Source organism: Pleurodeles waltl, chromosome 3_2 (assembly GCF_031143425.1).
Source record: "Pleurodeles waltl isolate 20211129_DDA chromosome 3_2, aPleWal1.hap1.20221129, whole genome shotgun sequence".
In the NCBI taxonomy this organism is placed as follows: domain Eukaryota; kingdom Metazoa; phylum Chordata; class Amphibia; order Caudata; family Salamandridae; genus Pleurodeles; species Pleurodeles waltl.
Window position 1 is genome coordinate 106990584 of NC_090441.1, and position 72089 is coordinate 107062672.

Here is a 72089-nt window from a genome sequence, read left to right on the forward strand (position 1 = left end):
TTGTTTAGTTAGTAGTTACCTCCTACTGAAGAAGATGTTGTATGTGTGTACTGGGTTTTTGTGGGCAAAGTAGACTAGGGAAATCATCCCCTAGTGATCAGTAATAGTTGCAGAGGGCAATAGAGCAAGGGCCTAAGTAAATGACATACACTTTTTTTAGCAGATTGAAAATAACAGGCTACACTAAGAGAGAGCATTGCAAACTAAAAGTTTAAAACACCAAGATAAAGATTTGAGACACAAATGAAGTAAAAAAATAATATCCCTTTATTCTTTAAAAATACAAAACCCTCCATCTCCACCCACAACAGCGCCACCTCTCTCCCCAAACAAATATAACCCATCCCTCAAAAAGTCCAACGAAAAGTCAAAACTTGAAATCCACCCCTATTCCCTCCCCACCCTCTCCACCCACAGCAAGTCCCTTCCACCAAAACAAAAATATTTTAAAATATTTTAAAAAGGGCTTTAAAAAGGGCACTGTCTACATGGGTCTGGAGCTAGTTGATGCTCTGCTGTATCCTGGGGATCTGGCTCTCCAAACAGTCCATCTGCTGCACGATGTGTCTTTGAAATGCCCTGGTGGAGTGGGAGGGTGCAGCAGCAGGTGCAGTCAGGAACTCTTTAATATGCCCTGATGGAGTGGGAGGGCGCAGTAGCAGGTGCAGTCAGGGACCCTGACTGCTGGCGGTGGCCCCAGTGATATAGTGGCCGGGAGGCTGGGGGCTGGTGTGCTCACACCTACACAAGCAAGTAGAGTCATGGGGTGATGGATAGTGACTAGGAGCAAAGAAGGGCGAATATAGCAAGAAAGTGATGGAAGAGGCAGTGGGCAAAAGATAAAAACAATGAGAAAGGGTTGTGAGGATGAAAGACAGGTCGGGAAACAGTAGGTAAATGTCTGCGACAGCAAGAATATAGCTGCAGGATGAGAATACTACAGAGAATGGTAGCTGGAGACAATGGGAGGTTTGGGGTAATCGGAGTGGGAGAGAACTGTTGAAAAGGATGAAAGAACTGTTAGCTTAAGTTTATGAGTGTGCGTGAGTGAGGAGGTGAGAAACAACATTTGGGAGCAGACATTGTGAGATAAAAGCGTGTGTATAAGGAGAGGACTCACAAATTGGAGGTTTGCGCTATACAGTACCACATACATTCGTAAATGCATGTAAGCACTTCATTTGTTACGTTAAAGAAGAGAAAATTCATGATTGCATGCATCATTGGGATGGCTCAGGAACAGCGAATAGGCGCTTCTGTTCAGCCAGCTCATACACAGATGGGAGCTTCCGTCCTCCTGTGTCATTTATTGACATCCTGTAACAGAGGCAATGCCCAGGACAGGGCAGATATAATCTTTGAGGTGTCACTGGCCTGGAATGTCATGCAATATTCTCTGGATCACCCTGTCTGCATCAGTGAGTGAAAAGGATTCGTGGATGCAACTTGTGATTTCTTGGTTTTTGACGTTAGAGAAGGCTCTAGTCCTGATTCATGAGCGATGCAGGCAGAATAGAACAGTCCAACTGGGATGTAACAAATACATCATCCCCAAATTAACATGTGCCCCTAAAACCATAATCAACCGCTGGACAAGTGCTCCAGTAGGCCCAGATGGTAGTATGCAAGTAAGAGTGCATCCCAACCTCAACCACGAGTGACCTGCAAGGGAACAGGTAACCACAATCCCACGCCGTATAGTGACCAAACAGTGCCCTGCGCTGGCATGCACGTTCAAATCTCTCACTGTGGGCCTTATTTATACTTTTTGGTGCAAAACTGCACTAAGACAGTTTTGCCCCAAAAAGTTTTGCACCGGCTTGCACCATTTTTTAGCACCAGCTGGGCACCATATTTATGGAATGGTGCAAGCCGGTGCAAAGGGTAGGCTAGCTTAAAAAAAAATGACGTTAGGCAGTTTTGAGTCAAAATAAATGATTCTGACCAGATTAATATCATTTTTTGACGCTAAGGGGCATATTTATACTCTGTTTGCACTGAATTAGCGTCATTTTTTTAAAACTCTAATTCAGTGCAAAACTAACTCCATATTTATACTTTGGTGCTAGTTTTTTGGAAGTGGAAACCTACCTTGCCTTAATGAGATGCAAGGTAGGCGTTCCCGTGCAAACAAATGACTCTATGGCCTTAACACCATATTTATACTCCCATGTAAAAATGGTGCAAGGGAGGGAGGAGGGGTCAAAAAATGGGGCAAAGCTTGCTTTGTCCCATTTGTTAAGACCTGGGTCAGGGCAGGTGTTAGGGGACCTGTGGCCCTATTTCCATGGTGGAACACCATGGAATAAGCCCAGCGGTGCCCTCCCTAGGCCCTAGGGGCATCCCCACCCACACTAGAGGGACTGCGAGGATGGGGGACCCCATCCCAGGTAAGTACAGGTAAGTGCATTTTGTTTTTGAAAGTGCCATAGGGGGCCCCGAAATGGGCCCCCATACATGGCACCGGGTGCAATGGCCATGCCCAGGGGAACCCTGTCCTCTGTGCTGGCCACTGGGGTGGTGGGCATGACTCCTGCCTTTTCTAAGGCAGGAGTCATGTGGCATGGTAGGTTTAGCACCATAAAATGATGCTAATCTGGTTAGAGTCTTTTTTTTTTACTCTAACCTGCCTAAAGCCATTTTTTGGTGCTAAACCCTCTTCTTCCATACTGCCAGTCCCACCCGACTAAAGTCATTTTTTAAAACTCTAGCCTACCCTTTGCACCGGCTTGCACCATTCCATAAATATGGTGCCCGGCTGGTGCACAGAAATGGTGCAAGCCTGTGCTAAACTTTTTGGTGCAAAACTGAGTTAGTGCAGTTTTGCAGCAAAAAGTATAAATAAGGGCCAATATTTTGTAAGTTTGCGCCACTTTTGTGTCATAAAATGACGTTAATGCGGTGCAAAAAAAGTTTAAATCAGGGCCTTGGTGCTAGATGGGTCTAGCACCAAAGTATAAATTTGGAGTTAGTTTTGCACCGAATTAGAGTAAAAAAAAATGACACTAATTCGGTGCAAACAGAGTATAAATATGCCGCAGAGTATAAATATGCCCCTAAATATGGCGTTAAGGCCATAGAGTCATTTTTTGCACGGAAACGCCTACCTTGCATCTCATTAAGGCAAAGTAGGTCTCCACTTTCAAAAAATGACTTTAACTCCATAAATTTGGTGCTAGAGGGGTCTAGCACCAAAGTATAAATATGGAGTTAGTTTTGCACCGAATTAGAGTAAAAAAAAATTACACTAATTCGGTGCAAACAGAGTATAAATATGCCCCTGTGTGTGATCGCTTCGATTCCCTCCTGAATCACAACTACCATTGCCTTGGCGGTCTCAATAGTGCAGTGAACCAGGCAAAACACGCCCCCAGTCCTGCAGTGCCAAGGTAGTTTTGGCTTTGGGGAACGCTAACATTAGTCATAGAAGCGCTGCGTCTTCATGGCAGAGGAAAGTGTGGCATACAGGAGTTTGTACGTAAGAGGGGAATTATATAAATATGATGTGAGAGAGAAGGAGGGTGGCGTGTGGCATCTTAAAAAGAGGTTGTGAGTGAGTGAGGGCGGCCAGGAAATCCGGTAGGCTTGGGAAGAGGATGAGTAAGACTAGGTGGCAGATTTATTAACGTTTTGCGCTGAGGCTGCGCAACTGTTTTGACGCAGCTACGACACAAAACGTTAGTAAAGATTTACAAAACCACGAGCCACGTAAACAGCTGCGTGACTCAATTAAGAAAATACTCTTCGTGCAGGAGTATCAAAAACTCTAACACTGCAACTCCAGACTGTCAAAAGTGTGGTCACACACTTGGCGTTAGTGCACACACTTTTGCACGTATTTCCATTGTTGGGCTCTGTGGCGCGTTCAGAATATAATTCGAGGGACTGGGTTACCGCCCTCGTCGGTTGTGCCCAGCAAAGCTGAGGGCATGTCCCTGGGTCCCAAAGACATGCTTTCGCTGGGATGTGTGTTAACAGATCAAACACGTGTGCCAGTGGAGAAGTGTGGCACAGTGGTTAAGGCAGACACTGATGCAGACATCTGGCCTGGGACCAGGGTTAAATTCCCACCTGGGTGGGTCTTGGGCTCAATTCCCTTGGACCAGATAATTCTCGTCTGGTCTCAGTGCCTAATCTAGTTAATGGACTCTATAACTCTGGGCAACAGCTTGCTTAATCTCAGCAATGGCCCTGACAGTGCTTAGATGCCTACCTTCATCCTGGTGGTTGCCCAGGAGTGGGTGCCTCACAGGGAAAAGCCAGGAGGGGTTCCACAGTGGTATGCATACAGCACCTTGAGACCCTAATGGGTGAGTAGTGCACTATACAAGTGTGAAGTTTACATTTTACGTTACGCCATGAGTCACTGTGAGGCCAAAAGGTTTTGTGAAACAATGATCGCCTGCCCTCAACACAGGCTACCATTTCATTATTGGAAACCGCACAATTTCACTCATTTGCAGCGGTCTGTAATGTATGAATTAAGATTTAAATTGTGATTTTTGAAAAATGTGCTAAGAATCGCTTATGCTTTCCTCGATAGAGACTTTTCATTGGAAAATGAGTCCCATTGCCTTTGAATGCAAGTCTTCGGTGTAGCAGGTCCCAGATGGTATTGATGGAATAAAGCCGTTTCAAAATTCATATTGATCCCTGGGGGTCAGAAATTTGACCATATTATTTGGCTTTTATATAAATATAATCATAGAAACGTCATTGAAATATTACTCACTGATTATCTTATTCAATAAAGAGTCACAGCATTGAAATGCTGTCATGACTTGACGCCGCCCAATCAGTTTCACATGAGTTTCTGTCTCTGATTAACATTGTTTTGCTCTGTTCGTTCACTACAGGTTATTTATCAGAGCTAGTGGAACATTGCTGCCTCTAATTTTAACAAGCGTTTTTCTATCAAACTTGTTGCAATAATATACAATTTACTTCAAGTCCCAACAGGGTTTAGAATATGTCTGGCAATTAAGACTCCAGGCATATTTTCTTCTGCGGCACACAAAATGAATATACTGTATGCTAGTTTATTTGTTATCATGATTATTAACAAAACACATTAAGGCGACTGGGAAATGCAATGCACCACTAAATCTTGTCCTGCAACTATACTTTCTTAGTTTGAAGACTTTCGGTGATTAAGAATGCGACTGTCTCCTGTTTCCAGCATCAGGCTAGTAGCTTTGCCCCAGAAAACTGCCCACCACTATCTGCATATTCTCTCTTTGTATTAGAAGTCATAAGATTTAGAAAAGACTGAGGCCCTCATTATGTCATTGGCAGTAAATCCCACTTACCGCCACACTGACTGCCGCCAACTTACCGCCGCCGCTGCGGATATCCGTCCACCATAGTATGACACACACACACACACCAATCCGTCACTGCTCAGCCACAGACACAATTCTGCCACACCAAAGGTCAGTGATAAAGTTGCGGTATCAAAACCCACACCGTTATGCCAACAGAACAACACCCATCACATTATGATACACAAATCACCACGGCAGACAATCAATGGCGGTAAACCATTGGCAGTACATACCGTCGCACTTAAAATACACACACTCATATAAAACAACACCACATTGGACAATTCAAACAACTTACACCTGACACCCATACACACACCACACCCACACATCCACACCACTATAAAGCGCACGCCCACATTACCCACAGCCCTTTACGAATACAAACCATTGGCACGAGACAGACACAACGACCACAGACAAAACCAGAGCCACACACTACCTACACCTATACACCACCCATACACCCCACATCACACACCCCAACACATCACTCTACACACCCTCACCTACACACCTCACACAACACCCATGGCACCACAAAGACACCCCCGAATCTCAGACGAGGAGCTAAGGGTCATGGTGGAGGAAATCATCAGGGAAGAGCCACAGCTATTTGGAGCACAGGTGCAGCTGATATCGATAGCTAGGAAGATGGAGCTATGATGGAGAATCGTGGACGGGGTCAACGCCGTGGGACAGCACCCAAGAACTAGGGATGACATCAGGAAGAGGTGGAACAACCTACAGGGGAAGGTACGTTCAATTGCAGCAAGACATCAAGTCGTTGTACAGAGGACTGGCGGTGGACCCCCACCTCCTCTCCCACAACTAACAGCATGGGAGGAGCAAGTCTTGGCAATCATGCATCATGAGTGCCTGGCTGGAGAGGAGGACTGGACTCTGGTAAGTCTACTCTCTACAACTATCACCCCCTACCTGCATGTCATCACATACCCTCACCCTCACTCCCATCACATCACCACGTCCCATACCTCCCACAATCACATCTCACTCATCCCAATGCCAAGCCCTGCATGCCATACCAATGCATGTACACCACTCACAGCCCTACATGGACACCTATCACTAAAGCATGCACACTAGAGAGAATCAGCTATCCCACCACATACCAATATACACAAGTGAATGCTGCCAGGACAAATACAACCAAAGAGGGAAAGTCACGGATGCACAATATGTCAGACACAGAAACCATAAGACATCATTTACATCCCCACTGGTACCCCAGCCAATGTCAGCGGAGAGGAGGTGCCAGCAATATCCAGTCCCTCCACAGAAGAGGCCCACAGTGATGACAGCAACTCTGGACTTCAGGAGCTGGATGACCAACCTGGCCCATCAGGGACCTCTGGACAGCTGGTTACCCAGGCCCAGTCACACACCACCACACTGCCTCCCCCATCAGGAAACACCACCACAGCACCCACCCAGCGTACCCATACCTCTGTCCCCAGGACACATCAATCAGCAGTGTGTCCACCTCTACAGGGACCCCAGGGCACACCTCACACCCAAGACAATCAGGGACCTGTGGTCAGTGGCAGTGGGAACACAGTTCAGGGGACAGAGGCACAGGACAACAGGGAAATTGGGAGGACTTCTGTGCGCCAGGGGGAGGACAGGTCCAGGGAACCGACTCTCCAGGAGGCACTTGCAGAGATCCTGGGAGCATATCAACATTCCCAGGACACGATGAGCCAGATCCTGGACAATGTGCAGGAGAACAGGTGGCTGCAGGAGGGACAGTACCAGGGGATCAGGGAGGACTTGCAGGCCATCAACAACACCCTGGTCTTCATAGCAGGTGTGCTGGCAGACATGAACCTATAATATCAAAATAAGTGCACTGTTCCACGACAGAGAGAGAAACAAGAAAAAATACTCGAGTTTAAAAGTGGCGAATCTATACTGAGTATTCTTAGGAGGGCCCTCAAGCACCCATTTGGGTGACAGGTATCATCATCGGGCTTACTCCTCGCCAGACTGGTGCTGCAATGCCTGGCGGGCCACCCAACATTCTGGGTGGCACTCAACCATTGTAAAATTGCTAACAACGAAGGTCTGGAAAAGAAATTAAATCAGGGACGGAGAGTGTAGAACAAGAGACAAAACTATAAAATTAGCTCTGAACCTAAACCACTGTTTTAATGCGATAGAAATTGGGTTCAGGCCAATATTAAAAACAAAAATATAAGAGTGTTACTGGGAATAATGTACCGTTACACTCTATAATCAGGGAAGGTAGTTCACCTAATCCTGCATGGTCAACATGTTTCGCGTCTATGCTTGGTCACAAAGTGATCCAGTGACGCTTCTTCAGGACCCACAAAAAAAGCCTTTGATTAACAAACTACTTCTCCTATGTATCAGTAATATTATCAAGTGCACATACAGTCACTTACAGAGTGAAGACAGATTATGTCTAAGTCAATCGGTCAGTATAGTCGCCCTGCATGTAATCAGAAAGACACAAAACAGTTAGTGGCAATAGTCAACACCGAAAAAACATACAAATAAAAACAATTATAGTGACAACCACCCATAATCAGTGTATAGTACATAAAGGTGAAAAAGTTTTTTGCGATGCTTACCATCCCATATTAGAGATGGGGCTCCCTAGGTCTGCGCTAGCATCAACCAAGGAAAACGAACTGAATAAAAATATTGATAAAAAGTAATAATGTAGCGCCGCATAGTAATACAGGGAGACCTAATTTCGGACAAGTCTGAGTATTTCTGTCTGAGTTATATCAATAGATTCCATATTAGACACACTTGTGCATACAGATGTGTATATAAACATTTATAGTGTTTGTTAAGGAGCAATTGTATGGAAAAGAGTATATTTTAATGCATTTGATGACCATGCCTCTGCCCTTGAAGGTTTTGGTGCTATTGGGCTACACAATCCTCTCAAAAGTAGGTTACCCTAAAAATATTTAGGGGTCATAGTGCCAAAAACATGTGTAGCCAATGCACCTCTATTCGGCCATTTAATGTCATCTTATAAAAATATTATTATATGCTACAGTGTCCCTGGAGAGGCTAGTGCACAATACTACACGTCTGAATGGAAAGACATAGGGGGTTATTCTAACTTTGGAGGAGTGTTAATCCGTCCCAAAAGTGACGGTAAAGTGACGGATATACCACCAGCCGTATTACGAGTTCCATAGGATATAATGGACTCGTAATACGGCTGGTGGTAAATCCGTCACTTTTCCGTCACTTTTGGGACGGATTAACACCTCCTCCAAAGTTAGAATAACCCCCATAATGTATAGCTGAAAAATCCTGGTCTTCCCTGGTCTTACTAAATCGTGGCGTTCGCCCGATAAAAATAGAGCCACCATGCAACTAATAACACAAACCAAGTGAATGTAGTATGGTCTTTTGTGCTTGAAAAGCGCGACAAATCTCGCCTGAGTCACTTGCTTACTGTGTTAGATCCTCAGTTCGTCCGGGAACCTGCCCTCTGCTGCGCGCCTGTAGATGGCGTGTTGATGGGGCGGGAGGTTATTTAAACTAGCGCTGTGTAGCGCGAGTGACCCGGAACACCAGCCGGTGTTCCGGGTACTAAAAATAAAGGAAGGACTAGCGTCTCGGCAGCCATCTTAGGAAGTCCGGAGACATCGGGTGATAGTCGAATGTTGCTATTCGTATGTAGGCACCCCAAAAAAGGAACGGGGAAAAGGGGGGGGAGGGAAGGGGGTTAATACTACGGGGCCATATTTTATTGACACAGAGTTATTAAAAAAGGCCATGTGATGTAACTGTGAAGGCAAAGTAACCGAGGGCACCCTTTCTTTTTATGAAAAAAATAATTCCACAGTTCAAAAATAGTCAATTCAGTACTGAAAAAATATTCTTATCACTATAAAAGAGGAGGAGTTGATCATCCATATTCAAGAAAAAATATGTATATATATATATATTGCCCAATCTGTTTTAGTTGCATTTCAATTGAATTCAGAAAAAAGGGCAAATAACTGGTAAGTAATGATCTGTCGGAGTTGAACGTAATGTGACTGGAATGTAATGACCCTTGTTCTCTCAAAAAATTAAGGAGTCAATAAATTCCAAGGTATGTCGTCATTCAGTCCCTCTTTATGGGTTTTTAATCGGAAGACCCATTTCTGTTCGATCTTGAATAGATAGTTAGGGTTATTGCTGTCATATCTGGGTACTTGTAGTACTATCCACCACATGTCGTCAGGGCCGTGTTTTGCATCCAAAAAGTGTGCACTGAGTTTCGTGGTAATGCGGGAGCATCTGATATTGCTCCGGTGTTCATTGATACGTAATTTTACTGGACGAGTAGTCATACCAATGTATTTTAGGTTGCAAGGACAGGAAATTAGGTAGATACACTGTTGTGTATTACAATTAGTGTGTTTGTTAAGATGCCACATCCCAAAGTAGATAAGGTCAATGCTGTCTAAGCGTTTGGTGAGGGGACAGACATTGCATGTGCCGCATGGATAGTGACCCATCACTGGAGGTAGATTCCATAATGTAGTTTGTTTCTGTGTCTCATTGGGCATACGAGGGCGAGTATGAACAAGTAGGTCTCGTATATTTGTTGATCTTTTGAAGGCAAAAAGAGGTTTTGGAATTACCGTTCCGCCACTCTGTAGTATGTTCCATCGTTTATTGATTAATTTTTTGATGGTGTTGGATAATGGAGTGAAAGTAGAGACACATGTCAGACGTGTTTCCGGATCTTTGGGTGTTAAAGTTAACAGGGCTTCCCTATGGTTGTTACGAGCTCTTTTATAAGCTGAATTAATGATTTTATTCGGATAGTGTCGATCCTGCAATTTATATCTCAAATCACGGGATTGAGTCTCAAAAGTTTGGATAGTGCTACAATTCCGTCGTAACCTCAAAAATTGCCCAAATGGAAGATTATCCCGCAAAGCTTTTGGGTGATGGCTATTGTACACGAGTAAACTATTCCGATCAGTACTCTTATGAAAAGTAGTGGTGGTAAGTATGCCATTGTCAATTTTGATCACCAGATCCAGGAATGATACTTGTGTAAGAGATGAGTGGGCTGTAAATCTCAGGAATGGGTCCAGAGAATTGATCCAAATGGTGAATTCGTCGATTCCATCATAAGGACCATTCCAGATGATAAGAATGTCATCAATATACCTCTTCCATAAAGAGATCTTATTATGGAATTGATTGGATGTTTGTAATATAAAAAGTTTCTCAAAATTATACATATACAAACATGCCAGACTAGGGGCAAAAGTGCTCCCCATTGAGGTCCCTTGAATTTGGTGAAATAGAGAATCTTCAAATTGGAAGAAATTGTTTTTCATTGCTAGAGTAGCGCACTGCATAATAAAATGGACTGGGGTGGTCGATGTCCATGTACTAGCAAGTAGAGCAGATTCCACTACTTGTAAGGTCGAGTCCTGTGGAATGTTCGTGTATAGAGCTTCCACGTCCAGTGTAATGAGAGCTTTCGCTTCATTAGATACGTTGATGTTCTCAATCAAATTAAGAACATGGGTCGTGTCCTTCAAAAAAGTGCTTGATTCTTTTACCAGTGGTTGAAGGAAGAAGTCGCAAAAAATGGAGAGGGGTTCTAGAACAGATCCAATGCCTGATACAATGGGTCGCCCAGGAGGTGGGAGGGTCCCTTTATGTATTTTTGGCAGGCAATAGAAGTATGGAGTCCTAGGGTGTGTAGTATCTAGGAACTCGGCTTCCTTAGGGGAAATCCGTGCTGGCAGACATGGCCAATATTATGAGGGAGGCAGTCTCACAACAGCAGGCCCCTGCCACTAGCCAGACATCTGAACTGCCATCCACCTCCGCTAGTGAACAGGAGGCCCGCCACAGGACCAACAGACCACCAGCACCGCTCCCCCTGCAGAAGGAGAACCACCCCTTCAAACGTTCCCTGTGATCCAGACAGAATCCAGAGACACTTGCCAAGACCCCCGCCAGGAAATGAAACTCTCCTGATTGTCACCCTTGTGTCCCACACGGTCACCCTGTCCACATTGAACTGCCATTGCTCCCCTTCCTATGTCCCCTTGGACAATGCTTCTGTGATACATATAGACTGGAACAATACCCTGGACTTTCCTCCATCATCACCCCATCCCATTGCACTTGCCCCTCTTTTTCTTAGCACTTCAATAAACACCCTTGGAAAAAATAGATGTATGGAGTATGTCAATTTTTTCAAATATGTGTTCATTTAACCAAATTCAAACATTGCAAGTCAACTGTACAGTAAATTAGCATAAGCTAATGACCTGTAGCTGGCTGCAGTGATCACACCAGCAACTATTGTGAGGCACCAACATCTGTAAAATGAATTGCCAAAGGGTACAGTAAGTGGGCATAGAAGTGGGAAATAACAGCATGCCAGTGCCACAGAAATGAAAAATAATTACAATGAAATGTGAAGTAACACTGTCTTACCTGTGTGTCATTGGAAGTATTGTCTGATGACTGCTGTTCTGTTGTCCTCATCCTCATCCTCTGCCTCCTCATCCTCACTGTCCACTGGGTCCACTACATCCACACGGGCATCTCCAGCCTCCTCCTCCTGCAGAAAAGGCACATGGCATCTCAGAAAAAGGTTTTGCAACACGCAGCATGCCATTTTTATCTGGCAGACCTTCTTGGGTGAGTAGCACAGGGATCCACCTGTTAGATGGAGGCACCTGAACCTGCCTTCAGGAGGCCAAAGGTCCATTCTATAATCCTTCGGGTTCACCTGTGTGCTTCATTTTAACTTTCTTCTGCCCTTGTCCTGGCACTCCTCACAGGGGTCAGCAGCCAAGGCAGGTTGGGGTAACCACAGTCACCTGCAAATATTGAGGGACAACATTTAGCCACACACTATCCCATATGGCCCACACCATACCCATACACCAACATATACTGGGTGGAAACCAGGGCTCACCTATTAGCCACAACCTGTGCCTCTGTAGTTGGCCCATCACATTTGAGATACTGCTATTCCTCAGGACAAAGGCATCATGCACCGACCCAGGATACATATCATTGATGTGGGAGATATACTGGTCCACCAAGCACACCATCTGTACATTCATAGAGTGGAAACTCTTACGATTTCTGTACATTGGTTTATTTTGACGGGGGGACAAATGCAATTTGTGTTCCATCAATCAGCCCTATTATGTTGGGGATATGTCTCATTGCATAGAACTCGGCCTTCACTGTTGCCAAATCTTCCACCTGGGGAAATACAATGTAGCACAACATGTGTTTAATCAGGGCAGACAACACTCTTGTCAGCATTATTGAGAACATTGGCTGTGACATTCCTGCTGCCAAGCCCACTGTCACTTGGAAAGAACCAGTTGCCAGGAAATGGAGCACAGATAGAACGTGCACATAAGGGGGGATCCCAGTGGGGTGACGAATAGCAGATATCAGGTTAGGCTCCAATTGGGCACACAGCTCTGTGATTGTGGCCCTGTCAAGTCTATAGGTGAGTATTATGTGCCTGTTATCCATTGTTGCCAAGTCCACCAGGGGTCAGTACATGGGAGAATGTCTCCTTCTTCTATTCATCCGCAGCGTTAGTAATCTATGGGGCAAAAGAGTGAGGAGCTGGTCACAAACTGAGCAATGGGGCTACAACAGAACATTGAATGCTGCTAACTTGTAATGGGTCAGTGTGAATTGTCCAGTATGTCCAACTTTAAAACAGTGATGCTGCAATTATCCAGGGCTTGCCACCCACCCCTGAAATGGCGTCCGCCTGTCCTGTGTGGAGGGACAGGTGGAAGTGAGGTAATTCCGCTGATGTTGTGCGCCGTTGCGGGAGGCGGTTGGGAACCACCATGCAACTCCTCATTGGGCAACATTGGGCCCTATGGGTTACAGTGGCCAATGGTGATCTACGCCAGCAGTGATGGTATGCATCGCCGTGGATGTGACTGCCATTTTATATCAGATTCCTCACTTGCTACCTGATCTTCAACAGGAGAGGACCTACACTGCATGTGCTGCTGTGACCTGTGTCTGGAACCTACCATGGCCTGTGCAACTGGGGAAAGGACCCCTGCCTTCACTTCCGCGGAGTTGGAGAGAATGGTGGATGGGGTCCTACCCCAGTACGGACTGCTGTATGGGCCTCCAGACCAACAGGTAAGTACACTGTGGGAACGATGCATGTGGCATGAATGCATGGAGTGGTGTGTGTGAAGGCCTCGTGTAAGGGAGGGGTGGATGTCTTCTGGGTGGGGTATTGGATGTGTGCTGGGCCATGTGTGTGCAAATGGTGATGTGAAGGGGTATGGTGGGCCATAAGTGTAACAGGCAGGACTGTCTTACTATACTCATCAAAAGAAGGGTATATGGCGTGGCATCGCCAAGGACGTGCGGAACCTGGGGGTCTATGGCAGGGGGAGCATCCACTGTTGGAAACGGTGGGAGGACCTGAGACGCTGGGCATGGAAGACCGCAGAGGCCCAGCTGGGGATGGCCTCCCAACAAGAAAGGGGTGCCTGTCGAACCCTGACGCCCCTGATGGCCCGCATACTGGCGGTGGACTATCCAGAGCTGGATGGGCGCTTGAGGGCATCACAGCAGCCACAAGGGAGTGAGTACAGTGCCCATCATCACTACTAACGCCTGGTGGGGTGGTATCCGGGTGGTGGATGTGTGTCAGTGAGTGTCCCTAGGCCAGGCCTGACATTGCAGCATAGGTCCCTTGGTGGCTAGGGTTCTGAAGGGATAGTCCTGCAACCTAGTTCTTTGGCATCCACTACTGGTCAGGGCGGTGCGGGTCCCAGGTGTGTGCCCCTCCCCATGCCTTGGTGGCTAGCAATATCACTGGTAGTGCAATGCATAGTGCGTAGGTGTTAGAAATGGGGTCTTTGGTTGGCAGTCAGGTTACCCCCTGTCCAAGCAAGGACCCTCAATCTAGTCAGGGTAAGTCACACACAATCCAAATTATCCTGTGCCCACCCTCTGTTAGCTTGACACTGAGCAGTCATGCTTAACTTAGAAGACAATGTGTAAAGTATTTGTGCAATAATGATGCAATAACACAGTATAGCACCACAAAAATACACCACACAGTGCTTAGAAAATTATATAATATTTATCCGATAAGATGCAGGTCAAAACTATTAAAATGCGATAAGTATATGTTGAGATATCACTGTAAAAGTGATAGAAAGGGTCTTTAGTCTTTGAAAAGCAGTAAAGGTCTCTTTCAAGCATAAAGTACCTGGTTCACGTCCAAAATCTCCGCAAACAATCGCAGAGGAGGATATGTGTGGAAAACAAGGGGGTGTGCAGCGATTTCTCAGGCCGCACAAGGCGATGCGTCATTTAGTTTTCACGCAGGGATGGCTGTGCGTCAATTTCCGGCGCTCGGTCGTGGATCCTCTTCGGGTTGCAGGGTTTTCAGACACCCCGGGGATGATGCGTGGATTTCCGGCGCTGACAGGACGAAGTCACAGGGGCTGTGTCGATCCGGTGGGCATTGCGTGGAAATGTCTACTTCACAGCAGGCGCTGCGTTGATTCCTCTCTGGAAGTCAAGCTGGAAGTCAGGCTGCGTCGTTCTGGTTCGGCTGTGCATCGACCCAGTGGGCCGTGCGTTGAATTTCCGGTCACTATGCTGGTGCTGCATCGATCTTCTCGTTGAAAAGTCAGGCTGCTTCATTCCGGTTCAGTGTGCGGTGAATTTTTCACCACGGTGCAGGCTGTGCGTTGTTTCTGGCGGGCTGCGCATTGATTTTCACAGCAAAAGGAGTCCTCCTTTTAGAGATGAAGTCCTTTTGGCCCTGAGACTTCAGGGAGCAGGAGGCAAGCTCAATCCAAGCCCTTGGAGAGCACTTCTTCACCACAGCCAGAGAGCAGCAAGGGAGCAGGGCAACCGCAAGGCAGCAGTCCTTCACAGAAAGCAGACAGGTGAGTCCTTTGGACAGCCAGGCAGTTCTTCTTGACAGGATGCAGGTTCTGGTTCAGGTTCTCTTCTCTAGGAAGTGTCTCAGTTGGTAAGGGCAGAGGCCCTGTTCAAAAACCCAAATGTGCCTTTGAAGTGGGGGAGACTTCAACGAGCGGCTTAGAAGTGCACATGGTCCCCTTTCAGTTCAATCCTGTCTGCCAGGGTCCCAGTAGGGGGTGTGGCAGTCCTTTGTGTGAGGGCAGGCTACTGTCCTTTGACATGCAAGTGTGAGGCCCTCCACCCTCCCAGCCCAGGAAGACCCATTCAAAATGCAGATGTATGCAAGTGAGGCTGAGTATCCTGTGTTTGGGGTGTGTCTGAGTGAATGCACAAGGGAGCTGTCAACTAAACCCAGCCAGACGTGGATTGTAAGGCACAGAAGGATTTAAGTAGAGAGAAATGCTCACTTTCTAAAAGTGGCATTTCTAAAATAGTAATATTAAATCCAACTTCACCAGTCAGCGGGATTTTGTATCACCATTCTGGCCATAATAAATATGACCTTCCTACTCCATTCAGATCAGCAGCTACCACTCAAACAATATATAAGGGTAGCCCCAATGTTAGCCTATGAAGGGAGTAGACCTCACAGCAGTGTAAAAAAGAATTTAGGAGTTTTACACTACCAGGACATGTAAACTACATAGGTACAAGTCCCGCCTTTAGCCTACACAGCACCCTGCCCTATGGGTTACCTAGGGCATACCTTAGGGGTTACTTATATGTAGAAAAAGGGGAGTTTTAGGCTTGGCAAGTACTTTTAAATGGAAAGTCAAATTGGCAGTGAAACTGCACACACAGGCCTTGCAATGGCAGGCCTGAGACAAGGTTAAAGAGCTACTTAAGTGGCTGGCACAATCAGTGTTGCAAGCCCACTAGTAGCATTTAATCTACAGGCCCTGGGCACACATACTGCACTTTACTGGGAACTTATAAGTAAATTAAATAATCCAATTGGGTATGATCCAATGTTACTATGTTTAAAGTGAGAGAGCATCTGCACTTTAGCACTGGTTAGCAGTGGTAAAGTGTGCAGAGTCTTAAAACCAGCAAAAAACAGCATCTAAAAAGTGGAGGGAGACAGGCAAAAAGTTAGGGGTGACCACCCTAAGGCTGCCAGGTCTAACAGTAGAGCTGTTCCCTGTGTGTGAGGGTGCTGTGTACGCCAACGGTGATGTTGGTGCAGCCATTGACCAAGTGTATCCTTTGTCTCTTTCCACCCCTTCTTTTTGTGTCTCCCTGTCCTTTTGTGCATTAGCATCATCTGGTGGAGGAGCAGAGGCACTGGCGACGCAGGTAGCTGCACCCCACAGGACCCAGGAGGCAGAGTCCACTGATGGTGAGGGCACTAGTGGGACAGAGGGCGAGGGGAGCACCACGGTGGAGACTGGAAGGGACAGCTCTGACACAGATACCTCCTCCAATGGGAGCTCCCTGGTGGTAGCGGACACCTCTGTGACCACCCCAGCTAGAGCCGCCACCCACCGTACCAGCACCGCCCTCCCAGCAGCCCCTCAGCGAGTTGCCTGTGCCCGCTCACCCAGGAGGGTGGGCCTCTCCTTCTCCCCAGGCACCTCAGGCCCTGCCCCAGTGAGACCTGCTGCCTTGAGTGAGGAAGCTATTGACCTCCTGAGACCCATCTCTGTAAGGCAGTCAACCATTGTGAATGCCATCCAGGGGCTGGCAGCCCAGATGCAACAGACTAATGCATTCCTGGAGGGCATTCACACTCACTTGGCAGCCCAACAGAGATCGATCCAGGCTCTGGACTCCTCTCTGATGGCAGCCATTGTCCCTGTTTCTACCCTCCAACTTCCTCTTCCCAGTCCCAATCTCCTCAACCCCAACCTATCCCAAGCACACAGGCAGACAAGCATGTACACAAGACAACACACAAGAGTGGCACAGGCAAACACAAGCACCACACTTCATCCCACAGGCAGCCACACAAACACCATCCAGATGCTGACACACCAACATCCACAATTCCCACAGTCTCCACCTCCACCTCCTCCTCCTCCTCCACCTCCCTCTCAGTTCTGTCTACACTCACACCTGCATGCACTACACCAACATCCACTACCAGCATCACCACCACACCTAGCAGAACACACATCTCACTGGCAGACACCTCCACAACAGCCATGCACATATCCCCTTTGTCCTCTTCCACTGTGTCTGCCCCCCCAAGGTACACAAACACAAGCACTCAGACACCCAACAGCCATCCACCTCACAACAGCACCACCACCACCATTGAGCAGCCATCCGAGGCTGCAGGGGATCGGCAGAAGCCTCCCCCCAGCACCATCACCTCCATTGAGCAGCTGTCCGAGGCTGCAGGGGATGGGCAGGAGCCTCTCCCCCCAGCAGCAGCACCACCACCACCACCATTGAGCTGTCGTCTGAGGCAGCAGGTGATGGGCAGGAGCCTCCCCCCAAGCAGAACCACCACCATTGAGCAGCCCTCCAAGGCTGCAGGGGTCGGCAGGAGCCTCCTCCCCCAGCAGCAGCACCACCATAGAGCAGCCGGAACTGCCAGTGGACAGAATGTAATCCTGCCTCCATGGGCTGATGTGCGGCCTGCCCCCTGCAAATCCAGTGGGTGTGACACCACCTGAGAGACTGTGACCTTGTACTCCCCAGGATCAGGAGCACAGGGCACAATGCCCCCTCCAGAACCAGTGGGTAAGACACCCACCTACCCCAGCCGCCCCAGGATCAAGAGCACAGGGCACGATGCCCCCTCCAGAACCAGTGGGTAAGACACCCACCTACCCCAGACTCCCCAGGATAAAGAGCACAGGGCACAATGCCCCCTCCTGAACCAGTGGGTAAGACACCCACCTACCCCAGCCTCCCCAGAATCAAGAGCACAGGGCACGATGCCCCCTCCAGAACCAGTGTGTATGACACCCACCTACCCTAGCCTCCCCAGACCAACCACAGGGAATGTTGCCCCTCCAGAGCATGTGGGGAAGTCACCCACTTGAGAAACTGTGGCCTTGCACTCCCCAGGACCAAGCACAGGGCATGTTGCCCCCTCCAGAACCAGTGGTCTTGTTCCATCTGCCGGCTGAGGTGCCCCCGTTTCCCGTCCCCCTGAGATGCCTGCCTATTTCCATACTGATGCCCCTGCAGTGTTCTCGCCATGTGTGGCCTTGGAATATGGCCTGTGGCCATGTGGACAACGTACATTGTTGACTGGGCTGTGTCTCTTTTTATGTACATATGTATAGATCTATTATCTTGCCTCACTTATTTATCTTGATGTTTTGCTCTCATTACATTCACTTTTTCTAAAATGTTTTGTCCTTGCATTATTCTTCCGAGGTACGTGGTAAAAATGTTTTAGTAAAGCAGCTGATTGTGTATGGTGTTGGGGGTGTGTGTGTTGTGTGTGTGTGTCACTCTTGTTTTCCTCCCCCCTCTTGGTTGCTAGGTGGCTATACTCACCGCTGTCATTTTCGCCATCTTTGGTGTTCGTGGTGGAGCAGCACGTAGAAGACCATGGGGAAGAGATGCAGCTTGGGCTCCATGGCGACGTGGTTTTTTCCTGTGTCTCCAATGGTGAGTCCTTTCACTTCTGTGCTCTGTTTCCGCCAGGCTTTTGATGTCGTTGATACTGCCCCGGAAAAGGTGGGGGTTTCCTAGGTCATAATATGGTGGGCGGAACATTGACTTCCGCCTGGCTGTAGGCGGCTACCGCCTTGGTGTCTGTTGTTTCGCCCTGGCGGTCAGTGTGGTACATTGGCTGGCTATCGGAGATAACACTGCCATGGTCATAATTTGGCAATAATTACCGCCGGCCTGTTGTCGGTATTACCGCCACTTTTACACCAACCGCCAGGGTTGTAATGAGGGCCTGAATCTCAACCAGTAATAATGTTAGATATTTAGCAGCTGACTTATGTTGATGTTATTAAAACTTCAGCCTATAAATATCTGTATATATATATATATATATATATATATATATATATATACATATATCTCCCAAACACGAAGACGGAGGTGGGGGCGTACACGCACATGAACACTCACTTACACCCATGCATTCACATGCAGACAACAGGTGCACGCACACCCGTTCCCCACACTCACTCACAAATACACATACATTCACTCATACATGCACACACAAAACATTCAATAGAAACACAACACTTGCTGCAGCTCTCGGGGAGGGGAGCCCCAGAGATGTCAGGATGATTCAGACATCTGCCTCCCCTGATTGGCAGGTCAGCCACTGAGGAAGGCAGCAGACCTTGTCACATCATCACAGATTAGGCTTGGATCAGAGAAACTACTGTTTCCACCCACTCTGTAACAAAATGTCAGTGATCGACACTGGGCCCTGGGCACTTCAGAGCTTAAAACTGAAGCACCAGGTACAAGACTATCACCAACACTCTATCTCATCATGAAGGGAAGGGCTTTGAGGACCTTTGCAGAGCTGAGGAGGTCACGCACAAAGGAGCTATGACATACTCAGCCCAGCAAAGTTCAGATCAGGCAACCAGGAGCCTTTGCCTGAAAATAAAGAGTGTTGGTCAGGCTGACCTTTGCTCAGCCTGAGAGACACTCTTTATGTCCAAAAGGTGGAGGGGGTGGCCCTTCAGCCCTTAAGTAAGGGCTGCTGCAGCCCTTAAGGATGGGTCAGTATATATGTATTACATACTGGCGGTTGCCAGTAAGTAGTTATATCTAGGACCTGGTTTCCATATGAAAATAATTGATTGTTGTGCCGATAACTTTGGTGACGCTTGACAAATTTTCATGACATATGGAAAACTGGTTTAACACTCACTTCTGGTATTGTATGGAAAGTTTAGGGGTGATTCGTCAAGCAGGGTCCGAGAAAAAAGGGGGGCACCAAAAAACATTTTCCGCATGCAGTTTACCATAGGGATTTTAGACAAGACTACAGCCCAATCCGCTGAATGGAATTACACCAAATTTGTCAGAAAGCTAGCTCTTGGTCCAGAAAGAGCCCTTTAGGTGATTTGGTGTAAATCTGTTCACTAGTTTTAGAGTAATTAAACGAAAAGAACACTGTATATCTCTGGCCATGGACCCTCTGTGGATCCAACAGATCTCACGCTGAGATCTGATTGGCTGTCAACACTTCAACCAGGAAGTGTTGGCCCCCATTTTGGGACTTGGACTCAGCCAAGCCTAACACAAAGGTAAAAATAGAGAAGGGGACAGGGTAGGAATACTCTGACTCCCTAGGCCTTGTGGTGGGGTTCCCCAGGGACCCTGGCAGGGCCAAAAAGTTTATACTGTGAAACCATCAGTGGATCCTGGGAATTAAAAAGAAAAAACACAAGTCCATTCTATCACACTTGTTTGTAGTTCAGTTCCTGGGTGGGCCAGGTCCCTGAGCATATTTGATTATATGTTATGGGGAGGGGGTGCACATGCAGGGCTGTGCGGCCCCTGTCGGTAGGCATTTTATGGCCCAGAGGACCCTCCTCATATGCTCTAAAGAGCCTCGGGGACCACCACCTCTCTGGGGCCGTGGTCATTTTCAAAGGGGTGGAATGGGCTGCGTGGCCCCCCTCCCAGGCCATATTCTGCCCCGGTGACAACCAACTCGCCGGGGCTGGGCCTACAAAAACAAAGGAGGGAGCCATTATCGGGCTGGGGAACACCTACCCCCAGGGCCAGCTTCCTGTGTCATGAGATACCCATCCTTGGGACATAGTAGTTTGCTGTCGCTTGGTGGGGACTATGACCGCTCTCGCCAAGTTATAGCAAACAGTAAGTCCACCCCAAGTGAACAGGAACAGGAAAACTGCTCCCACCAGCTGGGAACAGACTTTTCATCTGTTTTCCTGCCCGCTTTCAAGCTTTGAGGCTCCCCTGCGGTCTCAAAAGTTGCACACAGTGTACCCTGGGTGGGGTAAAGGCACCCACAATAAAGTATTATATACATTATTTGTCACTTTGAATTACAGAGAAAATATAAGAATGATTGAGTACTTAATACTGATTTTACTACTAATTGTGACGTATTTCTATACATCTGATGCTTTTGATTGTATTTGAAATGTTACAATTGACAAGATATTCAGTTGTGTTCCTGTTGAATTTCTGTTTAACAGGCCTGGAAAAGAGACTGTTGTGTAGGTTCTCATTATCCTAAAGGGGTTACTGGATTTGGGTGGCAGAATCGTGTAGATTGTGAAGTATTTAGGGACATATTTCTACTTTTTGACGCAAAACTGCACCAGCGCAGTTTTGCGTCAAAAATAATACCGCTGGCTAACGCCATTTTGGTGTGCCGTGCGGGCATCAAATTTATACTTTGACGCATGGCGGCGCAAACCACAGGTGTGAGTCATTTATTTTGACGCACACCGCAGCAACAAGTCGTAAAGCAAAATGACGTTAACGATTTACGACCCCGCAAACCAGATATGCAGCGTTTTTTCACTTCAGCAGAGGAGAGCCAAAATGGATCCCAGATGCCTCTACAGACCCCAGGAAGATGACAACAGACCAGGAACCAGACAGGAGGACCCACACAAAAACCAGGACACTTTTAAGAAGAAAAGAAAGTGTCGCTTCAGTGCAGAGGAACAGGAAATTCTGGTTAAAGAGGTGACGGAAGACCGGCACCAACTGTTTGTCACCTCAAAATTGCCAATCAGTAGGAGAGAGGCTATATGGCAACAAATTGTCGACAAGATCAAAAGTGTGGCAGAAGTACGCAGAACAGTCATCGAGTGCAAGAAACGCTGGCATGACTGCAAGCGCAGGACCAAGGAAAAGATGGCCAGGAAAAGGAAGGCAGCACTGCAGACTGGAGGTGGGAGTCCAGCACACCAGGAGGCCCTGGACCACATTGAGAAGATGGTCGCAGCCGTCATCCCTGAGGAGATCGTCACAGGGATTCAAGAAAAGGACAGCGCAGACTACCAGGAGACAACACACATGCAGGGTAAGTCGCATGGGGAATAAAAAATGCACTAATGTCAACCACAACAGTAGGGGGGATACAGACCACAAAATGCATGTAAGTCATCATATACATGGAGTGGCATGGGTAAAGGGGGATGGCATGGCCTGCACAGACAGAAGCTGGGGCACACCATTACACTACACCAACAACAGTCCCATGGGGGCATGCTGCCATGCCAACGATGGAGCAAAGGGAAAGCCATGTCAGGAGGGAAGGGCACAACGTCAAACTGACATCTCGGCACACGTCAGCCACCATGCCCCCTACATTAACTAGGCCCCTATTAACAACCTCTAGCCATACCGACAACTGGAATGTAACTGCGACAACAGTTGTCACTACCACCTCCACTCTGTGTGCAGCTCAAGTAGCCAATGGCAGTAACCTCCCCATGGATCATACACAACTAAATTAGAGGGTTGAGGATGACAACTTCAACAATCCCCTGAAAAAAGACAAAGGCCCCAGTACTGTCAAATGTTAATGCCCATAGTTGTTGCAAACATCAGCCAATGTCAACAACAATAGGAGCTACACAGCACTAAGGATACACCCATGCTGCATATGTAAGGGTCCATCCTGTGCCTGGGTCACAATGTAACATCCCAAATGTCATACTGCTCAGACAACAGCATTGAGGGGGAGGACACATGTAACTGGTCACTGAAATACACCTGCACAGTCAGAGGAGGAAATAGGACACTGATACGATTATCAGGGCAATCCAATGTACCACACATCCCCAACATCAGCTGTACACATTACCAATGCCAACATCCATATCGTGCCATAACATTGCTATGCATAGGATATTCTACATGTCAACTACATTTAAGTGGATGTGAAAGATCAGAGACTGGGGCAGGTTCAGATTGTTAAGTGTGCTGCCAGTGCCATCAGAACACCCACAGCCAGTGAAAGGCCTCGCCATTAGAATGGAAGTAGGGGGAGGGTTGAGTAGGAGAAGAAGGTGGCAATTCACTATTTGGCCTAAAACTATACTAGAGGAGATGATGCAGAGAAGTCCAATAACTCAATACTATACATGTGACATGCAGGTGGGCCATAGGCCTGGGAGAATGCCTATCTGAAAGACTGGATCAATAAACACGAAACAAGATCACAATGTGAATTCATCACAAGGCAGGCATGTCACATCACTACTGCCACAACACAAACACACTAATTGTATCCTGTTTTCATTGCAGAGGAAGATGGATCTCCTGTGGATATGCCTGTCCCAGAATACCCTGATGACATGGATGACGAGCTGACAAATATTCCCCAGGAGACCCTCCAAAAGGTCATTGGAACCCTCCAGACCCCACCTTCAGTCACAAGGAGGAGAACAGAACAAGCAGCCATCACAGAAGAGCCACCCACCACCCCAATTGTAAGACCTGCCAGTTCCAATACAGTTGAGGACTCAGACGACACAAGCACCAGCTTTGAGAGAACTGTAGTCGGAGTACAGCGGGAGCTGGCCAAGGAGGTGCGGGTAGGGATGCAAACTATGGCAGCTAGCCTTGAGGGGGTGCGCTCATGCATGATGTCATCTCCAGATCAGGCAGTAACTATGCAAGCGCTAACATCTATCTTGCAGGAACAGCAAAAAAGCCTGAAGGAAATCAGCACAGCTGTAATACATTTGACCCAACACCTACAACAGCAATCCTGTCAACGCGTGCACGAATGCAACATTGAACCCCTCAGGGTCGACCTGGCTACCTACCATTGTGATGTGGCTGCTATTCTTAAGAATCAGCAGATCCTCCTTTCTGCAGTACTGCCCTTAAGACCTTCACAGGTAGCAGCGACTGGGATGTCTGACTCCACGACTTCTAACACTGAGGTGTGTCTTGCCCCTTCACAACCACCACCAACAAGGACAGAGGAGGCAACACACACATCAGAAGAAGAAGACATGGAACAGATCACATTCACATGGAAAAGTACCCGGAAGCACTAGTCCCTGCCACATGGCCAACTATTACCATGGTCCTGCGCTTTGTAACATGTCAGTCTTACAACAACTCTACTTAATGACTGTTCTGCTTACCACTGTATATCTTGTCAGCCTGCCCAGTGATTGTCTCTCTCTTACTCATTGGCAAATCCTGTCCCTCTGCACTGTCTGAAACATCACCCCAGCATGTCAAAAGCATTTCCTTAACCCCTTGTGTAGGATCACAATGTAAGATGTCACTATAATGGACTCACAATCATGGACAATGTACATATAGCACTACAGCACTTTTCAATAAATAGCACTTACACAACAAATCTGTCTCTGGGTAATGTGACATATCAACTGTGCAGTAGATAACTGAAATGTGCCTACTGTCAAATTATGTAGCTTGTCAATACAACTGTCCTGATATTATGCAGTCAGATAAATCTGCACAGTGGCCATGATTACATGTATGTTTGGGATTTGCAGTACAGTGTGCCCTCCCTAGCATTGTGACTTGTGATACAGGTGTCCCTGTGTCTTCACTGGGGGTGAGATGATAGTTCCATACACAGGTTAAGATTGACAGTGTTGTTAACACATTCATATCAATGTACCCTGGACATCACATACCTTTAGACTTATGCAATGGATTAATGTAAACATAATTGAGACACTTACAATATGCAAGGTGACATTTAGGCAACCCACTCCAAACATTGTGATCATTGACGTCTTAACATTAGGCTGTACAGTAATTTCAGTTGTGTGACAGGTTCAATGGTGACCTAAGAAACATGGCTAGCAATGTCACAACCTCAGTGTGTTCCTGTCGACATGTTGCTGTTGTGGTGTATGTGTTGTGTATCCTAGAGGGTTGCTGTGCAGTGTGTATATAAGTGTCAGAGTCACCAGATCCTCGGGGTCTGCGCACGTTCCCAACACGTCCACCACTGAACAGCTCCAAGACTCTGATAGATAAATCACAGAGGCTAAGAAAGTTCAAGAGGGGAAGAGGGGATTAGGAAGGGAACAGCTGGGAAGGATACCTGTAGTAAGAAAAAGGTTAAAACACACAATATGAAAATTACATCTCATGAAATCAAGACTAGACTATGACTCTAAGCCTAGTCATTCTGAAAACATGAACAACCTAAGAATTAGGCTTAAAATGACTAAGTTTCAAGATGGCCGGATACCTGTAAGGGAATCAAGATGGATTAAATGAAATTTTCAAATTCAAGTACTTTCCTTTACACGAGAATCAGGAAAACATTCTGAATAAGTTCTAAACCAGTCATATGAATCCTTTTTTGAGAATGCATACTAGGACCATGTAATATTGCATCCAGAAACTCTGGTCTTCTGTGTTCTCTTGAAATGTTTCAACACGAATTGCGCACAGATTTTCATATATATAGTAAACACCATAAAAGGATTGTGCACCATGAATAACACAATATGGATTCTGGAAACAAATCACACAACTTGTCAACTCGAATATTACCTAATAAATGTCTTTGAATAAATGGCATACAATGAACAACATGAATTAAGCTCGAAGAGAGAATTGTGAGTCTTGCCGATTCGAGTGCCACCATGTAAAATGTCAAGAAATGGTAGCACGCAATGAATATCAAGGTTAAATCACCATTAAACGAAGCGCGCGTCTTGCCGATTCGTAAGCCACGATGTAAATGCCAAGAAAGAACCGGGCGCAATGAATAACAAGATTAAAGCACCATGAAACGAATCGCACGTCTTGCCTATTCGCAAGCCACCATGCAAATGTCAAGAAATGGTAGCGCGCAATGAATAACAAGGTCAAATCATCATGAAACGAATCGCGCGTCTTGCCGATTCGCAAGCCACCATGCAAATGTCAAGAAATGGTAGCGCGCAATGAATAACAAGATTAAATCAGCATGAAACAAATCGCGAGTCTTGCCGATTCGTAAGCCACCCTGTAAATGTCAAGAAATGGTAGCGCGCAAAGTAATCTGTTAATCATGAAAGAATTAGGCCAAGAATATGAAAGTTCTCGATAACGGCGTCGGGAGGTTAGGCCAACCACCGTCTTACCACCCAGACCAAGGATCACCAATGAAGAATAAAGGGCAGAGGCCTGGAAGATCAAATAGGCCAACGGGACAGGAGCTCAGGAAGTAGCTGCTGCTCTGCACCAGGACCTCTGAATAGTGAGCACTTGGAGCTGGGCTGGCTCCCTTTTATAGAGTCTTGGCCCAGCCCACAACCACACCCAGGCATTCTGAAGGGAAAGTCTCTGGAAGGCCCTGGAAAGGGACCACACCCTAAAGCACTCTGAAAGCCTGCAGCAATACATTGCAAATGGACAGTATTTGTAAATACATTAAAAATAAGTCTTCAGGATTAAACTCTGCAATGCAAAAGGTTAAACAACAACATATCAGCACAATGCATAAATTACGTTGTTTTGAGAGTGATGGGTTTTTGCATTCTAGTCGCCAATAGAGCGCGCACTGCCCTGGTGTTGACAATAAGTAGGTTTTTGTACTTACCAACAAGTAGTCCATTGCCATACCGTCCATCCTGGAAGTGTTCATTGATGGTGCTGTGACGGAAGATGAATGAGTCATGGACACTCCCAGGATATTTTGCCACGATGTTGGTGATCAATCCTTGGTGATCAACAATGGCATGCACATTGATGGAATGTGTGTGCTTCCTGTTGCGGTAGAGGTGTTCAGTTGCAGCAGGTGGCACAAGGCGTACATGTGTGCAGTCGATTGCACCAAGGACGTGTGGGAAGCCACAAATGAGGTAGAACCCCTGTTTTGTTTCCTGCTGCTTCTGCAGTGTGTTAGGGAAGCAGATGTGGCGGGGTGTGAGTCCAATGATGGCATCCAGTACTTTGGGCAAAAAGGCAGAGAATGATGGCTGTGATAGTCCGGCAACCAGGGCACCAGTTTGAAAAGAGCCACTTGCCAGCATGTGAAGTACGGCAAGCAGCTTGGTTTCTGTTGGGATGGTGCGGGGTGTCAGCAAAGTGGGTGCCAACTGCGGCTCAATGTTGTGCAGCAGCTGCTGAATGGCCTGCCAGTTCAACCTGTACCTCTGGATGATGTCATGTTCCCTGAGGTCATGAAGGGTTGTTCTGGGGCGGAATATCCTCTCCTGCCTTCTGCGCTGCCTTTGGGGTCCCTGCTGGTGTTATGGTAGCTGCCGTTGTTGCTGCTGGGCTCTGCGTCTGTGTGCACGCTGGATGAGAATCACCTCCATATCTCCCTTTTGCTGCTCTGCTGCTCTGCTGTTGCTTCTGTGTGTTCTGATTAAAACAGGTGTGTTTGCCCCCATTTTAACTCCTGCCCTGACCCAGGCGTTAAATTTTGACGCAAATCGGGATGTGCGTCATTTTCCGGCTCCGCTTCCTGGCCATGCGTCATTTTTGCCCGAAAGCATAAAATACGACGCACGGCCGTTTAAGTCATTTTTTGGACGGGAATGTCTACCTTGCATATGATTAACGCAAGGCAGGTTGCTGCATCCAAAAAATGACGCACACAGCGGAATTTGGCCGTCCGCTGGCTTGGGCGTCAAAGTTTAAATACGGGGCAAGGTTTGCAATGAATGTGCGTCAACATTTTTGACGCACATTCGACGCAGATGGAGTATAAATATGCTCCTTAGTACAATACCACACCATGTGACGCCTTTCGGACTAATTTGGGTTTTTCCGGCTAACTAGCAGCGCCTCATCTCCACCCAAGAGCAGGGATGATTGTGGCTCATGATACGAAGGACTCCTCAGGGAAATCATGGTCAATCAGATCTCGTCCCTTTCTCTCAGTTACACTAGTCTCACACAGGCAAAGACAAACCGAAGCAGAATATAGATAATTAAGGGTTTATTGAATTTACTGCATCTTACATAAAACGGCATGTATTGCAATAACTAGGACGACAAAACACAATAAAAGGAAGAGTGTGACAAGGAGGGTGAAACACAAAAACAGTCCCATCATACTGTCACTAGGAGTGATATATAGTTCTCCTACATTCACTATGTTTGAGCACAGCATAATAAGCCTTATCTGCCCTTCAAGTTTCCCCATGGGAAAGCATCATCCCTCATACCTGAGTAAGGAAGCCTGTAGTCCAGAAAGACACAGTCCCCATGTAGGCCAGGGGTTCGGCAGTCTAAGCAGGCAACTGTAATGAGGTAATCAGCAATCATCATGTAGTCGTGGTCACCTGGCTGGCATCTCCCTCTAACGTGTATGGGACAAAAGAGTGTTTTTATTAAAACAGTTGACATTCTAAGAAATTTTCCCCACGTATGAGTGTATGTTTGAATATTGAATATATATTAATGTTGGAGACACAGCATACCACTTTTGTGGCAACCCTATCTGACTGTAGCCTTGAAGAAAGCACAAAGTGAAGACTGAGAACGTAATGCTTTCCTAGGCGAAAGAACAATTAGATTGCGAGAAAGAAAACAACACCACAAATGTGGCTAGTGCTAGAAAAATAAAGCGATGCTGAATAAAATGTAACTGGAGCAAAGTGCACAATGATAGGCCTAGTTTGCTAAAATAACGTATCTAAAATATGGCCAAAACAGCTATACAACAAGACTGTGTTTTGAAAAACATGCTGGCTGTTTGGCTGTGAAAGTGTTGTTTCAAAATTAAATGAAGCATGTAGAAGACATCTTAGACAATGTGATTTATTCTCAGACAATGTTTATTAGTTTGTATTAACTTTTACTTACCTTGGACGGGTATCAGTGTTGTGAGAAAAGGAAGATTCCTGATGAGTTGTATGCACCTAGAAACCAAACACTTGTATGTTCAGGGATTGCTAACCCGTGAGGGGTGGAGTATCGACCCAGTCGAGCATGCAGGCGGGAATAAGAAGACTGAAACAAGAAAAAAAGACACTTACTTAGGAGTGAGTGCACAACGGCGATGTATACATACACCATACACAGAAAGGCACAGTGGTGGGTATATATATATATATATATATACATATATACAGTATATATATATATATATACACGCACACATATATAAATATATCTATATATCTATCTATCTATCTATCTAGCTAGCTATCTATCTATCTATCTATATACATATATATATATATATACGTGTATATATATATATAAATATATATATATATATACGTATATATATATATATAATTAGGTAAACAGAGAAAACGGCAAAAAAAAAAACTTCAGTATTGCTGGTGCGCACACGGAGGTCTTCTTCCTGTCTCTAGTTCAGAAACCAGACATGCTCAGGTGAGACACCACCATTCGTCTCACCTACATAGAGGTCGACCAGATCTTTGGACTCAATGAGGAGTGAGGTAATCAGATTCATTCAACATAAAGCAATGGCATCAGAAACACAAACAATTTTAAACACCATGACCAATTTTGCCACAGAAACAAGACAGCATACTAAATAAAGTTTCAAAGCTTTCTTGCAAACACAAAGCCAAAATTACATAAGTGATGCACAAGACTAAGGCCCTCATTACAACCCTGGCGGTCGGTGGTAAAGCAGCGGCAAGACCGCAAACAGGCCGGCGGAAAAAAAATTGAATTATGACCATTCACCATTCCGACCGCCATGGCGGTGAAGACCGCTGGGCTGGAGATTGCGGTCTCCAGCCCGGCGGTCACTAGACCGCCAACGGTATCAGGACCCTGCATACCGCCATGGATCTCGGGTGGTTGGGAACCGCCATGAGATCCATGGCGGTAGGCACTATCAGTGTCAGGGAATTCCTTCCCTGGCACTGATAGGGGTCTCCCCCACCCCCGCTACACCCCACAAATCCTCCCCCAACACCCCCCCACCCCCCTGCCACCCCCCAAAGGTGGCTCAACCACCCTCCCCATCCCGACCCCGAACATGCACATATACACACCCCTACACGCACACATACACCCCGACAACACATGTCCGCACACATACACACAGACATGCACACCGTCCGACCTGCACACATTTCCCATACACACAACACCCCCCGCACGCATACACTCACTCACTCACCCCCTCTACACTCCCACACGCACACCCCCATGCACGCACACAACACACAACACCCCCCACCCCCTTCCCTAACGGACGATCAACTTACCTTGTCCGTTGATCCTCCGAGAGGGGACGGGATCCATGGGGGCAGCTTAGCCACCAGAACACTGCCACACCGAATCATGGGATGTGATTCAGTGGGCGGTGTTCTGTTGATGTGGCGGTGGAGGTTGAGCAACCTCCACTTTCCCGCCGTCAGCCAGTATGGCTGCTGGCGGACTTCCGTACGAAAAAGGACGGCAGGCTGCCAGCGGTCAAATATGCGGGGCGGAAGACCGCCACCACTGGCGGTCTTCAGCACAACGGTACCTCGGCGATCTTGCGAAAAGACCGCCGAGGTCGTAATGACCCCCTAAGTTATAAACGTACATGAAAATCATAGGATGACAAAAACGTCTAAAGAGATTAAGGTGGTCATTATGACATTGGCGGTAATTACTGTCAAATTATGACCATGGCTGTGATAACTACCATAGACAGCCAATGTACCATACCATCCGCTAGGGCGTTAATACCACACACTATGGCGGTAGCCATCAACAGCCAGGCGGAAGCCAAGGTACCGCCCACCATGTTATGAAACAGCACATCACCACGATTTCTGGGGCGGTTCAAACGCCATCAAAAGCCTGGCGGAAACACATCAGAGAAGACCAAAGACTCACCAACAGAGTCACAGAGAAGCTCAACGCCGCCATGGAACCGGAACTTCAAGTCTTCCCAATGCTCTTCTACGACATGTTCCACCTGGAACACCAACGCCGGCAAAGACGACGATGGTGAGTACAGCCACCTAGCACACAAGGGAGGGAGGGAAGAATAGGAGAGTGACACACACATGCACAACACACACCAGACACACACACACACCAAATACACAACCAGCTGCAGACTTAAACCAATAGCACAGGACACACGTCATAATAATAGAAGGGCTAGAGGTCGGAAGTAGTGAAAATGTAATTGCAAGGCAAAAGCCACCATATGAACCAATTTTAGAACACATAGACATAAACAATTGTCCAGAAAGGGCCAATGCCCAGTACAAATTCCATAAGGCCTACATGGCCACTGGGCACAGTCCAAGCCCCAACTTGATCCTGACTAACTACGCATAAAACTGTGCAGGGGCAACATCACGGAAGTGGACAGGCACCTCAGGGCAAAGGGGCAAAGGGGCATGGGAGGCACCTCAGATGAAGTCGGGAACTTGCCCACTGGTTCTGAAGGGGGCTCCATGACCATTTCCCAATGCTGGGGAGTGCAAGGTCACAGTCACTGAGGTGGGGAACTTGCCCACTGATCCTGGAGGGGGTTCCATGCCCATTTCCCAATGCTGGGGAGTGCAAGGTCACAGTCACTGAGGTGGGGAACTTGCCGACTGATGTTGGAGGGGTCTCCCTGTACAACAGTCCCTGGAGGGTGGCCTACATGCCCTCTTCTGGAGGTGAGGGCTGCTGTGTCTCAGCTGGAGGTGAGGGCTGCATTGTCTCTGCTGGGGGAGGTGTCTCCTGGGCAGCCTCTGCTGGAGGTGTGGGCTGCTGTGTCTCAGCTGAAGGTGAGGGCTGCATTGTCTCTGCTGGGGGAGGTATCTCCTGGACACCCTCTGCTGGAGGTGAGGGCTGCATTGTCCCTGATGGGGGAGGTGTCACCTGGGCGGCCTCTGCTGGAGGTAAGGGCTGCTGTGTCCCAGCTGAAGGCGAGGGCTTATTGCCTGCCATTGGTGGTTGAGTGGGAACCTTTTTTTGCATTGGTGGTTGAGTGGGAATCTTACCCCTCCTGGCTGGTGGAGTGGGATCCTTCCCTTTCCTGGATGGTGGAGTGGGATCCTTCCCTTTCTTGGATGGTGGAGTGGGATCCTTCCCCTTCTTGGCTGATGGAGTGAGATCCTTCATTGTCTTGCCTCCACAACTAGGAGGTGCCTCAACTGTCCCCGTGGACTGTTTGGCTGAGATGCTGAGCTGGGTCGTTGGAACCCTGCTCTTGTCACATAGGCTCTCATTATTCTAATGAGACTACTGGATTTTTAGTGGCAGAATCGCCCGCCCTGTGGGAGACTTAGTCTAACCCACTGCTGGTGACACCTGTCGCTCCAATCCGGGTTTTGCTCTGGCTAACTAGCAGCACCTCATCTCTACCCAAGGATAGAGATGACTGGGCAGCGGAGCGCATGACATATTTGGCTTCTCAAGGAAGCCGTGGTCACTCAGGTCACAGTGGGTTCTCTCACTTACCATTCAGTCTCATATATAAATGACAAACAGAAGCAGTGTATGTTTCAATAATGAGTTTTAATAAAACAACTGCATCTTAGATATCAAGGCGTGAGCTGCAATAACCAGGACGACACAACATGACAGTATTAAAATTGTGATGAGTTCAGTGAAACATAAGAACAACCTATCATGTTGTCACTATTGTCAATGGACTAATCCTTACCTAGGCTAGATAAGGTTCCCCTGGAAAGACATCAACCCCCAGACCTGAGCAAAGGCCTGCGGTCTGCATTAGCATCTGTAGCGAAGCATTCGGCAATCAGCATACAGTCGTGGTTCACTGAATGGAATCTCCCTCTAATGTGTAAGGGACAAGGAAGTGTTTTTATAATAACCCATCTGATATTCTGAGAAAGTGTCCCTACATAAAGATATGTATATTACAAATGTTGGAGACTAAACTTCTACCACGTTCACCGTCAATGTACTATGCTGTAGCCTTGGAAAAGGCACAGAGTGATCAAGAATGTCTTTGTTTGAGAACAGAGTGCTGGCCTTGGCAAAAACAGTTAGACAAACGGAAATAAAACAAGACCGTAAAACTGGTTATTCTAACAATATTAAGACAAAGCTGAATAAAATATATCTAGGTTAAAGTGCAAAGCGGCCTGTGTGTTAAAATAACGTGCATGGAGCTGTAACTAAAATGGCTAATCAACACTCTTACGGGCAGGACGGGGGAGGGGAAAGGGGAAGGAAGAGGTCAAGACGTGCAAGAAAAAGTTTCTTAGGGGAATTGGGGTGGGATGTGAGTGGAGGGATGGGAGTGGAGGATGAGGGAGTGGTTGTTGGAGAAGTACGTCTGCTGGACTTGGGTGTAGGTGCATGGGCAGTGTGCTTGTGTGAGGTGGATGGCAGTTTGGAGTCTGAGTGCCTGCGTTTGTGTTCTTTAAGAGGGGGGCAGACAGGGTGGGAGAGGACACAGGGGACACATGGGTGGATGTTGTGGAGGTGTCTGCTAGTGAGGTGTGTGTGCTGCTTGGTGAGGTGATGCTGGTGGTGGCTTTTGAAGCAGTGCATTCAGGTGTGAGTGTGGACGTGACTGTGAGGGAGATGGAGGAGGAGGGGGAGACAGTGGAGGCAGTGGATGTCTGTGCAACTGTCTGGTGTTTATGTGAGTGCTTGTGGACGGAAGTGTGGTGCCTGTGTTTGACTGTGCCACTCTTGCGTGATGTCTTGTGTGCATGCTCGTCTGGATGTGTACATTGAATGGGTTGGGTTTGAGGACACTGGGACTAGGAAGTGGTAGTTGGAGGGGGAACGGTAGACACAGGGACAATGGCTGCCATCAGAGAGGAGGTCAGAGCCTGAATCGATCTCTGTTGGTCTGCCAATCCACCATGGATGCCCTCCAAGAATGCATTGCATTGCTGCACCTGGGATGCCAGCCCCTGGATGGCATTCACATGGTTGATTCCCCTACAGAGATGGATCTCAGGAGGTCAATAGCCTCCTCACTCAGGGTAGCAGGGCTGACTGGGGCAGGGCCTGAGGTGCCTAGGGCGATGGAGATGCCTGCCCTCCTGGGTGAGTGCGCACAGGCAAACTCTGTGAGGGGCTACTGGGAGGGCGGTGCTGGTACAGAGGTGGCGGCTGTACCTGCAGCTGGGGTTGTCACAGATGTGTCCGCCACCACCAGGGAGCTTCCATTGGAGGAGGTATCTGAGTCAGTGTTGTCACCTCCTGTCTCCGCCGCGGTGCTCCACACGCCCTTCATCCCACTGGTTCCCTCGGTGTCAGTGGACTCTGCCTCCTGGGTCCTGTAGGATGCTGCTCCCTCTTTGCCGGTGCCCCTGCTCCTCCGCCAGATGATGCTAATGCACCAATGAACAGGATGACAGAAGGAGAAAGAGGGGGAGGAAGAGAAAGGGAGCACTGGGTCAATTACAGCACCAACACCACAGTTGGCATACACAGTACTGTCACACACAGGGATCAGGAATGAGCACTATGAATTGCACTGGCATTTGATTGGCTAATTGCCACAGCAAGATGTCCCTCCTGGGACCCACAAAGCCCCGACTGACATGGAATGCAACCGAGCTAGGTTATCTGCATTTGCTATACACCCATTACCCTTGAGCAGGATCACGCTGCAAACTCTGACCTGGCATTAAGGGGCACCCACTAACTCAAACCCACCAACCGGATCCCATGCCACCTACCAATTACTGTAGTAACGCCCACTGTACTCACCCCCTTGTGGCTGCTGTGATGGCCTTAAGTGCCCATCCAGCTCTGGGTAGGCCACCGCCAATATGCAGGCCATCAGGGGGGTCAGGTTCCAATGGGCACCCCTTCCTCATTGGGAGGCTATCCCCAGCTGGGCCTCCACAGTCTTCCGTGCCCAGCATCTCAGGTCCTCCTGCCGTTTCCTGCAGTGGGTGCTCCACCTGCTGTAGACCCCCAGGGTCTGCACGTCCTTGGGGATGGCATGCCACAATCCCTTCTTTTGATGGGCGCTGACCTGCAAAGGGAATGCAGACAGGAGGACACCATTACACATACAATTGAGCCTGTCACACATATGGCCCACAAATCCTGTTTCCAACTCCATTGGCACACACATCGCCCGGCGCCCACCATGTACACTACCAACAGACATCCTCCCCAAATAACATGATGCCTGCACACACATCGCCATGCAAACTTCCCACATGCATCGTGCCCAAGGTGTACTCACCTGTTGGTCTGGAGGCCCATACAGCTGTCCATACTTGGGTAGGATCCCATCTGCCAAGCACTCCAACTCCTTCGAAGTGAAGACAGGGGCACTTTCCCCGGTCACACGGGCCACAATAGGTTCCAGACACAAGTCACAGCAGCACAGGCAGTGTAGGTGTTCTCCTGTGGAAAGTCAGGAATCAAGTGAGGTTATAGAAAGAAAATGGCAGTCACATCCGCCGCCGCTGATCCCCATTGGCCACTGTACTCCAAAGAGCCCCATATTAGCCAAAGAGGAATTGCATGGCGGTGCAAAACCCGCCTTCCGCCACAACGCCCAACGTCGGTGGAGATACATCACTTCCACCTGTCCATAGATACAGGACAGGTGGTCGCCATTTTATGGTGGTGGACTACATACAGATCTTCCATAACTGCGTCATTGCCGAAAATTGCACATACATCGCCATTCCCACTGTCCCATCACATTAATGCTGTATGCACACTGAGGTGGTGGTTCCATTGTTCAAATTTTGATGGCCTACTCACTCTTGTGTCCCTTAGATACCTACCACTGCAGATGAATAGGAGTGAAACCCCGTGTACAGACCTCTTGTGGACTTGGCTACACTGGAGGACAGGCACATTATACTCACCTATAGAGTGGACAGGGCCACAATCACAGAGCTGTGTGCACAGTTGTAGCCTGACCTGATATCAGCTATCCGTCATCCCACTAGGATACCTCCTCTTGTGCAGGTTCTATCAGTGCCCCATTTCCTGGCAATTGGTTCTTTCCAAGTGACAGTGGGCTTGGCAGCAGGTCACAACCAATATTCTCAGTCGGGCTGGCAACGGTATTGCCTGCCTTGGTGAAACACATATGCACCTACATTTCTTTCCCCCAGGTGGAAGATTTGGCCACTGTAAAGGCCGGATTCTATGCAATGGGACATATAGCCAATATTATTGGGGCGATTGATGGTACATATATTGTGTTTGTCCCCCGCCAGAAAGAACAGGTGTACAGGAATCAGTAGAGTTTCCACTCACTAAATGTGCAAATGGTGTGCCAGACCAGCTGTGACCCCCTGACCTGGTTCTGGCCAGGAGTCCACTTGGCTCCACCAGCCACCTCTGTGCCCCTGATCCCACCATCTGCCGGCACCCGCCTGCGCCTCATCCCTGGTGCCTAGTGGTAGGCATATTGTGTTGTTGTGCTCTGACTTGTTGCATTTCGTTATTTCATTTTTCCATATTGTTTTTTTGTTTTCTGTATTGCTATTATTTGCCTTTGTGCCATTTTTGTAACCCATTTAGTTTTTTCTGCCCTTTTGTGTGCTTGCCCGTTTCAGCCGGCTCTCGCCGGTCTTCTGGTCCCTGCTGCTGCATCCTCTGCGGCCACGCCCCCTCGCGCACCCATTGGTCCCTTCCCTCCCGCCTCCCAGCTGCTCCTCCCTCCCACTTCCCCTCTTAATGGCGGCCGCTGAACAGCCACGCAGGGGATGCGTGAGGCGGGCGTGCCGCTGGCACGCCAGAGGCAAGCCCGTCTGCACCTGTCCGTGCCTGGACTGCGCCCAGCGCCGGTCCCCCCCGGCCCTCGCTGCCCCGACCTCCCGAGGCAGCATTACTCCTCCACCAATCTCCACGCCGTCAACCCAGGACAACACCCCGTCTGCACTCAGGCCAACCCCAAGCACACACGCAGACCTTTCACATGTCACGCGTGCCGCTTCTCCTGCACTCGCACAAACACCAACAACACTAATATGCTCCACAACAACTCTAACACGCTCCACAACAACACTAACACGCTCCACAACAACGTTAACACGCACCACAACAACAACAGCCCCCGCAACCACCTTAACTGCATACTCCTAAACACCCGCTCCGTCCGCAAGCACGCCATCGAGCTCTGAGACTTGATCACAACACACTCCCCTGACATCGCCTTCCTCACGGAAACTTGGATGAACCTCTCATCAGAACCTGACATAGCCATAGCCATCCCAGAAGGCTACAAAATCTCTTGTAGAGACCGCATAAACAAACCAGGAGGAGGCATCGCCATCATTCTCAAAAGCACCATCAAGATTACCACCAACACCCACGACACCCTAGACAGCGCAGAACACCTACACTTCTTAATTCACATAAACGCCAACACCACCCTCAGAGGAACCCTCATCTACAGACCACCAGGCCGGCCCCCTTTTCTGTGATGCCATCGCTGATACCATCAGCTCCCACGCCCTCACCTCCACAGACTATATTCTCCTTGGTGTCCTCAACTTTCACCTAGAAAACACCCTCGACCACAACTCCACAACCCTGCTAGACAATCTCATGAACCTAGGACTCAAACAACTGGTCACCTCACCCACTCACTCAGCAGGACACACGCTGGACAAAATTTTCACCTCCAGCAACCACATCACTTTCACACACACCACCGAACTCCACTGGAACGACCACCACTGCGTCCACCTCTCCTTCACGAAACCCCCCACCCACTACTGACAACACACCACACCCTACCGAATGTGGGACAAGATCCCAATAGAACACCTGAATGCCAAGCTCACACAAACTCCACCCCCTTCACCAATGACCCCAACATCGCTGCTCACAACCTCACACACTGGCTAAAAACCTGGGAAGACTCCCTCACCCCACTGAAAAGTAATAACAAGACCGCAACATCAAGACCGCCCCCTGGTTCACCACTGAACTCAAAGCCTCCAAGCGTAAATGCCGCAAAACTGAGAAAGCATGGCGCCAAGATCCCTCAATGAACAACTTCTCCACCCTCAAAACTACCATACGGAAACACCTCCAACTCATCCGGACCACCAAAAGGGCTTACTACAAAGAACGCATAGATAGTAACTCACATAACAGCAAGGAACTCTTTACCATCATCAAAGAGCTCACCAAACCCAAATCCTGCACCATCGACCCCCCTCACACACAAAACCTTTGCAACTCCCTCTCCAACTACTTCCACCTCAAAATCTAAGACATACACAACAGGTTCACACCATCCGCACCCACCATCACCACCACCGACACCACCGACATGACCAACAACACAACACCCCCCCACACCAACCAACTTCACACCTGGACCCCTACCGACGATGAAGAAACCGAAAAAAACATGAACTCCATCCACTCAGGCTCCCCCACAGACCCCTGCCCCCACCACATCTTCAACAAGGCCAGCCCAATCATCACTCCCCAGCTCCGCGCCGTAATCAACAGCTCATTCGACGCCACAACCTTCCCAGACACCTGGAAGCACGCCAAAGTCACTGCACTCCTCAAAAACACAAAGCAGACCCAGAAGACCTCATCAACTACAGCCCCATCTCTCTTCTCCCCTTTCCCGCCAAGGTAGCTGAGAAGATAGTGAACGCCCGACTATCTCACTTCCTAGAGGAAAACAACGCACTCGATGCGTCCCAGTCTGGATTTCGCAAGAACCACAGCAGTGAGACCGCCCTCATCGTCTGCACTGACGACATCAGAACCAGAGTCGACAAGGGCGAAACCGTCGCACTCATCCTCCTGGACCTCTCCGCAGCCTTCGACACTGTATGCCACCAAATCCTCCGTGCATGCCTTTTCGATGCAGGAAACTGGCACAAGGCCCTGGACTGGCTCACCTCCTTCCTCGGCGAAAGAACCCAGAAAGTCCACCTCCCCCCCCCTTCCAGTCCCCAGCAACCAAGATCATCTGCGGGGTCCCCCAAGGGTCCTCCCTCAGCCCTACCCTCTTCAACATTTACATGGCCCCGCTCGCCAACATCCTCCGCCCCCACGGAATCACCATCATCTCACACGCAGACGACACCCAGCTCGTCATCTTCCTCACCAGTAACCCTTCCACCGCCAAGACAAACCTCCACGCCGGACTCCTCGACACCGCCAAATGGATGACAGCAAGCCACCTCAAACTCAACTCCAACAAAACAGAAATCATCATCTTCGGTCCCAACAAGACAATATGTGACGACTCCTGGTGGCCCACAGCCCTCAGACCACCCCCAACACCCTCCACCCACGCACGCAACCTCGGCATCATCTTAGACTCATCTCTCTCCATGGCCCAGCAAATCAACACCATATCATCCTCCTGTTTCAACACCCTTCGCAAGCTATGGAAGACCTTCAAATGGATTTCCATAGAAACCAGAAAGACCGTCACCCGTGCACTCATCAGCAGCAGGCTAGACTACAGAAATGCCCTCTACACTGGCACCACAGTCAAGCTTCAGCAGAAACTCCAGAGGATCCAAAACGCAGCCGCACACCGCATCTTGAACCTCTCACGCCATGAACACATCTCCGCCCACCTCAGATCCCTTCACTGGCTTCCTATCGACAAAAGGGTCATCTTCAAGATCCTCATCCTTGCACACAAATCCCTCTACAACGCTGGACCTGCCTACCTCAACGAAAGAGTGAACTTCCACATTCCCACTCTCCACCTCCGCTCCGCCGACCTCGCCCTCGCCACAGTTCCCCGCATCCATCGCACCACCTCTGGAGGCAGGTCCTTCTCCTACCTCGCCCCCAAAACCTGGAACTCCCTCCCCACCAACCTCCGCAAGACCCAGGACCTCCTGTCATTCAGAAAACACCTCAAGACATGGCTTTTCGAACAGTAAAACGGCAGCCACCCCGCCCCCCAGCGCCTTCAGACCCTTACGGGTGAGTAGCGTGCTCTACAAATTGTTTGATTGATTGATTGAGGACAGTGAGGATCAGGAGGCAGAGGATGAGGATGTGGACAACAGAACATCAGTTACACGTCAATACTTCTAATGACACACAGGTGAGACAGTACAGCTCTCTGAGTATCGATATTTTCTGTGTGGCTGTAGCATGAAGGCATTCACGTCCTTTGCATCTCAACTTACTGCCACCTATGGCTTGTCCTTCTACTGATGTTAGTGATATGACAACAGCGTCCTGATGTGTTTACTGCAGACAGCTACAGGTCATTATTTGTATGCTATCACAGTGTTCAGATCATTTGCACTAGATGTGACTGTTCCCATAAATGCACATTTTCAACACATAAAACGGTTTCACTCAAATTGTGTTCAAGGGTGTTTATTGTAGTGCAAATAATTGACTGAAAATTGCAATGGAATAGGGTGATGGTAGAGAAAAGTCCAGGGTATTGTTCCAGTCTGTTTGTAGCACAGGTCCAGTGTCCAAGGGGCCATAGGAAGGGGAGCAAAGGCAGTTCAAAGTGGACAAGGTGACAGGGTGGGACACAAGGGGGACAGTCAGGAGAGTCTTATTTCCTGGCAGTGGTCTTGGTCTTGGCAAGTGCCTCTGGATTCTGTCAGGGTCACAGGGAACATTAGTGGGGTGGTTCACCTTCTGCAGGGAGAGGGGTGCTGGTGGCCTGTGGGTACTGTGGTGGGGCCTCATGCCCACTAGCTGCAGAGGAGGTGGATGGCTGGTCAATAGACTGGCTAGTGGTAGGGGCCCGCTGGTGTGCTGTCCATTCCCTTATGATGTTGGCCATGTCTGCCATCACCTCTGCTATGGAGATCATGGTGGTGTTGAGAGCCTGCAAGACCTCCTTGATCTCCTGATGGCATTCCTCCTGCAGCCACTTGTTCTCCTGCATGTTGATAAGGATCTGCCCGATCGTGTCCTGGGATTGTTGGTAGGCCCCCAGGATACTGGTGAGTCCCTCCTGAAGAGTCAGTTCCCTGGGCCTGTCCTCCCCCTGGTGCACAGTGGTCCTCCCAGTGTCCCTGTTGCCCTGTGTCCCCTAAACGGTGTGCCCACTGCCACTGTCCCCAGGTCCCTGATTGTCTTGGGTGTGAGGTGTGGACTGGGGTTCCTGTACAGATGGGCACACTGCTGATTGACGTGTCCTGGGGACAGAGGTGTGGGGACGCTGGGTGGGTGCTGTGGGGTTGGATACTCATGGGGGAGGCTCTGTGGTTGACTGAGAGTGGGCTGGGGTGACCGACTGACCAGTAGTCCCTGATGGGTCAGGTAGTTCAACCAGATCCTGAAGTCCAGAGTTACTGTCATCACTGGGGGAATCTTCTGTTGAGGGACTGGTTAGTCGTGGCACCTCCTCTCCGCTGAGATTGGCTGGGGCACCTGTGGAGACATAAGTGCTGAATTATGCTTCATGTCTGTGACATATTGTACATCCCTAGCTTCCCCTCTATCATTGCTGTTGCCCTGCCACCTTTGTTTGTGTATGGTGATGTATTGTGTGATTGTTAGTTCTCCATGCTGTGCATGCTTTTGAGATGGGTGTACAGCTGGGAGGGCTGTCCATGCATTGGTATCACATGCAGGGCTTGGCATTGGGGTTAGTCATATGTGTAGGTGCAGTATGTGGGATGGAGTGGAGTGATGTGAGCGAGGGTGTGAGATGGCATGCAGGTACAGGGGTGATAAGTAGTAAATTTTGACTCACCAGTGTCCAGTCCTACGGCAACTCCAATGAGTCCCTCAGGACGCAGTAATGTCAAGACTTGCTCCTCCCATGCTGTGAGCTGGGGGGAGGAGATGGGGGTCCACCGCCAGTCCTCTGTATGGCAAGCAGGTACCACCTGCCACAGAATGTACCTTCCACCGTAGGCCATTCCACCTCTTCCTGATGTAATCCCTTGTTCTTGGATGCTGTCCCGTGGTGTTCACCCTGTCCATGATTCTCCGCCATAGCACCATCTTCCTGGCAATGGATATTTGCTGTACATGTACTCCAAACAGCTGTGGCTCTACCCTGACTATTTCCTCCACCATGACCCGCAACTCCTCATCTGTGAAACAGGGGTGCCTTTGTGGGGACATGGGTGTTGTGTGGTGTGTGCAAGTGTGGTTGTTGGGTACTGTGGTTAGGTTTGGGAAGTGGGGTGCGTGGGGGATGTATGGGTGTATGTGTCTAGTTGTCGCTGTGGTCTTGGTGTCAGTCTGGTGGCAATTATTTGTATTCATAAAGGGTTGTGGGTAATGTGGTTGTGTGTTTTTAGTGCTATGGGTGGGTGGGTGTGGCGTGTGTATGAGTGTCAGGTGTGTGTATTTGATATTGGCCAATGTTGTGTAGTTTAGTATTTGGGTGGCCATTCTGAGCGTGCCGGTGTGTACCGCCAATGGTTTACGGCCATTGAATGTCCGCCATGGTGATTCGTGGGTCATGATGTGGTGGGTGTTGTTCTGTTGGCGTAACGGTATTGGTGTTGGTACGGACACTTTAGCTGACCTTTGGGCTGGCAAATTTGTGTATGTGGCAGTATTCTGTCAGATTGGTGTGTGTGTCTCATAATATGGAGCACAAATATCGCCACCATGGCGGTATGTTTGCGGCTGTCAATGCGGCGGAAAGTGGGATTTACCAGCAATGTCATGATGAGGGCCTAAGTCTACTAAACATCAATACTATTAAACACTCCAAAAGAACACAAACCAACAGAACAATATTGTGCACATCACAATTAGCAGATCTAATTTCAAAGCAAATGACGGTGACATCAGTAATCATTAAACTCAATTAATATCATTCAAAAATTGGTCTGGGCCATCCTTATCCCTAATACAAATTTGGGCGTGCATGAGTGGGAATGGACTAGCACATGTGGACAAAAACAAAAGAAGAGACAAAAATATTTTGGAAAATCATTTAACTAGAGTAACTAACTGTAAAATATACACTAGTGTACTTATCAAAGCTAAAAAGGAAACAAGGGAAACACCATTGTGATTTGTATACCTCTCATGGGACAGCAGACAGGAAGGATTCATCGGTCGGAGCGCTCACAGCTTCACAGCATCAACAGAAAGCAGCATGAAGGGCAGGCTTCACAGCATCAGCAGAAAGCAGCATGAAGGGCAGGGCAAACACGAGCTGCACATAGGGCACATCAGCAGTTCAGAATTTATTGGGCATATTAGTACTGAACAACATAAGCAAATGAGGCATATAGAACTAAAGGGTAATTTGGAGAGGAATAAGGGATGACAGCACAAACACTCAAGGAAGAAGTCTCTCCCTGAATGACTACTCAAACATACTGACTGCTAGTTTTAAAAGTCTCTTCCTAACTAGAAATGTCCATAGAGTTCTGATTGGTCATATACATCATATTGCACACCTTACAATTTAAAATTAAATCTGCAAAGCAAATTATTTAATTGCAATTATTGTTATGCATTTCAGTTTAAACATGCATTTATTTTTCTGCACACATGTAACGTGTGTTAAAAAATTCATTTAATTAATATAAGTACCAATAATTCATGTTCATTTAATACTATTCTTTCCTCCACTATCATTTCTAAACAAATAATTATTTTTAACATTAGTTCATGTCAGTAGCTCACTAAAATATAAATGCACAACATCTTTCATGGCAAAACGTGATGTCGAAAACAAATGGAGGTCACAATGTCCATCATTTTTCAAAAGTGTACATTTTTACATCTCATGTTAGTTTCTCAGTTGGGCTTTTAAATTAAACTTGTAAGTCACCATATGCTAACTTCTATGCCAGCAATGTATTAGTAAATGTTGATCTCCAACAGTCCCTCCTCTGATGGCTATGTATGCTATCAAAAAAGGACATTCTCATTTACAATGAGACAATTCAAAGTCTTGTAGTATGGTAATGCATAGGTCTAGGTCTGCTGTAATTCTCAATTTTCTTCAAGTTGTTGTAACATCTGTTTTTCATATTCTCCATTTCAATCTCTTACCTCCTCTGTTTATTCTTTGCTCTTTGTATTTTCCAGAATTATTAAGCCTTGTAAAATCCAAGTGCACAAATTATGCACACTGTCACATTCAAAAAAGGTTTCAGGAACATTCTCACAAATCCATTCCCTTAATCTCCAAACCAAGCTCCTAGTCTAGAGAATCTTTCACCTATTGTTTTCCAAACATTTGTCTGTTGAAGTCATCCAAGTCTCTTGCCAGACTTGTTAGGTTAGAAATGTATCTCCTTACTGTTACCAGGTATGTAAGTACAGCAATGGTGTGTCTTTAAAATTCGACAGACTCCGCCTACTTTTGCTAAAAGAATGCCAACTCAAGGTGTTTCTGCAAAACCATTGATCTTACCACAACCATTTCCGTGTCCATTAGGAGCATTGTACCTGCAAAATCAGTTAACATTTTATGTACAATAGTTGATAATTTCCTTATCTTAATGTCATTCAAGATCAAACCCACTGATGGAATAATAGCTCCAAAAACATTCCCGGTAATTTCTGAACTGGTTGCTCCTCTTTTCTTCCTCATCTTAAGTCTCTCATCTCCTGCTGGGTTGTCAAAATCATCCACCTGATACATTTGCAGAAAAAACACCCCTAAATAGCATGTGCTACCCCAACCATTTGGAATCTGTAATAAGCATTCTTCCCACAAATGTAATATACACCAGGCACAGCGCGATCTTGTCCATTTCACATAAAATCCCATACATTCGTAAACAAAAACAATTCTGAATTCACTCTTCCCTGCAAACTTAATGTCAGTTTTTGATTGTGGCCTATATATACAAAGCTTCCCTCCGGGTTGCCAATCTAAAGCTAAGTGTCCTTGTGTGTCAGGTGTGTTGTGAGGTGATTTATTTTTGTAATTGTGTGAAACTATACCCTTTTCTATCTTTTCTTCCATTGCTTTCCTTCTGTCAGCAACTTGATTAATAAACTCCTTCTCTACTTGTGTAAGAATACATGTTAAATTATTTCTATATGAGTATGCTGTACCAATCTTAGTGTAGATTCAAAGACCCATAGCCTTTGCAATGCTGCTCAAATGCTGATTAATGAGAAAAAAAGAGAAAACAAGGTCATAATTTCATTACAAATACTGAACATGCTCTTGATTGTTCAAATGTGTTAACAATAGACTGCAACTAATGCCATACGTTAGTGGTAAGGTATGATGTATGAACCCTTCTTGTACTTGTGAAGGAATCTGTGTCACACATAACAATCACGCATGTGCATTGTATTCACACACTCATACAGCAGAGCATAATATGCATTGGAAGACAAATCTCCTTTTGTGTCGTCTAAATGAAGCAATCTCTCATCCTTAAGAAACTTATCTAACTCAGATTGTGTTATTCCCTGCACTGAAAATACTGTGCTTTGCACACTTTCTTTCGCTGAAACACTCCTGCAATCAATAAAATGCACTCAATCATACATATTATGATGAAACCATTGCACACACATATACATTTGCTACTTTTACCCTGTTCTGGGTTCATGGCTTCTGAAGAATCAGAGAAGGAAAAGAAAAAGAAAAAAATCAAAAGCAAAAGTAAGCAAAAATCAAGTTTCAAAAATAGTTCACAAAGTGTTTGTCTTTAAGAAATCAGTCTGATGATCACTTATCATCATTTCCAGTAGGTAATGTCTTTGTTGATCAATTAGCTAGGTTATTTCAAAACTCACTTCAAATGTGGTTTCAAATTCCAGAATGTTCAACTGAACTCTTAAAAAGAAAAAGGCCATAAACTCATTCACCCATTTGTTTGCAATAAGATAGGTCCAATCAAGCTGTGACACTGCTCTTGAACTGTTGCTGCTTCAACCTGATGAGATAAAGAGCAAACCACATCAGACAGACCTTTGCAATAATCCAGAACTAAGTCATCTGTTATGCTCACAAGTGGATTTATAGGTACTCCTGGTAACCTCATTGCAAGCCCCATAAGGATTTCATGTGGCAACAACCCTGTATTTCGGTCAGGAGGGCTACACATGCTCTTCAGGACAAGTGGTAATGAAACAGGCCATTTCAACATTGCAGAGGCACAAACCTTTGACAATTGAGCTTTCAGTGTTCCATTCATTTGCTTTACTAATCCAGATGCTTCCGGTCTGTAACTGCTGTGCAATTTTTGCTCAATGTTTAGTGCTGCATACAACAATTTTATGATCTCATTACTAAAATGTATTCCTTGATCTGATTCCAAAGAAGTCGGGAAGCCAAACCTGGGTATCAATTCCCTGAGCAGCAGCTTGGCTACAGTAAGACTGTCATTCCTCTGGGTTGGATAAGCTTCTATCCAAAGCGAAAACATACACACAATTACTAGCACATACCTCAATCCATTACAGAAAGGAATTTCAATAAATTAAGGTGTATTCTGTTAAATGGACCTCCTGATCTGCCTATGTGGCTCAAATTAACCGCAGTGTGATTCCCTACATTCATTTGTTGGCATGTGACACATATGTTACATACTGCTTCTGCGTTTAACCCAAATCTGAGGTTGTACCATGCCTACTTAAATGCGCAAATCATTGCATCTCTGCTGAGATGAACTTGACCATGATAATATCTAGCTAAAGAGGTCAACAAACAATTTAGCAACACCACTTTCCCTTCATTTGAAATCCAAACATCATCTTCCTTTCCATGTGCACAACCTGCTCTACTCTAACGTCTGCATTCCTTCTCTGTCACTTCTTCCTGCAGTCTCTTAATCTTATCACAGGTATCAATCACTGACATCAAGAAACTTTGATTAGTCTCACCGGTGTCGCTTCCACCACCCCACTCTTCATTTAAGGTGTCGCAATGGAGTGCACAATATCTGGAAATTTGGTCAGCATAGACATTGCCTAACACGATATAATCATTTGATCTCTAGTGTGCAGTGCATTTTACAACCGTAATTTTCTCAGGTGATTGTAATGTTTTTAACAAACTGTGTATTCTTTAACCACTTTGGATGGGTCATCCTGAAGAGGTCATAAAACCTCTCTGTTGCCATTGTAGTGTGGCCATTTTATTATAGTTTCACGCGCGTTAGCTTAACCTATTAGGCCTCTGTGCACTTTGCCCTAGATGCATTTTATTTAGCCTCGCACTGTTATTTTACAATAACCAGTTTCACGGTCTTGTTTTATTTCCTTCTATCACACTGTTTAACTTGCTTCAGCGCTGTGTTCGCAAACAATACATTCTTGCTCACTCTGTGCTTCAGTCAAGGATACAGTCTGGTACATTGCCGATAGACGTGGTAGAAGTTTAGTCTTTATGGTTCGTAGACAGTACACATTCTTACGCAGGAACATCGGGGTGTTAGTTCACATCAATAGTATAAAAACACTTTCTAGTCCCAGTACACGTAAGAGGGAGATTCCGACCAGGAACCCACAACTAGACGCTGACTGCCCTGTTGCAGATGTTGATCCAGATCACAGGGCTTTGCTCAGGTATGAGGGTCGATGTCCTCCCGGGGGAATCTGAAAGGCAGGCTTAGAGCTTCACATGCTGTGCTCAAAATATAACTTAGAGAGGAAACGTACTCTAGTTGCACAATGATAGCATTATTCTTACGTTTCACTCTCCTCGTTACTATTTCAATCCTACTGTGTTGTATGGGTCTGGTTATTGCGGCTCACGCCTTGTTATCTAAAATACAGTTGTTTTATTAAACCAATCTTTAAAACTCAAACTGCCTTTGTCATTTATATATGAGACCGCACTGTGTATGAGAGAACTGGTTGTGACCTGAGTGACCACGACTTCCCTGGGAAGCACTAAGATGTCATGCGCTCGGCTGCCCAATTGTCTCTTCCCTTTGGGAGGGATAAGGCACTGCTAGTTAGCCGGAGCTCAACCCGGATTTGGGGTGACAAGGGTCATTCGCCGTGGGTCAGACTTAGGGGCTGATTCTAATCCTGGCGGGCGGCGGAGGCCGCCCGCCAGAATTCCGCCCCCATAATACCGCTCCGCGGTCAGAAGACCGCGGAGGGTATTATGAGTTTTTCCCTGGGCTGGCGGGCGGTCTCCAAAAGACCGCCCGCCAGCCCAGGGAAAAACTCCCTTCCCACGAGGATGCCGGCTCGTAATCGAGCCGGCGGAGTGGGAAGGTGCGACGGGTGCAGTGGCACCCGTCGCGTATTTCAGTGTCTGCAAGGCAGACACTGAAATACTTTGCGGGGCCCTCTTACGGGGGCCCCGCGGCACCCCCTACCGCCATCCTGTTCCTGGCGGGCGAACCGCCAGGAACAGGATGGCGGTAGGGGGTGTCAGAATCCCCCATGGCGGCGCAGCAAGCTGCGCCGCCATGGGGGATTCTAAGGGCAGCGGTAAACCGGCGGGAGACCGCCGGTTTACCCTTTCTGACCGCGGCCAAAGCGCCGCGGTCAGAATGCCCTGCGGGGCACCGCCGGCCTGTCGGCGGTGCTCCCGCCGACCCTCGCCCCGGCGGTCGAAGACCGCCGGGGTTAGAATCAGGGCCTTAGTCCCCCACACTGTGAACGATCTTGCGCCCAAAAAATCCAGTAGTCTCATTAGGATAATGAGAGCCTCCGCGACATGGCGCCGCCAACGATTGGTCTGGCTCTAATTTTCAGGTCCACCAGTTTCTCTCGGTCTCATATAGTATAATGATCCCTCAGTTCCTTTAACGGAGACGTCCGTGGCACTGAGGACTTCCACCACTGCGGTATAGGTAACCCTAAATATAGCGGATGGTTGTTCAAGCTTGAACCTTAAAAGGAAAGACCCCATCTTGGTGTGCCTTCTCTGAACTCTCGCGCTTTTTCTAATGGCAAATCCCCAGGTAATACAAATAGCTCTTAATATGAGACAACCGCTCACAGCACATTTGCTTGCACATTGTCTTACGATCCAGGGTGGTCCAGTCACGTTTGTGGTGGCCGCCCACGCAGCCTATAGAACAGAACTTTTTTACTCTTGGGTCACATTTCCAGCAGTTGATGGGAATACAATTACATTTCATACATATACGGTTGAGAACGCGCCTGGCCAGTACAGGGCGTACGCATACCTAGAGATGCCTCTATGTTATCAAGAACATAATAATTGGCTTGATGGCACCCTACCCCACACAATATTACCAGTAAGGTTAGGTCCACTGAGTAATGATGGTCCGACCTGGCCTTTATTGGCCACATATACACCACATCCTGCGGTTGCAAATATGCCAGTGGCTGAAGTTCGTCATTTACATACAGACTTAACGGCTACATATAGACGCTTAGTACAATTTGTGATGCAGAAACTAAATACAAACCCAGCGCGTGCTGCTCCAGCACAACCGCATGCAGTAACACCAGTATAAACCCGGTGACTGTACACTCTATCATGGGTAAAGTTCCAGCAAAACGGAAGGAGACTCCATTTTGGCTGGCACAGAAAATCAATACGCTGGAGGCGGTATTTCCCCATACGGGACCTCAGGACAAACATAGAATATTAACTATGTGTTTACCATTTGGCATGGTTCCCACAGTGGAACATTGTAATACATGGGGCACGGTGTTTGCCGCGCTCTATACAACGGCACACAGTACACTGACCTTGGCCAACCTACCGGAAGTGCTTAAACAAATTCAGGATGAATACGGGGCTGCCCCAGCCTTAGATTTAGGAATGCAACTGATGGGCAACTTTGCCATGGTTTCTTCAATAATACTAAATAATCTTAAAGGGGAGGCAGTTGCACTTGCGGTGCGTATGCGTCTTCGTGACGTCCCGCAACTAGATCAGGAGCAGGAATTGCCTAAAATAATAGCGGAAACATATTCGATCGAGATAGCCTTGGGCCTAGACCACAAAAACCTCAGTTTCAAGGAAAAATTAGTAAAGAAAATACTAAACAGCAACCTGAGGGTAATAAGAAGCGCTGGGAGAAAAAACAACAGACACCTAAAAAAGAAAGGGGAGAATCTCCACGTATGGAGACCCCGCAGAATAGGTATAATCTCAGAAATAGGGATAATCTGAAAACGCCTGATAGATATCAATTCACTGATACATGGCAATCTCCTTCCTTTCAGGACTCATCGGAAAAGAGAAATGAGAGAGGTGGGCGTTCGGAGCGGAGAACAGAGGGCCATATTTATACTTTTTGACGCAAAACTGCGCTAACGCAGTTTTGCGTCAAAAAAATTAGCAACGGCTAACGCCATTCTGAAGCGCCATGCGGGCGCCGTATTTAATCAATGACGTTAGCCGGCGTTAGCCGCCGGCGCTGCCTGGTGTGCGTGGAAAAAAACGACGTACACCAGGCATCGCCGGCGTAGGGGGATATGGAGCTTGGGCGCCAAAAAATGGGGCAAGTCAGGCTGAGGCAAATTTTTCGCCTCAACCCGATTTGCGCCATTTTATTCGACTCCCAACCCCCATAGAAATGACTCCTGTCTTAGCAAAGACAGGAGTCATGCCCCCTTGCCCAATGGCCATGCCCAGGGGACTTCTGTCCCCTGGGCATGGTCATTGGGCATAGTGGCATGTAGGGGGGCACAAATCAGGCCCCCCTATGCCACAATTTTTTTTAAAAAAATTACTTACCGGAACTTACCTTAATGTCCCTGGGATGGTCCCTCCAGCCTTGGGTGTCCTCCTGGGGTGGGCAAGGGTGACAGGGGGTGTCCCTGGGGGCATGGGAGGGCACCTCTGGGCTCCTTCCGAGCCCACAGGTCCCTTAACGCCTGCCTTGTCCAGGCGCTAAAAAACGGCGCAAAAGCGGCCGTATGTCATTTTTTTTGACCCGCCTACTCCCGGGCGTGAATTTTGCCCGGGAGTGTAAATACGGCGCACATGCCTCGGAGTAAATTTTTTAGACGGGAACGCCTACCTTGCATATCATTAACGCAAAGTAGGTGTCCACGCTAAAAAATGACGCAAACTCCATGGACTTTGGCGCTAGACGCGTCTAACGCCAAAGTATAAATATGGAGTTAGTTTTGCGTCGGAATTGCAATTCCGGCGCAAACAGAGTATAAATATGCCCCAGAGTACGTGAAACCGAGGCAGGAATCACAATGCTCTTCGGAGGTTTCTGTCAAGAAGGAAGAGAAACCGATACAACAAAAACAACAGTTTAAAAAGAAAAAGGTGGCGGCAGTCTCAGTTAGACATGCCACTCAGGAAACGAGAACAAGACATGGGCACTAGCACTGCTAGACAGCGCGGCAGAGGTCACAATAGTTCGCGGAATCTTCTAGAGCATCTGGAGGTGAAAGCAACTGATGACTTCATACAAGTTGAAACAGCAGATGTGCGTGTCTCTGAACCCAATAGGGTGTATACAGTGACTTTACAATTGGAAGGAGACATTGAACGCACTATACACGCAATCTTTTGGGATCGTGTAGTCAAGATATCTGACATTTTGCTGGCTGAACAGGATTGTCCGCCTGATTTTGTTCGCACCTGCCCAGTTGGGGAGGAGGTTATTAAACCTTCGTTCTCACCACTTGTTTCAGGGGAACTCGCAGAGTCCTATTGCATCAAATGGGCTCTAGCACAAGCACCTGCCTCACATAGAAATCACGTAGGGTGGGGTAGGGATTCTCCATATCATGTAATTCCGATTAAAGGTGAACCTCAGCAACAACCGCAGTATCCCATAAAACATGAAGCAAGGGCACCGGTGAGAGAAATACTTACACAACTGGAATACCAGGGGGTAATTGAACCCTGTGTCTCACCGATGAATAATCCTTTATTCCCTGTAGCTAAACCGGACCATTCATATAGAACAGTCTTAGACTACAGACAATTGAACGGATATACACGTACACACGCTATACAAAATTCACATAGCACCGCACTGATGAATAACATTGTGCGGAAAAAATATAAAACGACTTTAGACATCTCTAATGGATTCTTCTGCCAGAATATAGCACCCGAAAGCAGGGATTTAACAAGCTTTGGCGCGTTAGGCTCCCAGAAAAAATTATGTTGTTTGCCTCAGGGGTATATGAATAACCTGGGACTGTTTGCGGTTCGTGTGACTGAAATTTTACACGAGTTGGACCCTGAAGCATTGTCATATGTAGATGATTTATATCTCATGGATGATGAATTGCTACACCATTTAAGCCGGGTAGCCCGCATTGTTGTAGGGTTTGCCAAAATTGGCTACAAATTTAACTTAAAAAAATCTAAAATTGCCTTCCTCAGCGTCACATTCCTGGGATATGAGCTGTCGAATGAAGGTAAGAGCCTAGCGCCACAATTTTTAGAAAAGTGTGCACAATTGCAACCACCTAATATGATTAAGAAACTGCGATCATTGTTGGGCTTTCTAAATTTTGGCAGAACATACATTCCTGATTATGCTACACGCAAAAAACCTTTATATGAATTAATACGTCCTGATTTTTCAAAACCAATTCTGGACAATTGAACATACACATACTCTTCAGGAGTTACAAGCAGATCTCCTAGCCGCAAAACATTTACATACACGGGACAATAAGACGCATTTGGTCATCAGGGTGATAGCTGGGGCCATTGGGTTTACGTATGTCACATTTAATGAAGGTGAGACAGTCCCGATTGGATACAAGTCCCACTTGAATTCGGCTGCTGAACAACGATTTGCACCCACAGAGAAAATTCTCACTGCTGTACAGATGGCTGTTATTGAAGAACGACCTCTTGCCCAGGGTAAACGCATTATTGTCATTTTCCCTATTCCGGCCCTGGAGGCTGTTACAAAAGCTAGCGTTCCTAACGCAAAAGCACTGCACCCACGATGGATACAATGGGCTACATCTTTAACAGCCACTGATGTAGATTACATTTTTGACCCAAAATTACAAACTCAAGAATTTCTGCAATATGAAGTTGAATATCCTGTTCCCTCTGACACGTTGCCTATTGATCAATATCAAGTAGTCATGTACACCGATGGCTCTGCGCAACCGGCAGCAGTAACAAAACACGAATATTCTGCTGCATGTGCGGTAGTGAGCAGCCATATGGAGGGGGAGAAATTCTGCCCCCAACATACTTACACACAAACCTTAGGGGATTGTACGGCACAATTGGCTGAGCTGAAAGCTCTATTGATGGCATTAGAACATACAGATCCGACACAGTTCACACTGATTGTTTGTGATTCGTATTATAGTGTCCAGTCTTTTAATGAATACCTACAATACTGGTGCTTGAATGGGTTCAGAGATTCAAAAGGCAACACCATAAAACACAGACTACTGGGGGGGAAGGTAGCAGACCTGAAGGAGACGCTACCCAAAGTCCATGTTGTACATACTCTTGGACACCAGCGCGTTGGAATACACGTTGTTGGGAATACTTTGGCTGATGAAGCCGCAAAATTGGCAGTGGCAGTTGCCACTGTGGCTGCAGTGACTCGTTCGAGTTCCAAACCAGACACAGAGATTCTGGCTGCCATAAAAGCTACGTTTGATGGCATGCCATATCCTAAAGGATTTCCTAATAAATACCAATATTTCATGGGAAGTATGTTCAACCCTGAAGTTAAAATACCTAGCGTAGGCATACGCGAGATTCCCAATAAAGTTGTAAGACCACAATTTATTAATGCAGCGCATGAGGGAGTGGCATCTGCATATGCTGGTGTGGCAGCCACAATTTCGCTATTACAGGCCCGTTACTGGTGGCCTGGTCTCTATAAAGAGACTAAGCAGTATGTCCTTTGTTGTGACATCTGTCAACAAATTAAAGTTTCAACAGCTAAGCGCCCGCCGCAGACACCCCTCTTAATATCCAACGGACCATAACAATGTGTGTACTTGGATCATTGGGGTCCACTAACACCGGATAGTCCATACAAATATATACTGGTCGCTGTTGATTCTTGCTCCAGATTTGTGTGGGTGTGGCCACAGCGCTCCGCTGACGCTCGAACTGTTATTAAAGATTTGCGTGTCTTTATCGGTACATATGCAGTTGCGGCATTCCATTCGGACCAGGGCCCTGCTTTTGCCTCAAGGGCATTCAGGGACACCATGGCTTCGTTGGGGGTCCAGCTCCAGTACTCGTCTCCATTTCATCCCGAGGGAAATACTGTCATGGAGCGATTAAATCGCGATTTAAAGCAATCCTTAACAGCCAGAGTCTTAGGCATTAGTTCCACTGACAACAAATAATTTAGAAACATTTGATCAAGTCATCATGACTACTGACGTGACGGATTGTGCTATCTACTGTGTACCACCGCGAGAAACACCAACTCCTCCATTGAATACGGCAACACCTTTTGCACGAACTGCCTCTGGGTACTTTGCCAACAACAACGATGGTCTATCGGACTCGTTTGCTTCTTCGTCTACTGACCTGTCGGGTCCATGTAAGCTGATGTGTTGGCTTAAAGATACGTATTTTGTTTTTCCTTGGAACTATCTGTGGCTCTTATTGACTATGTCAGCATTTTTTCTCTGGATAGGGTTTGTCATTACCTTTTTTCTGTTAATACATGGTCATTTTCTTCCTGAGAGATCAGCGGTTGAACAGGTGGAGGAGGTGTTGAAGCTACATTTTTCATCACATAGGGTTCGAAGAGACTTGTCCTTTGTGAACATTTCTGCAGTGCCAATTCCGGATGGGATTGTGTGGGATAAAGTAATGTTTGATATATACGGTCCCACTGAGATAATTCAAATACTGTATGTCCTAAAGTTATCTATGAATGATATAGTAATACCAGACATTGTATCTGATGATTGGGATGTAAAGACAGTTGATTCCATGATGACTGAATTACAATATTATACTGTCTATGAAAATGAAGATGTTTACCAGTTTAAAGACAATTATGGTGACATGTTTTGCTATAATTATTATGCGCACCATTTTATACACAAAGCAAGTAGTCCAAAAACGATATTTGACTATACGCAATGGCAGCATTGCCCAACTCCCCTGCAAGGGAGTTCCAAAACTTATTCTGACAAATTTACGTATTTTTCTGGGCATCATCAAATGAATGCTAAGTCATATTATTTTAAGTTAACTCCGTCTAAAGATAAGCAAATGTTGTTGACTAATACGAAATTCATATACTCAGATTCTTTTGTTTCCCGACTGTCCATTGAAGGTTATGAATATTGGTCAAATAATGTTGATTTGAAAAGTGTTTGGGGAACAAAACATTGGCAGACAAAGGGTAGAGAAACATTGTTTAGAGCATGTCTCATTCCTGTCCAAATGATTTTTTTAAATGAAACAGTACAACAGACTAGCTGTTTGGGCTTAGCAACGATTAGAGAATTGAACATGCCTAGTATACCTGTCCCTGCAAAAATTAATAACTGGCAGAAATACATAAATGCCACTTTTAGTGAGCTTACAGACTGGGTCCAGAATGGTACATATAACACTTCATTGACACGTCCGGGTGGGTGGTTATTGTGGCCTATAGACACCAACGGATGTCATCAACGTTTTGTCACCTCCTCGGGGGGTTTCCGGATGAGTCGGGCAGACCCTCGCTATATATCACCAGTACATGCTGAAATAATTACTACATATAGTGTGGGAAAATTGTGCCAACAATGGTTAAAATCATCCTCGCTAGATGCAGTCAAGACACATCTCACTCTCCTGTCTAACAACACTGACTTACAAGATTTTTTGTCAGGCCCGAAGACACCACGTAGGAAGCGTTTCTTGTACGAAGTATACAATGAAATATGGAAACTTTCCCAGCAGGAGGCTGTAGCCCGGTTAAGGCAGATAGATCAGGAAAATTTGAAAAAGGCATTAGCTGTTGTGGATAATGGACTTCACACCTTGTCTGACCGAATATATACGATTAACAACATTGGGGGTCATTCTGACCCTGGCGGCCGGTGGCCGCCAGGGCCATCGACCACGGGAGCACCGCCAACAGGCTGGCGGTGCTCCCACGAGCATTCTGACCGCTGCTCGGGGGAATCCTCCATGGCGGCGGAGCCAGGGGTGATTATGACCTTGGCGGACGGCGGAGGCCGTCCGCCAAGGTACCGCCGCCAAATGACTGCACCGCGGTCAAAAGACCGCGTCGGCCATTCAGACATTTCCTCTGGGCCGGCGGGCGCTCTCCAAAAGAGCGCCCGCCGACCCAGAGGAATTGCCCCTGCAACGAGGACGCCGGCTCAGAATTGAGCCGGCGTAGTTGCAGGGGTGCGACGGGTGCAGTTTGCACCCGTCGCGTATTTCAGTGTCTGCATTGCAGACACTGAAATACACAGTGGGGCCCTCTTACGGGGGGCCCTGCAGTGCCCATGCCATTGGCATGGGCACTGCAGGGGCCCCCAGGGGCCCCGCGGCACCCCCTACCGCCATCCTGTTCCTGGCGGGAGACCCGCCAGGAACAGGATGGCGGTAGGGGGTGTCAGAATCCCCATGGCGGCGGAGCGCGCTCCGCCGCCATGGAGGATTCCCCCAAGCAGCGGGAAGTCGGCGGGAGACCACCGACTTTCCGCTTCTGACCGCGGCTGAACCGCCGCGGTCAGAATGCTCATGGGAGCACCGCCAGCCTGTTGGTGGTGCTCCCGTGGTCGGTGGCCCTGGCGGCCACCGGCCGCCAGGGTCATAATGACCCCCTATATGATCTGATATGTCTTCTTTATATCATGGAAAAAGTCAGACCCGGTCCATTATGCAGTTGGGTTGGACACTTCAGACATTGAATGCGGGTCGCGTTCCGTGGCAGCACATCAGTGCCAGGGAGATATTTTTTTCCTTTAATTTAACGCGACAACATTAACTAATGGCTAAGAAGGAGGCGACTTATGTCATGCTCAACATTGAAAAATTAGAAAGATTGCCTTTTACCGTGGCCGAAATCCCGTCTGCAGAGTGGTTGATCCACAGGGTTATTAATCTGCCTATTTCTACGTTACAATTCACTTCTTGATTGAAACATGTTCCGGTAGGCAGATATGAGAAGTTGGGGGATAGTTATATCCATGAGGTGTGAGAGCTTCCCTTCTCGTACAAATGCCTCAATGGCATGAAAGAGGTCTTTCTTAGCAGGAGTGAATGCGAGACTTCAGTCAGCCATTCGATGATTTGTAAGCAGCTGTCCTTGCATGGGGCATGTAATGTCTCGGTTGCGAACTTGGCTTGCTATCTGAAGGGAGTTCCGGTCCCCTTGATTAAACGCACATTCCAGGTGCTTTCAAACGGCAGCTACGTCCTCCTCAGTAGTGAAGACTGTTGTGGCATGCAGGCCGGAATAGTTTACGTTCTTTCGGTCACTAAGGTCGTTACTTGCTGCGGGAGTGTGTTGTTTCCCCCCACTAAATTAAGGGAGGTAGCAGATATCTGGCCTCACATTGCTACTTCCAAGGTGAATTTCGACAAGTTAAGTAGACTAAAGGCTTTATTGTTTCAGAAGCATGTGGCCCTTACATCCGCACGCAAGACCTACGCACTTCATGTAGCAAGGTCATCAGCAGAAATACAGTCCCTGATAAATACCAACTTTCCGAGCCACTTTGGTGAACTTGTGGGACGTATATTTAATGCGTCCAGCACAGCTGGATTAGCGCATTTTTTCAAAGCAGTTGGTGTTGGTTTCGTTCACACCTTCTCTTCCATATTCGGTTTAATACCTTCGGCTATTCATTCAATTTTCGGAAGCATTTTTTTGGGATTTCCGATAACTTTGGCTTTATTGGCCGGCATTTTGCTGTTGCTGTTGTTTTTTCGCAATGGCTGTCCTGCCGCAACAAGGACGAATGTGGGCGCTCCCATCAGCGCAGCTGTGTCGTTAACGCATGATGCAGCACTTTGGAGCAACACTCCTGGAACATTTGGCGTGTGACTGGTCTCTGTCATTCAGACTGGTTTTGGATTGTGTGAAGCCCGTGTTTCGGTGCCGTTGGTGCAATTTGGAACATGCACTGGACGTCTGTCTCTCACAGCGACGCCCCCCAGTGGTTGATGCTGAGCTGTTGATGTTCCCGATAAGGGCTCATTACCAGACATGCACACTGCGGCTGCGTTTGCTTCGTGAGGCTTCTTACGAGATACCCTTCCTGGAGGAAGTTGATATTAACTCGTTCACAGGCTCTGTACGGGATGCCGCCTTGGTTAACACTGGGGCTTTGGAACACACCTGCTCCTTGATAGTCTTTGGCGTGGATTTTCCGGTTTTGTCATCTGCTGAAGTGGACAACCTCCTGCTTTCCAAGACCACTGTTTGAATTGGATCTGGTCTAAATTGACACTGTTACATGAACTTGGCTCTTAGCCGCATGCTTATTTTTAAATTGAGGATTAGTGTGCTTTGGTGTCCTCTTAACTTGTTGAAATGTGATAGGGTTTTATTTATATTTTAGCTTCGGCTTAAAACCACTTTCTACCGACAAGGGGAGGGTGTAGTGTGGCCATTTTATTATAGCTTCATGCGCGTTAGCTTAACCTATTAGGCCTCTGTGCACTTTGCCCTAGATGCATTTTATTTAGCCTCACACTGTTATTTTACAATAACCAGTTTCACGGTCTTGTTTTATTTCCTTCTATCACACTGTTTAGCTTGCTTCAGCGCTATGTTCGCAAACAATACATTCTTGCTCACTCTGTGCTTCAGTCAAGGATACAGTCTAGGACATTGTCAATAGACGTGGTAGAAGTTTAGTCTTTATGGTTCGTAGACAGTACACATTCTTATGCAGGAACATCGGGGTGTTAGTTCACATCACGTAAGAGGGAGATTCCGACTTGGAACCCACAACTAGATGCTGACTGCCCTGTTGCAGATGCTGATCCAGATCACAGGCCTTTGCTCAGGTATGAGGGTCGATGTCCTCCCGGGGGAACCTGGAAGGCAGGCTTAGAGCTTCACATGCTGTGCTCAAAATAGAACTTAGAAGAGAGAACGTAATCTAGTTGCACTATGATAGCATTATTCTTATGTTTCACTCTCCTCGTTACTATTTCAATCCTATGTTGTATGGTTCTGGTTATTGCGGCTCACACCTTGTCATCTAAAATGCAGTCGTTTTATTAAACCAATCTTTAAAACTCAAACTGCCTTTGTAATTTATATATGAGACCGCACTGTGTATGAGAGAACTGGTTGTAACCTGAGTGACCACGACTTCCCTGGGAAGCACTAAGATGTCATGCGCTCGGCTGCCCAATTGTCGCTTTCCTTTGGGAGAGATAAGGCACTGCTAGTTAGCCGGAGCTCAACCCGGATTTGAGGTGACAAGGGTCCTTCGCCGTGGGTCAGACTTAGTCCCCCACACTGTGAACGATCTTGCTGCCCAAAAAATCCAGTAGTCTCATTAGGATAATGAGAGCCTACGCGCCCCAAGTCTTGTAAAACACCCAATCTCTATTGGCTATTTGTGAATATTGTCACTTTGAGCTGTTCAGATACAAAGCATGCTCTTGTAAGGACAACCAGTTCAGCTTCTTGGGCATTAATGACTCCCTGAAGCTGTGAAGCTTATACTACTCCTGAGATGGTACAAATTGCATAACCAGCTATCATGTTTCCCTCATTGTCTTTTAAATAGGAGCCATCAACAAATAAAACTTCATCATTTGCCTCTAAAGAAGTATCCTGAATATCAGGTCTGGGTTTGGTACATAGTTCAAGGAAATCAAGGCAGTCATGTTCCATTTCATTAACATAATTTGGATCATCAACATTAACAGGCAACAATGTAGGAGGATTTAAAGCTGAGCATCTTTTGATAGTCACACTGGGAGAACCGATAATTAATACCTCATAACGGGTAAGACGGGCATTTGTCAGGTACTGGGTTTTGATACGGGTCAAAAAGGACCTCAATGGAATAGGGGACATATACAGTTAAAGGATGTCCCATCACAATGCCTTTGGATTGACTAAGACTTACACCAGTGGAAGCCACATTCTTTAAGCAGCTGGGCACAGCTGCAGCAATAGGATCCAAAGTGGCAGAAAAATATAGCACAGGTCTGTTCGTTCCTCCTTGCAACTGTGTCAAAAACTGAAAGAGCGCAACCATCTCATTCATGACAAAACAGTGAACAACCTTTTGTGTATTCAGACATTCCCAAAGCCAGAGCTCTGCACAGACTCTCTCAACTTGGTGAAAGCTTTCATGCATTCTTCTTCAAATGGGACTGGGTCAGTAAAATCTTTGCACGTTAATCTCTGCGGACGTTTAGAGACTACTTAAAAATTTTGGATCCATTGACGACAGTAACTCGCCATGAGTAAAAGCATTCTGACATATCTGTGTGTGACTGGGGGCTTCATCTGCATAATAGTCGTAACTCTCTCTCAGGACACTTTCCTTGCACCTTTCTCAATCTGGTGACCCAAAAACTTAGCTACCTTCTGGCAATACTGTAATTTGGGCGGCGAAACCGTATGTCTGTTTTCGCCCAAATGATTTAACAATGCTATGGTATCTTGCCTCCAAGCTTCACGTGTATTGAATGCAACCATCAAATCATCAATGTATTGTACCAAAGCAAACTGGAATGGCATATATAAGGACTCTAGATTCTTTTTCAGGATCTGTTTAAAAATGAACGGTGATTCTGAGAACCCTGTGGAGTAACACACCATGAATACATGTGGTTGCTGAATTTGAATGAGAAGAAAAACTGGATTTCCTCGTGCAAAGGCACTCAGAAGAAAGCATGGAAAAAAACGATAAAAGAAAACCATTCTGCTTCACATGGAATCTGGAATAATATTACTGATGGATTTAGTACCACAGGACAACATGATAATACAATTTCATTCACCTTTTTAAAATCCTGGACTGTGCAGTATTTTCCACTGGGCTTGCACAGTCCCACAATAGGAGAATTACACGGGCTGCCCAGCACTTCTTTTAGAACTCCCTGTGCAACAAAGTCTGCAATTATTGGAGTAATTCTCTCAATTTCTTCTAGGTTCATATTATACTGTGGCGTTCTGGGGAAGACTGCATTTGGCTTGCATTCTGACTGTCAGGGCGGGAAACAATTAAATGAGAGGATGCATCTCATCAATTTGGCTGGAAGTTTCACCATCACTATTTGTTTGGATTTCTATCCCTTCACGAGTACAAGTAATGGAGGATTTTAATTTGCTTAGTGAGTCTCTTCCTAACCGACTCACAGGACTGGAATCACAGACTACAAATTGGGGTAAATCCTCAAAGGTTCCTATCTTAACTGGAATGTAGTCTGTGATGCTGGTTTGCTACTCCTACTACCTGAATTGTTTTTCCACAAAGGGGCATATTAGGGACTTCAGCAGATCTGACAGTGGAAGGGGTTGCTCCAGTGTCAACCAGAAATGAAGCGTCATGACCCATAACATTTGCATTCACATAAGAACCACTTTGATGTACCTCAGGTGAGTCCGCCAACAAACATTCTTCATCTTCTGAACACTCCCTCAGGTATTCTTCACTCACTTCATCATCAATGAAATCCATTAGTGGGTATTATATGATTAACTGATTTACATTTACATTTGTTCTCTGATTTGCGTTCTGCTAAGGAACCATTACCTGTTGCTGTGCCATCGGACATTGTGGAATCTGTATTTGCTGTGGGACCTGCATTTGCTGTTGGGGAAATTGTACTTGTTGTTGGGGAACTTGCATTTGTACTGCTCCAGAAGGAACATTTATTTTTGATTTTAGGGCCTTTGAGCTCTTTGAGTTTGAAATTGACTGTTGTCAACCATCTGCACAACACCACCACCTTGCACTAAATTATTTACACTGCTGTAAGCACACTCCCATTTCCAGTGTCTAACATTCCCGCACGCATGACATGAAGAATTCTCTTTATGTTTTGAACATCATCCACATTAACATAATGATCTACTCGAGCTGCACAATGTCTACCTCTAAACTGAGCCATTATATTGCCTTTCTGTTTCTCTCCCTGCATTCCTCCTGTGGTCATCTTCCCTTACGATCCGTGCATACCTGCTGCTTGGGCATCACCATCACCTTCTACTTTAATCTTTTCTGCTTCAATTCAATTTTGTTACTACAGTATTTTACATACTTCAGTACTTCATCAACAACAAATCAAATTAATCAAAATCATATTGCTAATTTCAGGCTTCAATCCTTGAACAAATCTGCACAAAAAATTAATCATATCTCTTGGTTCAATAATCTCTGTGCCACTGTATTGTTTGTATGCTTGTAACAATCTCTCATAATAAGCAAGAATGGACTCCTGTGATTCCTGAGCTGTCCTGTCAATTCTCTGCCAATCAACATCTTTAGGGGAAATTCTAGTTTTCTGAAATTCAGTCACCTTATAATTACTTTTCATCACCTCTTCAGAAGGTGCACCTATCACTGTATTCCTTGGTGGCAGTGGCTCACAAGTTGGCCAATAAACGCTCTGCTTACATTCAACCCACAAGTCTGCTGGAACCACAATTTTACATAAAGTGTTCAAATCTTCCCACAAACATTTTGCAAGCTTAACAGACCTCTCTGTTGGTTGCTACCATTCCACTGGCTTCTTCCTCAGCTTCTACTCCATGGGACATGAACAAAATTCCCTCCCAGACGTTTTCTCATTGGCATCATTTTTGCAGCTCTCTGCGGGTAAAGTCTGCTTTTTCTTCTGATTTCTTTTCTTTGTCCATCTGCCTTCCTATTTATCTAATCCTCTCCATGTATGGATGCACTGAATCAATTCTTCAATGTGAATTTTTATTCCAGGCAATCTAATGTTTGCATTGTCCCTAGAATCGAATTCTAATCTGTAACTCCTCCTTAACTGTTTGCATTTATTAATTTCAATTTCATATTTCTCTGCCAAATCAGCTAATTTCCCATAAATCTGTCCTACACCATGTGAGACATCCTAGCACATAAAGTGCAACTCATTTTCACTGTAAGAATCCAATCTGTCCAATTCAAGTGTTCCCTCAATCATTTCCTTCAATTCCAATATTAGTCTAGCCATATTTAGGGGGTGATTCTGAGACTGGCGGGCGGCGGAGGCCGCCCGCCAGTCTACCCCCGACAAAATACCGCTCACCGCGGAGGGTATTTTGAGATTTGCCCTGGGCTGGCGGGCGGCCGCCAAAAGGCCGCCCGCCAGCCCAGGGCAAATCTACCTTCCCACGAGGACGCCGGCTCCGAATGGAGCCGGCGTAGTGGGAAGGTGCGACGGGTGCTGTTGCACCCCTCGCGTATTTCAGTGTCTGCTTTGCAGACACTGAAATACTTTGTGGGGCCCTCTTACGGGGGCCCCTGCAGTGCCCATGCCATTGGCATGGGCACTGCAGGGGCCCCCTGGGGCCCCGCGGCACCCCCTACCGCCATCCTGTTCCTGGCGGGAGACCCGCCAGGAACAGGATGGCGGTAGGGGGTGTCAGAATCCCCATGGCTGCGGAGCGTGCTCCACAGCCATGGAGGATTCTCCCGAGCAGCGGAAAGTCGGCGGGAGACCGCCGACTTTCCGTTTCTGACCGCGGCTGAACCGCCCCGGCAGAATGCTGACGGGGCACCGCCAGCCTGTTGGCGGTGCTCCCGTGGTCGGTGACCCTGGCGGTCACCGACCGCCAGGGTCAGAATGACCCCCTTAGTGTCTTCTTATCTCCCTTTCCCGTGTTTCTAAGAACTGATACTTCAAACAAACTGTCCAAACACTCAGTTAGTTGTTGTGCTGACAATCTTTGTAAACTAACATTATTATTACATTGACACATAAGCTGTGGAGCATTGCATGGTGCTCTCATAGCTTCTTCCTGAGTCAGTACAAATGAACCTGTAGAGCATGGTGGACATGTCATATCAATCATTGGACCTACGTTATTACATATATGGTTAAAACTGGAAGAATTCATAGGGATCATTGCTGGCACAGTAGTGCTCAGTCTTTGCATTTCTGCATTAGTTCCAAAAGGAGACTGTACGGATGATTCCAGATTTGGAGTCTGTTGACCACTCCCATTATCACCCTGGGCATACAATGGAAGGACTGGACCTATTGTCACAGGAACTGTCAATGCATCTGGCCCTGACAAATTCGTTTGACTTGGTGGTAACATCAGTCCTGTACCTTGACCAGTTAATCCTGTACCATAAGTCTGATTTGACTGATTTGGGGCAACATTATGTTGTATCGCTACTGGGGATCACATAGGCATTTTCTGTCTCTGATTCACAAATTGTGTAGGTGTCATCACATTCGGTGTAGACTCTGTGCGAGTCATTTCTAAATTCTGAATTAGCTGTGGCATAACTGGACCTGTGACATTCTAGGCTGCATTAACAACAGGAACTGTCAGATAAACTGCTAGCACTGGTGCTACATTCACAGTAGGCACATTAGGTGCTACTTGAACCTGGCTTTATGCAAATAGAGCTGTGGCTATACTCAGGGTCACATTCTGATTTAATGGTTCAACTGCATTATATAATGAGAAATGATTCTGCAAAAGATGAGTTATAAATTCATCATCCGAATCACTTTCAGTAGTCACTGTCCTTTTATGTTCATCTAACTTCTGCTCTATGGCTTCAGTGGGCTTCTTTTTGGTTTTAGGTCTAAAATTTACATCAACCTCCTGTGTTCTTGATGGGAATAATTTTACTCCATGTAATATTTCTACTCTCCACATTTTCTGTACCTCATCCCATCTAGCTTCTGCCAATGTCTTTTCTGCTTTCCTCATTCTCCTCTCAAATTTCTGGGCTGCTTTCTGTCTCGCAACGAATTCCCAAATGGCAAGTGTTTCAAATTGTGCAGGACTAGGAAGAGGTTTTGATTCATACAACACCCTTCTCAGAGTCTCCAATACCCTTAAATTGAAAGTTCTGTAACTAAAAAAAGCTAAGTTGTCTTCTCAGTGATTTTGCAGCACTGTTTCACCCAAAAATATGCTGAAACTTCTCTTTACTCCATTACCTCGAATGCTGGTGTATCCACAGGTGGAGTAGGTTCACCTTCTCTAATCAGAATAAATATATCTCTTCTCAAAGCACTCCTCAAAGCTTTGAAAACACAAATGCTATGAAAGTACTTTCTATCCCACAATCCTTTTTCAAGCTGTCCTCAACCTATAGCAGCACAGTCTTGTCCACTAATCCATGCACAGCTCTTCTCACTAATCAACCAATCCCAGTGCACACCTAATAATGTCACACTCACTTCACTCTGCAGCTGCAACTCACTTCAGAGTCCTCTTATACACCTCTCAATGCTACTCTAAATGCAAATATTGCTAGCACAAAAACCAAACGTGTGCTCACTAAGGGTAGGACTTAAACACTTTGAAAGCTGTACGGCTACACTTCCGACTGTGGCTTTCATGCATACGCAAGTAAGACTTGACCCACAAATCTCACTCCGGTTGATACAGATACCCACTGTACACTTGAGATTCACCTAAGACCAACCAACAACACCACAGTCAAGGAATCTACTGGCATTGTCAACAGAGCTTAACCGACCAACACCCCACTGCAGACAATAAATTAACCAAGTGTCTCCATACACTTGTGCAGTACTCCAGAGTCTTAGACCATGCAGGACCCGTAAACAACAACAACCACATGGGCAAGTTTGAGCACAAAGCACAACATTCACTTAGAATATGACCACTCCTCAAACATCTTATGCATTACACTTCACCGCAATTTAGCCAAAAGCATTGCAAGTGCAAACCCTACTCAAAACATATGCTGTAAACTTGTAACACAAAGCTGGAATTTCATCTACCCCTACACTTCACCAAGAACAACTCACAATGTGGGCAAAACCTGACTCCCCTACTCATGAGACAAAACCTTAATTCTGCTACCAAACTGCTGGAGCACACGTGGAGGTCTTCTTCCCGCCTCAGGTACAGAAACTGCACACTCTCAGGTGAGACACCACAATTCATCCCACCTACATAGAAGTGGACCAGATCTTTGATCGCAGTGAGGAGTGTGGTAATCAGATTCAATTAACATGACATGAGAAACACAAACAATTTGAAACACCATGACCAATTTGGCCATGGAAACAAGACTCCAAACTGAATAAAGTTTCAAAGCTTTATCACAAGATTATGTTATAAACATGCATGAAAATCATAGGCTGACCAAAATATCCAAAGAGATTAAGGGCCTCATTTAGAGGCTGGTGGTCTCAGACACCCCCATACATGTACATTTACATGCACACATACATTCACTCTCATACACGCACACATTCACATGGGCATCCTCCCCCCCTTTCAGATGCCCACTTACCTTCTCTGTCAAGGAGGACATCCAGGAGGGGATGGCTCCTGGCGGTCTTGCATCGCCAGCACCACCACGCCATCGTCACTCCGCCAAGCTGTACTTCTACTTGTAAAACGGCGGGCGGAGTCCTCCGGGCGTGGTGTTGCTGCCGATGCACCTGCCTCTGCACATCACAAATGCTGACGACTTTCCACCACAAAGAGGGCAGATGCCTGCCAGAACCCGCAGTATAGTGGTCTGCAGACTGCCAGCACTGGCGGTCTGGTGGCAGGTTTGGCCTTGGTGGTCAGAGAAATCTACTGCCAAAGTTAAAATGAGGGCCTGAATTTACTAAACATCAATACTAATGAACACTCAAAAAGAATAACAAAAAACAACAGAACAATAATATGCTAATCAAAATCTAATTTCAAAGCAAATTATGGTGACATCAGTGATCATCAAACTCAATTAATATCATTCAATAATTGGGCTGGTCCATCCTTCTCCCTAATACGAATTTGGACTTGCATGTGTGGGGATGGACTAGCAGATGCGGACAAAAACAAAAGAAGAGACAAAAATAATTTGGAAAATCATCTAACGAGGGTAACTGACTATAAAAAATATACACTGGTGTAATTATCTAAGCTGAAAAGAAACAAGGAACACAACAATGTGATTTGTATACTATTCCTCATGGAACAATCGTCGTTCGGAGTGCTCACAGCTTCGCAGCATCAGTAGGCAGCAGCATCAGGAGCAGTGCAGAACATGAACTTAGGACAGATCAGCAGTTCAGAATGTATTGGGCATATTAGTACTGAACAGCATATGCAAATGGGGCATATAGAACTAAAGGGTAACTTGGAGAGGAAAAGAAGGTGACAGCACAAACACTCAAGGAAGAAGTCTTTCCCCGACTGACTACTCACACACACTGACTACCCGTTTCAAAAGTCTCTCCTTAACTAGAACAGTCCATAGAGTTCTGATTGGTCCTCAGGGTGGACTCATCTTGCGCAAAAGGATCAATATCCAATTAGAATTATAGACACTCACCAGGTTTGCAGCTATTCCAGATTTTCTTAGGGAAGATGCAATGTCATCTTAACCAGTTCATACAGCTCCGCCAAAATATAACAATTTATATCTTTTGAAACATGGGACATCTTTCCTAAGCTTCTACAGAATGTTTCTAACATGTTAACACAATAATGTTTCCTGCCTTGTTCAACAGCTAGAACAAATACTGTTACATTTGTTGATAAATAAAACTTTGTCTGTCTTGAGCACAAGAGAACATTCACTAAAACTTACGCAACCAAGGAAATTCAGGTCAAATAAAAGAGATTGAGTTAGCACGTTTCTGAATTTTCTAGGCCTAGTCTAGCTTAGTAAGCCTAAATACATATTAGTGAAAATTAATATATGTAACTCCTATTGAACACCTTACAATTTAAAATCAAACATGCAAAGCAATTTATTTAATTATGATTATTGTTATGCATTTCAGTTTAAACATGCATTTGTTTTCTGCACACACATGCAACTCTTGTTAATAAATTAATTTAATTAATATAAGTACGATTAATTCATGTTAATTTAATACTCATAAAATTCTTTCCATCACTATCATTTCTAAAAAAAGAATTATTTTTACCATTAGTTCATGTCAGTAGTTCACTAAAATATGCATCTTTCATGGTGAAACATGATGTCGAAAATCACTGGAGGCCACAATATTCCCCATGTTTCAAACTTGTACATTTTTACATCTCATGTTAATTTCTCGGTTAGGCTTTTAAATGAAACTTGTAACTTACCATATGCTAACTTCTATGCGATGATGTATTAGTAAAATCTGATCTCTAGCAGTAAAAAGAATGTTTTGGGCGCCATCTTAACATGGTTAATTATGCAATAAAAGAAGATGATAATGTCTCATCCAATGTATAAAAGATTATAACTCGCGCCACAGCCATGCACAGTTTTTTCATCCAAACTTTTACTAGAAATATTACATTGATATTATCAATAATGTTTTCAAAGATGTCATGAGTACCATCATTTGTTGGGTAATTAGCAGAGCATGTTGAGGGTGCAAGTTATAGTTACCTTAGGTCATGAGTTATAGTTACTTGAGATAGCTCTAACTATAACAAGTGAATTTGTATTGTTTTGTACATTTAAAATGTAAGCCTAACTATAACGTCCCTGTAACCTTTGTTTTTTTAAGTGAATTCCTAACTATAAGGTCCTAGTAACCTTTGTTTTTTTCAGTGAATTTATATATTTTCTTTTAACGTAAAGTAATTTTCATTACTATATGTAAATCCAACCACTGCCAAGCATGGACTTTGGACATGCGAGGCGGAGGTTGCCCACTGCGCCTGGCCTATGGCCAGGTCCTGTGGCCATCCCCTATAACTGCCCAAACCCACACTGTGCACAGCCTTTGGTTATGAGCAGCGGCGGTTGGCCAAAAGGTTTGGCCTGTGGCAAGATGCTGCGGCCAACCTCCTAACCACCCAACCCCACACTGTGCGTGGCCTTTGGCTGTGCACAGCAGGAGTTGGCCACAACCTGTCTCTCTGGGTGTAGGAATAGATGTGACAGGGTGTAAAGAGTGGGTGCTTCACTGTCATATTGGGTCTGTGAGTGGGTGCATCAGTGTCTGTGAGTGGGTGCATGAGGATTTCAGTAGGTCTGTGAGTGGCTGCATAAGGGTCTTAATGGGTGTGTAAGAGGGAGAAAGAGATTGAAAGTGAAAGAAAAAGAAAGAGAGTGAGGGGAGAGAGATAAAGAGCTTTTTAGGCTTTGATGAATAATATACTTAGAATGAGATATCTCTGGACAAATTGAAAAGAAAAATTTATTTCTCATTTAAAAATAATGAGATCATCTTCCAGAATGAACCTTAATCTTTTAAAGTTTAAAAGAATTAAAGAAGGAATATGACCATGGAGACACCTGGAGTAGACCCCGCAACTTTCAGTGTGAGGGACTGTGATCTTAACCTTTAGTTCATAGGTGACTCCTTACTGTGATGCTTCCAGACATAGCTATGACAGTCAACCCACGCATGTGATTGGAAAGAAACATGAATGTTCTATCAGTAGAAAGGTTTAACAGTCAAAACACTAGAAATAAACAAACAGTCTGCCAAGCGATGCTAATATTTTGACCCTTCAGCCTACTGAGTTACAGCACAAAACATTGACCATTAGGCAAGAAGTGACTCTGTTCTGCTCTGCATCCAAACAAAACTATGACAGTCGTACCAAACATCTTGCTAGTCTCACGCTTTGAAGTCATTGTATGGAGACACCATTTCAATGACAATCTCTATCTCTCTCTTCTAGGGAAGAGAGAGACAGAGATAGAGAGAGAGAGAGAGAGAGAGAGAGAGAGAGAGAGAGAGAGAGAGAGAGAGAGACAGGACTGTGGGGGGAGCCTCAATGCCCTGTGGTCCTCGCTAGCTCACCATGTCCTGCTGGAGCCTGCATTGCTCCCACAAGCCACCTTGAAGCTCCCTGCATGTGGGAGCAATGTTTTCATGTATTTCCCTGCACACAAACATGTGCAGATGAAAACTTCCCTTTCTGACAGCAGGGGCAGTTTGACAGCTCCTTCTGTCAGAAAGCAGACATTGTTTGCTTTTGCTTTGTGGGATCTATCAAAGCTCCCACTAAGTAATAGCAAACAGCTATGTCCCAGGGGTGGGCACCCTGGGATATAGCAGAACCCGGCCCTAGGGCAATCATTGGCACTTTAAGGGGGGGGCATGCGATTCCCCTCCAAATGTGAATTTAGCCCTGGGGAGGTGGCGGTTCCCAGGGCTGTGGGGTCCAAAAGAGCCCCCCTTTCTTTCTTTTCATGTTTGCCCCAGAGAGGTGGTGGTCCCAGTGGTGGCGGGGGGGCTGCGTGCTTCCCCCCTGCAATGAAATAGAAGGAAGCCCCAGGGAGGTGGTGGTCCCTTGGGCTTGGGAGGCCACGTGGCCCCCCCATGTATTCAAATAAAATCAACCCCGAGGAGGTGGCCCCCCATGGAGCCCCCCACATTCAAATACAATCAAGCTTCAGGAAGGTGGCAGTCCCAGGGGGACTGAAAAGCCCAGGAAGGGGGCCTGTGTGCCCCCTCCTTTTTTTTAGTTTGTCCCTGGGACCTGGTCCACAAGGGGGCTTTAAAAAACATAGCAAGCGTGGGAGCCTAAGCTTGGTTTTTTAAAACAATTTTTGCCATGAATTTGTGGATTTTGCAGCAAATATATATTTTTTAATGCTTTTTTTTTTTTGCCCAGGCGGGCTCCCTTCGAGACCCCTACACCAGAGCTAAGGGGTCAGGATGTTTCTACTGTGGCCTTGTTTCTTTTTTTCACATGTTTACATAGATGGATAGATATACATACAATGATGAAGGTTTTATACATATATATATATATTTTTTTCCATATATAAATATATATATATATAGATATACAAATATATATATACACATATATATGTATTCATATATGTGTGGGTATATATCTATCAAACCTACTGCGGGTCACCAGTAGGTAGCTATAGTTAGGACCAGGTTTCCATAGGAAAAAGCTTTGTTTATTTGCCTATATATTTGGTGCTGTATGACGGACCTCCACAAAATTTTCCAAAACAAGTGTGCTTGGAATTCTTGTTAACAAAAGTTTTGGGGTTATGCATCAAGCCAGGGCCATTACAAAAGGGGGGTTCCCAAAAGTGCATTTCCCATGTTAATCCCCATAGGAGTTTTGAACAGGAATACAGCCCGAACTGCTGGACAGAATTGCACCAAATTTGACAGAAGCTAGGTTCTGTTTCGCAGATTGTGCTTTTGTTCTTTGGTGTAAATCTGTTCAGTAGTTTTCAGCATATTAAAGTGAAAAGAAATTTGTATGTATAGGGCCGCTGATCTTTTGATATGAATTTGTGATTATTGCTGCAAATTTACAAATATGTGCGCCAATATGAATGCCGTGATTGGCTGACTGCAACCTGAGGAGGGAGTTGCGGACCCCATTGTACTGCATTGGAACAGTCGTTGGGCTCAAACCAAATGGCAGAAACTGGCATAAGGGGTTCGGTTGGATGTGCCCTGTCACCATGAGAGAAATATAGGGGTGTTTGAGGAAGCTTTTGTGAGTAAAATATGTCAATGTACAGGTTTTTTTCCCACAAGCAATATTTGTGAAGACGTCCAACCTTCAGCATGGCCCCCCATGTAATGTTGAGACAAATCTGCAAATATCGTCGAAAATCAAATACATTCACAGACTAATTCAGACATTAATTCATTCACTTACAGGTGCACTCAGAGACTCATGCACCCAGTCATACAACCATTCAGAGACTGCCACTCAGAGACTCAGACCCTCTCATACACACATTCCGACACTCATGCACCTACTCACAGAACCACTCAGACCCTTATGCACTCACTCACAGACCCACTCAGACACTCCCACACACAGACCCACTAGTCACTCATGCACCCACTCACAGACCCACTCTGATACTCACACACCCATTCACAGACCCACTCAGACACTCAGGCACCCATTCACAGACCCACTCAGGCAGTCATGCACCCCCTCACAGACCCACTCAGACACTCATGCACCTACTCCCAGACCCAGTCAGAGTCTCATACATCCACTTACAGAACCCACTCAAAGAGGCATGCATCCACTCACATATCCACTCAGAGACTCATGCACCCACTCACAGACCCACTCAGAAACCTATGCACCCACTGACTGACCCACTGTGGTACTCATGCACACACTCACAGACCCACTTAAAGACTTATACACGTGCTGTTGGGTGGTTATAGGTGGTTGGCCACAGGGCCTA